At 42.9% G+C, this 72,089-nt stretch overlaps 1 long non-coding RNA gene and 1 pseudogene across 1 annotated transcript; one reads left to right on the forward strand and one right to left on the reverse strand.

Annotated features, from left to right (window-relative positions):
* On the forward strand, positions 8,557-9,155 carry Gm8885 (predicted gene 8885; annotated as a pseudogene).
* Positions 27,818-44,459, reverse strand: Gm4319 (predicted gene 4319). Its single transcript, NR_166632.1, has 3 exons — positions 44,238-44,459; positions 35,197-35,285; positions 27,818-29,718 (listed from the first exon to the last, which is right to left on the reverse strand). It is a non-coding gene; the product is annotated as a predicted gene 4319 (long non-coding RNA).
* Positions 44,460-72,089: the final 27,630 nt, after the last annotated feature.

Below are 72,089 nucleotides of genomic sequence, written 5' to 3' on the forward strand. Positions count from 1 at the left end.
AATGAAGAGAAATGCCAATTACATGGAGGAGCACCCCATGTAAAAATTGGGCATGACTGCATCTTTATAGAACAGCAGTATTGTAGGCGTGAGCCAACTGGGAAGCCCAGTCACCACTGTTTACATAGAAAAGTATGATCTTCCATTCACACAGCTGATTTAATAATAACATTTTTGGAATGTAAACCATTAATTAAACTGGTGAGGTTTTTTTTTAATGGCTCTAAATAAGTACTTTTCAGAAAATGGAGATTTAAACAGGAAAAGTACAGAATTGGCAGTCCTAATCCATAGGATTATAACAGTAAACCATTAAAGTCAATCTAGAAAGCTGGGAGATAGCTTAGTCAGTAAAATGCTTGCTTTTCAGGCCAGAGGACATGAGTGTGAGTTCCAAAACCCACATATAAAAGGCTGGACATAGTTGCAAGTGCTTATGATCTCAGAGCTGGGGAGGTGGGGACAAGCAGCTCCTTGGGGCTTGCTGGCCAGACAGCCTAGCCTCTGTGGTGAGTTCCAGTGTTTTTAAATGAATCACTTCTTAGATATTCAGTCTCATGGAAGATCCATTAAGTATCATTTGTCATGCACCATTTTAAGCATCAGCTAGATAGCAATAAACAAGCTAGATTAAAAAAAATGTCTTGCCCTATAGAGAGTATAATCTACTGAAGAAAATCAAATAAGATCAATAAGAAAACTATATGGGATGATAAATAAGGATCAGAGTTAGGGGCAAAAATGGAAGAAGGGTATTGTACAGAAGGTCATTTATATAAAATGACAAAAAAAAAAAAGACATCCCTGCAAACTGTGTAAAGGTTTCAAATGAGTGATGGATGGAGCAAGCCATGACTACGTCTTCTAGAGAAGGGTACCAAGTACAAGTTTCAACCAACTCAAAGATGCTGAAATGAGTCCAATTAGAATACTGTGGAAGGAACCTCTCATTCATAACCAACGAGCAAAATGACAAAATGCCTGAGGATAAATCCTGAAAGAAGATTGTGGAGTCTCTGTGATGAAAGCTTTAGTGCTGCACTAGTGAATGTAAAAAGAGCTGAAGAGAAAGGAAGGATGTGTATCCGTTCAGTAAAGAAAGCAGACATGCTCACTCACAGAAGGAACTGAGGAAGAAAAGCCCCAAAGCAGTGAATTTTAGGATCATAAAAAAGGTTTGCTTACCACCTCCTAAGTCCTAACCCAGGTAGCTTTCAGGGGGATCTGGGGGGGCGGGGGGAAAGGCTCAGGACGATGCTGCAATGAGAAGAAACAAGCCAAAGAAATCTGCTGCCTCTGTGCGTGGACCACAGTGAACTCTGTGGGTTCACTGCCACATATCTACTGGTGGGGCTGAGGTGGTTCCTAACCAGTGGGACCAGAGGGAGAAGAAGGTTTTAATAATAATAGGTTTTAAAAAAGAATATTCTTTCAAATAATTCTTTAGTCATTTGGGTTCAAAGCATGTCTATATGAGCACAATAACTTTTTTAAAGATTGCAGATGTAGGAAGATGCCTTAATTAGTAAAGTGCTTGCCATACAACCATGAGAACTTGAATTTGACTCTTCAGCATTAATATAAAAAGCCAAGAATGAGAGTTTGCATCCCAAACCCTAGTACAGAGGAGGCTGAGATAGGAGAATCCCTGGAGCTCATTGGTCAACCAGGCTCCAAAAATCTGTAAGTCCTGGGTTCAGGGAAAGACCCTATCTCAAAAGATAAGAAAGAGATTGGTAGAAGAAGCCACTAGACACTGACCTCTGGCTCACACACACACACACACACACACACACACACACACACGTGTGTGTGTGTGTGTGCATGTATTGCATACCACATAGATAGATAGATAGATAGATAGATAGATAGATAGATAGATAGATAGATAGGTATGGAGAGGGGGAGGGAGGAGAGACAGAGACAGAAACAGAGAGAGAGAGAGAGAGAGAGAGAGAGAGAGTCACTACAGAATCATAGACCAAACATGAAAATAACTAGGTTCATCTTAGGCTAACTTGCTTTTTTCTAGGCCATCGTAGCTATTCCTCCAGACAGATAACTTCTCCCAGTTCACAACTACCCACTAAGCTGTAAGGTGTAAGGTATACACCAGAGACTTCCCTACTAGGCTACTACCTGGTTTCTTCTACTCACTGGCAGTTTAAATCAGAACATCGAAGATAGCAGTAAGCCCCACAAAGGCATCTGTCTTGGAAGACACGAAACATCAGATACTACGAAGCAGAAGAGATACCTGTGCTGCTATGATCTCCCTTCCTTACCAGTGTGTTCAGTCCCCACTCTCTCTTTTCCTCCGCCTTTACTACAGATACATATAAAAAACAGGGCTTCCTTTTTATTAAGAATTCAAGAGCAACAAGTCAGAGGACCATATTCTTTTTTTAAAAATGCACTCATATTGCAACACAGAAAATCAAGACAACCACAAGGAGAATCTCACACAGAGATCAGGACCCATTCATATACTTTATAGCCCATGGCTGGCAATTAAAAAGCTTTAGGTGAGCTTTGTGGTATGTTTCCGTAAATCTTCACAAATAAACCACCTGAACACAAACTCTATTTTCTTTTTCTTCTCTACACATGAGGGTATTTCTATCTCCATGTGTTTTCAAAATAAAGAACTGTTTCCTTGAATTATCAACTGACTCACCCCACTGAGAACTACAGACGGAGCACAGTCTGTGCCGCTTCAGTCAAGGCTGGACACACACACACACACACACACACACACACACACACACACCACTTCGTAAGATTCCCAGCCCTTGCTGTATTCTCCTGCATAAACACCATCTCTTGTCCATGAGTCAAAGAAAATTACACACACTCACGGTAGTTTTTTGTGGAGAGTTTTTTTTTTTCTTTAATGATCTAGAAAAGACATTTTATGTTAGAGTATAAAAGGGAGGAAAATAGTTGGCAAAAATTTGAAAGCATGTGCTAACAGCTACAAAGATTCAGCAGATAAGATTAGGAAGCTTGCCGAATGTTTGAAGAATAAAGCAATGCATTAATTAAGGACATTTCATTTGATTTAGGAAAGACGTCTCCATTAAACATGCCTGTGCAACTGCGATTCCCAAAGGAACTGTGCTCTTGACCAGAATCAGTTGTCTCCCTCTTAATACCTTTGAATTCTCTTTCTACTCTCTTCCGTAGGCATCCTCTAGGATGGCCCCAAGCATCCCTTGCCTCTTGGGATTTCCCAAGTAGTTTCTCCTCTTGAGTAACTGGCCTCCAACCAACAGAACCCATCCCTCTTGAGATACCACTTCCCTAATTACACTGCAGAGACAGCAACTTACCTCCTGCTTCTAAACAGTCTCTAATCCTGGCTTTGATGAATAAACCAGACATGTTAGAGAGGCCCACAGTCAAGAAGTTGAGGGTGGTTACTGGCCAACAGCTAACTGGGTCCTGGAAGACGTAAACCCACAGTCCTCAAACAAAACAACCCTACCAGCAACCATACAAGTGAGCTGAGATGAGTTTTCTCTTGAGACCCCCACACTGGGAGATGTCTTGGGGTTGCCTTGTGCAAAATCGGGAAACGCAGTAACTACCTTTGCAGTGCCTAGATTCTTGACCCAACCTGTGGGGTAATTGTATTAAACTGTTGGGTTTGAGGACAATTTTTAATGGAGGAGCTCAGAATGTCCCACTCCAAAATACGGCACCTTGTCAATACTGAATTTTAAGCTAAAGAAATTAGCAGAAGCAGGAGGGTCCCTCTGATGTTCTCCTGCCATTCTCCCCCTGTCACAGACCTTCGAAGAATTCTGTGACCTGCCTCTAAAACGGGGGTTCTCAGCAGCAAAATTACAGTTACAAAACAGCCACAAGACTAGTAGTATGGTTGGGGGTCACCACAACATGAGGCTCTGTATTAAAGGGTCGCAGCCTTAGGAAGGTTGAGAGCCACTGATCTAAAAAGAAGTTCTAAGACCTTCATTCTAGAGACATTACAGAATGAAGACACAGAGCTCACACTCTGTCATCCCTTACCCACACACAAGTATGATTCATAAAAATGTACAGTGTGACCTAGTGTTTGGAGGAGGGTTATAGTTTTAAGGAGTGGTTTGTTTTGCAGTACCAGGGACTGAATGAACCTAAGGTCTTACACATGCTAGACAAGTGTCCTAAGAGTTTTATACCCAGGTCTCTTTTTACTTTTTCTTTTGAAACACCTAGGTAGGGCTCCTTGAACTCACCCCGTGGCCCTCACAGGCCCTCCTGAAATCTTCCCACTTCAGTTCTCAAGTAGCTGGGATCTCAAGCCTATGACACCATGCCCAGTGCTTTCTTCCTTTCTGAAAGCTCTTATGTTATATAGAATTTACATTAAATAAATGTGTATGTTTTTTTTCTCAGTCAATTAATGTGTCTTTTGTTATAGGAGGCTTCAGACATGATCCTTGCCATGAGTAGCAAAAGAAATCTTTTCTCCCTTATGTCACACATCAAAAGGCAACTAAAACAAGTATTTACATTTAAAAAAAAAAAAAAAAAAAAGTTCCCCAGGCAGTGGTGGTACACGCCTGTGATCCCAGAATGCTGGAAGCAGAGGCAGATGGATCTCTGATTTTGAGACCAGCCTGATCTACAAAGTGAGTTCCAGGACAGCCAGATCTACACAGAGAAACCCTTTCTTTTTTTAAAATATTTATTCATTTTATTTATATGAGTACACTGTAGCTGTCTTCAGACACACCAGAAGAGGGCACCGGATCTCATTACAGATGGTTGTGAGCCACCATGTGGTGGCTGGGAATTGAACTCAGGACCTCTGGAAGAGCAGTCAGTGCTCTTAACCACTGAGCCATCTCTTCATTCCAGAGAAACTCTTTCTTAAAAAAAAAAAAAATTCCATACATCCACTTTTTTCTGCTGATATAAATCATTACTTATAAAAATGGCTTATCAAGATCCTCCCTAACACACTATTTTTACATTTTAGTTTTAGATACAATAAAACTCAATGGAATTTACAGTAACCAGAGGAATCCACCTGGGGCCACTGATTCAGAGTAGAGAGGCTTGTGTTTCCGTATATCAGTGGGATAATTAAGTCATAAGCTTCCTCTAAGACCTTGCCATACCCAGTATCTCTGTGCTCCCGTTTTAATGTCTGGACATTTACCATTACAATTCCTTTAGGCTTTAGTTGCTACGAACTTGTCCACAGTTAAAATGAAACCATCTAAGGGCAATAACTCAGGTTTGCTGTCAGCAGTTTGTGTCTTTATCTTGAGTGTATGAATCAGTTGTCTGGTTTGAGACCTCTCTGAGAGGTTTTTACAAGGAGAGTGGACAGGGTCCCACAAGGAGTGGAAACACTATAAGGTTATAAGCTCAAAAAAACAATTTTAAAATTGCAGTTTGTGCCAGTGCTGCTCAGTTCAACACAAAGAAGAGAAAGAAACAACACACATGAGAGACATAAAATGCATATCCCGCCTCTTTATGCCTTCTGTTGTATCTTTTACTGGACATCTCTTGGCTGAGTTAGACTGACAGGCATTATGGAATCCGACTTATACTCTAATGTTCTTTGTTTCTAGAGATGAAAGAGGAGCCAGTGTACTAAAGAACAAACGTGCTCTCAGGTCCCATTTTGCCATGCAGGTTCTCATCTGAACCTTCACTGATGCTACTACCAACCTCGAGTGAGCTTAGAAGAATGGGACCCGAGGGATGCTAGCTTGTTTGTGACAATGACTGGACCTTGGTGACATTTATCTCGGCTGCCTCATTATTTATCCCCAAATTGGCCTGTGCCAGTGCCCCTCAGTCGTGACAAACATGACTAATGTTTACTCATGGAGACTTGTTCTCTCTCCTCAGGGAGGGGTCCCAGAATCCTTCAACCAAGGTGTCTATTCTTGCTTCCACAAGAATCTAAGTTCCTTCTCATTGGCTATCCCAGAACAAAAGCAACAATTAGAATACGGTGTGTGCTATGGACATGTTTGGCCGGAGATGCAGTAGTAAAACAAAAACACACTAATAGCACACTAATAATCTTGGGTTCTGCAAGGACTTAATACATATTTTAATTCAGCTAACCACTGTATCTGCCATCTATTTGATTATACATCCTAATTCCATGTGGGGAATACTATTAGGATTCTCACTTTATAAACAAAATCTCAAGCTCAGATGGGATAAATCACTTAGAAAGCAGAGCATCACGACTTTCATAGCTAGAGAAACAGACTCTGGTGAAGATTAACATGCCAGTGAGGGGGTAGAGTACCCTTGGGACCCACCCCAAAGAAAGGGAAGTAACTTAAGCAGCATGAAGAAGAAGAAGCTGAGCTGTGATGCAAACTCAGTAAAGACCTCTGTGCCCCCTTGGGCACTCTGAAGCTGGGCTGAGCCTTCGGCAGTCAGAGTGGGGCTGAACTTTAGCTCACCAGAGATCTAGGGTACCCCTGGAAAGGTGGCATGACCGTGAACAGGACTGCTCTCCTCAGCTAGGATGACTCCTAGGGACTCCAGGGAAAGACTGGCAACTCGCAGCTTTCTGCCACTCCCAGCAGCTGAGAAAACAAGCCGTTCATCCCTGCAGTGCATCACTGCATCCACAAAGAGAGCTCAGTGCATTTAAGGCTACGGCCCTTCCGTGTTAAAGATGCTGTTTGAAAGAAAATACTTTGCCTATGGTTGAGCAGATCCTAGATGACCAAGTCACATCAGCTAAATGAAAATGGTTTTTGCAAGCCTTTTATCTATACACATTAGCTTGAGTTTGCTTTAGCAAAATATCATAGATCGGATGGTTTAAACAATAGAACTTCTGATCTGATATTAAGCAGCCACTTTTTGATTAGATTTAAGGACCACTCCATGAGATGGAATCCATACTTGACACCATTAAAGTGGTCAAGAATCTGAGACTAGATAGGTTGTGAGCTTAAGGAAAAAACCTACTATATTATTCTGATAAAGGAACATAGCAATAAAAAAACTCCTAACAAGATGTGGCTTCACCCATAGACCAGTGCATCGGTCATCCTTCATCAGAGAAGCCTCTTTTTTTTATTAGATATTTTCTTTATTTAAATTTCAAATGTTATACCCTTTCCTGGTTTCCCCTCCGAAAACCCCCTATTCCCTCCCCCATGCCCCTGCTCACCAACCCACCCACTCCCACTTCCTGGCCCTGGCATTCCCCTACACAGGGGCATAGAGCTTTCACAGGACCAAGGGTCACTCCTTCCATTGATGATCGACAAAGCCATCTTCTGCTACATATGCAGCCGGAGCCATGGGTCCCTCCATGTGTACTCTTTGGCTGGTAGTTTAGTCCCTGGGAGTTCTAAGGGGTACTGGTTGGTTCATATTGTTGTTCCTCCTATGGGGCTGCATACTCCCTCAGCTCCTTGGGTCCTTTCTCTAGTTCCTCCATTGCAGACCTTGTGCTCAGTCCAATGGTTGGCTGAGAGCATCCACCTCTGTATTTGTCAGGTACTGGTAGAGCCCCTCAAGAGACAGCTGTATCAGGCTCCTGTCAGCTAGCACTTGTTGGCATCCACAATAGTGTCTGGGTTTGGTGACTATATGGGATGGATCCCCAGGTGGAGCAGTCTTTGGATGCCCTTTCCTTTCAGTCTCTGCTCCACACTTTGTCTCTGTAACTCCTCCCATGGGTATTTTGTTCCCCCTTCTAAGAAGGATGGAAGTATCCACACTTTGGTCTTCCTTCTTCGTGAGCTTCATGTGGTCTGTGAATTGTATCTTGGGTATTCCGAGGAGAAGCCTCTTTCCACACTTGATGGAAAGTAACATAAAGACCCACAAGTGGATCATGTGCAGACAGTGAGAGAGTTTAGAGGACTCAGTCATAAATGGGATCAAGTCCCACCCCCTCAAGGCTCAGAGATCTGTGTGGAAGAGGCAGTGGAAAGACTGTGGGATCTAGAGGTGGTAAGTGATGCCAAATGAACATTATGACATAACAGGACCAAAATACCTATGAACTCAGAGACCGTAACAGCATGCACACAACCTGCACAAGCTTGAACTCAGAAGGGAAAGTGGACATAGGTCCCACCCCTAACCAAGAAGCTATTTGTCACTGATACCTTCAGAGAAAGGGACAATCGGTTTTCTCCAATGGAGGTCCACCACATATATATGTATATCAACCATACTTCAGGAAGGGTCCCATGCCCAGAAGTTGCCCAACACAAACAGACTCCTTGCTTTTTAAACACATTATTGTTTCTTTGTTTTTGTTTTTTGTCTTTGTTTTTGTTTGGGGGGGGGGTTGGTATTATTTTTGTCTTATTGGCTTTCTTGTCTTTCTTTCTGTCTTTCTCTTTTTCTTTCTCCCTTTCTTACCATTTGTTGGCTTGTTGGTGGGGACTGGGAAAATTGTTTCTTTTTCTTTTCTTGTTTTTTTTTTTTTTCTTTTTTGAGAAAGAAAAAAGTTGGGGAAGGGGAAAGAATATAATCAGAATATGTTGTATAAAGAATTAAACATTTGCCTTTCCTCTGGCGGCAGCCATCAGGTGAGCCAAGATGGGTGCATACAAATACATCCAGGAGCTATGGAGGAAGAAGCAGTCCGACGTGATGCGCTTTCTTCTGAGGGTCCGCTGCTGGCAATACCGCCAGCTCTCTGCGCTGCACAGGGCTCCCTGCCCCACCCGGCCTGATAAAGCTCGAAGACTGGGCAAGGCTATGTCATTTACAGGATTCGTGTCCGCGGTGGTGGTCGTAAACGCCCAGTAACTAAGGGTGCAACTTACGGCAAGCCTGTCCAGCATGGTGTTAACCAGCTGAAATTTGCCCGAAGCCTTCAGTCTGTTGCTGAGGAGAGAGCTGGGTGCCATTGTGGGGCTTTGAGAGTCCTGAATTCCTACTGGGTTGGTGAAGATTCCACATATAACTTTTTTGAGATTATCCTTATTGATCCGTTCCATAAAGCTATCAGAAGAAATCCTGACACCCAGTGGATCACCAAACCAGTCCACAAACACAGAGAGATGCATGGGCTGACATCTGCTGGCCGAAAGAGCCGTGGCCTTGGAAAGGGCCACAAGTTCCACCACACTATTGGTGGTTCCCGCCGTGCAGCCTGGAGAAGGTGCAATACTCTCCAGCTCCACCGTTACCGTTAATACACATGGTATTTGTAAAATTCATATCCAATAAACAATTTAGGACAGTCAAAAAAAAAGAATTAAACATTTATTTATTTATTTATTTATTTATTTATTTATTTACTTATTTTTCTTATTGTTGTATGTGCATAAACAATGTCTGTAAGTGTGTGCCATGGCATGTGCGTGGAGCTGTGAGGACAGCTTTTGAAAGTCAACTCTCTTTCTGCCATGGGTTCTGGAGATCAAACACAAATTATCAGACCTCCCTCCACAACAAGTTCTGATCCTCTGCATCAACCATAGAATCTTTTTCTCACAGTTGAAGCACCTCTAATGAAGGTGGTGGAGGTGAAGGCCCTCCTCCAGGTTGCTGATGGCCACTGTATCACTGTGTCCTCACATATCCTTCCTATGTCTGTGAACTTGTTCCCCCTCCCCCTCTCTAATCCTCATCATGATAGTCCCTGTCTTTGACTGATCTCCACCACAAATTTATCCTAAATATCTCATCTTGAAGCATCATCCCTTTGGCAGTTAAGGCTCCAATATTCTCTTCAGGAGGTAGAAGATACAAACATAACATATAAAACAGCATACTCAATGACAAAGACAAATGCACTCTCCTGTTGACTTGAGTGTCATGGGTCTTTAATCTCTAAATAGTTGGACAGTTTCCCAAGTGAAGACACAAAAGAATCTCCTTTACAAAGCCCTTCCCAGAACAGAGATTGTTGCTACAACTCTTTTTCTTAGATAATGTAAGTTTGTGGTTTCATTGTCTTTCCTATACCATGTCTACATGTTTAAGCAGAATGAAGATGAGTAACATACAAATTCCTGCCTGAATTCTCTCTTTTTAAAGTCCTCATTTGGTTTAAATTATTTTGAGACGATGTCCCAGATCTGCTGAACACGGGATGAGAAGCATCCTGGATTTTCAATGGGAAAAGGGAAGCCAAAGGGAAGTGGCCAATGAACGGACTGCAAAGGCTGGTCTGGAGAAAGGCCCAAGAGAGAAACAAGAGTCCTCTTTTTGCCCCTAAAATTCTAGCTCAAGAATTCCCTACAAAGAGGTAGCTGTTGTCTTGAGACACGCTTTCTGTTGTGTGCCTACAAACAAAAGTAGGCTTGGTACAAAGCCTCAGATACTTAGATCGGATGGACAACCTACAGACAAAGGGGAAAGAACTATGGTATGTCATAGCATTTGACAGGGGTGTAAATGTGGAGGACATCCTTCCATCTATTTCTGTCTCATGTACTAAAATCCAAGAATACTCTAGGACAGGCACTATGCTTTTGCAGATCTTGGCAAATCCTGACATACAGTGGCTCCTCTGTCCTTGTGAAGACAAACTGTTCATTTACATATGTGTATGATAAACAGAGGGGATGCCTTCATGAAGTGGCTTACCTTTCCAGGTGTGCTAGATACAAGGAGTCTCATTCCTCAACTAACATTCACCATTCTTTCAGTCTTCCCATGATAAATGGCATAGAAACTAACTTCTTCTGTTATAACATTTCTTTAGGGAAATCAGCATGAGTTAGAGCTCAGATTCTTTTATATTAACTGCATCCTAATGTCCATGGTGAGATTTGGGAATTCAACAGGCTGATGAACCATAAGGGTGCTATTTTCTGCCCTTGCCTTCACATTCCAGAGTCTCTGGCTCCTTATGGAATGACTGTTCTTTATGAACCGAGTGAAGGCCGCGCTTTTGACAGATGTTGCTGTTCGGAATAAGTGAAAGTACACAGAACATAATAGTTTCTCAATAATTAAATACCTGGTGATTCATTGTTACTTGATGGGTGACATGACAAACAGAATTGTTTTTCAGATAAATAACCTCATAATAAAATCCTTCAATAATTAAATCCTTTTGGCTAATGCCCAAGATCCCCCAACACTCAGCAGAGCCAAAAGCTTTGCTGAGGTCCCAGGATGCCTGCTCTGAAATATCTCCATCCTCCTAAACAATTAACAGCTCTGTGGAAGGGCTATGGAATAAGTGTTAGGGTGCCCCTTGACACTGAGGGATCTAAAGGAGTTCTTTTTTCTTTCCTCTAAAATCTAGTGTGATCAAAGAAGACTTAAAGACGTCAAGAAGAAAAACAAGCTAACACAATTTGTATTGAATTTTGAAGGAAAAAAAAAAACCTCTTTCCCTGTAGCTATGGGTAACTGGATAAGAAAACACTAAACAAGTCCCTTTGGGGATATTACATGATGGTATTCAATTTTATATCCTGGCTTCTACATTGGGGATTTCTTCATGATATAGACAGGCTTGCAGACAGACTTATATAAATAGAAGCATTGTTCAGAGATGAGATTACCTTGCCTTTAAGGCAAAATTTCTTCTAAATAGATCTTGGTATTAATGAAAAAATAAAAGAGCTCTGGCACTGTTACTGTAGGAAAGTATATGCATATTAAAAATTAACCTTGCAGCTCAGCAGAGTCATGAACGAGATTACGTAGGACATTGCAAGAAATCCCCCATACAGCAAGAGATTGCAGTAGTGAGCATGCTCGGTTCACCTTTTCAACAGAACAGCCAAATTACCGTACATTCCTTACTGTCACATTAGAAAGGGTCGTTAGTTTGAAGTCAGGTAGTGGTGGCACATGCCTTTAATCCAACACTGGGCTACACAGAAAACCCTGTCTTTACAAAGAAAAGGGAAGGGAAGGGAAGGGAAGGGAAGGGAAGGGAAGGGAAGGGAAGGGAAGGGAAGGAAAAGGAAAAGGAAAAGGAAAAGGAAAAGGAAAAGGAAAAGGAAAAGGAAAAGGAAAAGGAAAAGGAAAAGGAAAAGGAAAAGGAAAAGGAAAAGGAAAAGGAAAAGGAAAAGGAAAGGAAAGGAAAGGAAAAGGGAGGAAGGAGGTGAGGAAGAAAGAAAGGGTGGCAGTTTGGGCTGCTTATTGGAGAGGTGAGAGAAATTTTGCATCATTAGTTTAAACTTTAGTTATATGCTTAACAACACTGTTGCAGCTTTTAATGTATCGCTTTGCTGGTGCCTTCTGGATACATAATTACATAACCTGGGGATCTCAAGATGCTCCCAGGCTGCTCTTCCCCACTTGAACTGCTGCATTCGTGTGATTTGGGGTTGTATAATATGAAAAATGAACTGGGAATTCTTAGCCATCTGCACCAGAAACACTCAGACACATCCCCACTTCTTCATCTGAAATAATCAGGGTTTTGTTTTTTCTTTCTTCCACCTAAGGGATTCTTTTTCCAGAAAGCTGAATAATGTCCTCAGAGGCCTCAGAGCTGTAAAACAAGTCCCCCATCTGGTGAGGATAGAAGGGAGGAAGGCTGTCTGGGAGAGAACAGACCCTCTCATCTCCAGTCTAGACTGAGTCCTGGACATTCCAGGACACCAGAGATAACTGTCCTTGGGATTTAAAAGCAGCAACATAAATGTAAAACCAACACTCGACAGGTTCCATACTTCCTTTCCCAGCCCCTGCCATCATGATAAACATTTTAGACGAGCCAGGACTACTATATTTTTATTAACCATTTCCCATCACCTCTCTTACAGAGACGATTGATCTAGCTTTGCAATGGGACATACCTCTGTTTATATCTGGGGTCCTGTGAATCTACAGAACCAAACAGAGCATGGATGGACTGGGATCCCAGGCACCGTCACCTCTGTAACCCTCCAAAGCTTCTAGTCCCAGTGAACCTTCCACCAAAAGAAAAATACACTCTTCCCACTCAAAAAGTTACCAAAGGGGAGGGGAGGCTGGACTGTTCAATTCCCAGTACACACATTGTATAATCATCTATAACTAGAGTTCCGGGGGACCTGATGCCTCATCTGACCTCTGCCAGTCATGATGTGGTCAACCTGCGAACGGTTCTAAATGAAGCTTCAGAGGGAAATGAAATCGACTAACCATCAGATACCTTACTGGTTACAACAAAGGGACAAGGTTCTCTCGGCCTACTGATAACCTTGTTTCGGGGGAAACTGGGTCAGAAGCTTCATCCATAAACAGAGGAGTCCTTCCTACTGGACACGGAGTAAAGATGATGCCGTATTTCTTTAGACTGTTCAAGCTACCATTCTGGAGTTTCACAAGTACTTACAAAATAGTGTAGAGGATGTATGTGGTGCTTTAAATAGAGTGGTCTCCATAGACTCATGGGTGTGAATGCTTGACCCATAGGGAGTGGCACTATTACAAGGTGTGACCTTGTTGGAGTAGATGTGGCCTTTTGGAGGAAGTGCATCACTGTGGGAGGAGGTTTTGAGCTCTCCTATGCTCAAGCTACACCTACTGTGGCACACAGTCTCCTCCTGCTGTCTGGGATCAAGATGTAGAACTCTCAGCTCCTTCTCCAGCACCTTGTCTGCCTGCCTGCCACCATGCTTCATGCCATGATGACAATGGTCTAAGCCTCTGAACCTGTAAGCCAACCCCAGTTAAATGTTTTCCTTCATAAAGGTTGTCCTGCTCATGGTGTCTCTTCACAGCAATAAAACCCTACCTAAGACAATGTATAAATGGGATAGGACTCAGGCCACCAAGAAACAGAAGAAGGAGATGAGGTGGCAAGGACATGGATTTAGGAGACTGGGAGAAGGCAGAGGAGGCTCAAGCTTCAGAAAGGTAAGAAGCTCTTTGCCACCTGCGATGGGGAGGGGACTCCAAGGAAAGCCAGAAGCTTAGATTAAAGGGCTAGGGGGTGGAGGGAGGTTAATGTAGAGAAAAGAAGGTCAGTAGAGCAGCCCAAACTTTGGTCATAGAACTGAAAAGGGCACGCAGTTGAGTCTGGAAGCCATTTCATAGATGCTTGGAAAACATAGACCCTGAAAGACATAGGAAAGCACTAATGGATTCCAGCAGCGGCTGCCCATGAGATCTGCATTTGGGAAAGATGACACTGGGGGCATTTTGGAAGGAGAATTTGAAGGGCAGGGCTCAGGTCCCAGGTTCTATTCAGAGTCCAATGAAGGAGCAAGGTCATCTTGCTAAAGCAGTTACAGTGGGGAAGGAGAAGCAGACATCTAGAGAACATCTTCCAAGCAGGAGACAAAGTTCTTACTTTGGAATAGTGCCTAGTGGCTTCGGAACACATCCATCTCAGCACATCAGTCCTCACACAGCCACTTAGGAAGGGAAGCCAAAGGCAGCTGACTATGAAAGACTCTACACGCTGAGGCCTGGGTTCTGACCACTGTTCCGGAGGCCTGACACGACGAGCTCATATTTCTTCAAAGCTGAGTAACAGTACCCACAGGGACATAGAAATGACAAGATGAAGTCAAGAAAGAAAACATCTTGAGGAAATAATTTTCTGATGGTCAGAAAATACCATTTTGAGGGCCATTTGGAGGATGTTAAATAGCCAAACACCACCCAAGGCTTCACTCTTCATTTTGAATTTTAATATTTTACATTATCTTTTTTGACTCTTAAAACATAAGGCATATTTTACTCAACTTTATGATTTAGAGAATTGCATTTATATCCTTGTACCCATTAGAACACCTAGTAGACAAATACAAAATCACATAAATCAACACCTTAAATTATGAAGACCTTGTACCTATACCCATCTCCTTGGATCAGCAACATTAAGACAATTGAATATACTAAGAAGTGATCTACCTACCTATAATTTGCATATAATGTAACCATACTCGGCCAATGGCTAGGAAGAGGGTCTCAAAGCCTACCATAGCTGGGCAGTGATGGTGCACGCCTTTAATATCAGCACTTGGGAGGCAGAGGCAGGTGGATTTCTGAGTTTGAGGCCAGTCTGGTCTACAGAGTAAGCTCCAGGACAGCCAGGGCTATATAGGGAAACCCTGACTCGAAAAGCCAAAAGTAAAAAAATAAAAAAGCCTACCCCAACAGTGACACACTTCCTTCAACAAAACCACACCTACTCCAACAAAGCCACACTTCCTAAAAGTGCCACTCCCTGGGCCAAGTATATTCAAACCACCACAGTAAGCACTAAAGATTCTTAGAGCAAACAGATGATCTTTGAAGGAGAAACTCCCCTACCCCTTGGGAGTAATAGGGAAAATAAAAGGTATGGAGCATTTCTTCAAAGGACTCAAAGGAGATAACCAGGTGACTGCTCTAATGTAGTTTTTTAGCAATAACTAATTAAACCCATGGCTTACCTAGCAACAGCTGTTTTAACTAGTAACATGTTTTTTTTATCTACACCTTGAGATTCCAAAATGTAAGGTCATTTGTGAAATGCAAGAATGAGAGGTAGTTCTTAGTTTGTTTCTCTGTTGCTGAGATAAAACACTAAACAAAAGCTCATAACACCATGTGACATCATCAGCTAGGGACAGACAAGCACTCCTCCATTCTGACTCTCTTTACCTTCCCCCTTACCCCCAGAAGTTAAATAATCTTTAAGTGAAAATCTCTGAGAAGTATGCTTGTTCTCTGAAGATGAAGCTCACACGTGTCCTACCTTAGGGCCTTACATCTGACCCCAGTCCCTTCTCCTGCTGACCCTGCCCCCAGGCATACATTGCTCTGCAGAGACACTACCTTTGATCACCAATATGACAATGATTTTTTTCCCACCTCAGCATCTCAGCATATGCTGAACCCTTTGCTTGGAATGTGCTGGTCCCTGGACATTGCCTAGGTCCTACCTACATCATATACAAGATAACTGGACTAAAATATCAACCCTTGGGGCTGGAGAGATGGCTTAGTGGTTTAGAGTACTAACTGCTCTAAAGGCTAGCTCTGACTCCAGAGGTCCTGAGTTCAATTCCCAGCAACCACATGGTGGCTCATAACAATCTATAATGGGATCTGATGCCCTCTTCTGGAGTGTCAAAAGACAACTACAGTGTACTCATATAAATTAAATAAATAAATCTTTTTTTTTTAATAATCCACCCTCCTCTGACCCATAACATCAAGGGCATTATTTCCTTGTGTGTGTGTGTGTGTGTGTGTGTGTGTGTTTCTTGACAATTATACCTACTTAAATATACGACATTCATGTGGCTTTATCTTTTTTATAATGTCAGTATCTTCCACACTGCACTGTAATATCTGCAAAGCAGATACCAAATATGTCTTTTTGTCTCAACTGTTTCCTGATCACCTAGCCAATCTGCTATATATCATCTATTACCAGAGTCCCTGTCTATAGGCCTGGGCCCTAGGGCCGAACACTTACTCACATTAAGAGAAAGATGATGATATATGGTATATATGAATTTATAGAAATTTGCAGAAAAATTAATTTATACTCAGGTTTGGCCAAAATTGGGCACAGAGGAATTCACAACCTATCTCCCTATAACTCATAACAGTGTTAAAACATAAAGAAAAGATTAAACAAGAGCCAGGAAATAGAATATGTAGATGTATTCAGGTGCCCGTGTTACCAGAACTGGGAAAAAAGTCTTCAAGTGCCAGAGTCTAGTGTCTGCGGAACATGCTATGTTGACTCTAGGCTGGCCATTCCCCAGCCCCAACATAGTATTTCCTGCAGCCATGCTAATTCTTGGTTCCTCTGCACTACTACATAGTGTTCAATCACTGTCTACTGGTACACACATGTTAGATGAGTACATGAGTCAGAAAGGCAAATTAACAAGAACCCATGTGTGACGGCTGGCGTTAATTGCTAACAGGACTCCCAGCACGCCACCATCTTTGTTCACATGGAAAGACATTAGAGCAGGTTCGTCCTTTGCTAATGAGGGTGATGATGTTGGGAATCATTGCTCCTCTCAAATTGCTAATAACTGATTTCAATCCAGACAAGTGTAGTTTAGCAAAGAAGGCCTTGCTAACTAATATTCTGACTTGGAGGCTAAGAAAAAAATACTATGCCTAGGATAGAAAAACCAGCTACACTCTAGAAATTAAATTGCTCATGTGATTGAACTTGATTTAAACATTTGCACACTCTACTTATTTACTTTAGTACCTTCTCAACACCACACGCACGAGCGAGCAAGCGCACAAGCACACACACACACAAGCACACACAAGCACACATACACACAAGCACACTGATAATAATAGTTCTTTTAATTTAAAAGGAAAGGAAAAATAAAAACAATAAAAGGTTTCATAAGGTTCTAAAACAAAATGTTTTTAAACATTCATCCATAAATGACAGACCTCTGGGGAAGGGACCCTATAGGGTGACAGTAAGAATGGAAATTGGCATCTTTGAATACTTACAGACTTGACTTGAAGTCCGATGGCTGTTTTGCATGATTAGGAAAGCCATAAATTCACAAAGTCATCCCTCAAACTTTAAAGCAAAATAGAACAAATGAACCTAACTGTGTTTCCAGATGGTGGCACAACCAAACAGTCCCAAACCCTTTCAAGAGACTTCAAAACAGGCCCTTCCTTCCCCAGAGTGCAGAGCTACCTGCCCTGGCTCTCACATGCTATGTCTCTTCTGTCTTAGCTGCATCTGGTGAGGTCGGGTAGTAGCTTGGAAGGGGCCACAGTGGGGGATGTATTTCATGGATCTCAGAAAATGCTATGCAGTGAATCCTGTTTACTTCGGTCTCATTGCCATTTACAAATGTATTTGGAATAATAATGATTAAACCTTTACCAAATGACTCCTGTGTTAGCACTACAGACCTCGGGCCAGAAATGATTTCAGAACAAAATAGCTTTCATTATCACAGTGCTGGTAGCTGTGGACTTGTTATTCTGTGGCGATTCTTTTCTCATGATATGGGATGAACAAATAAACGACTCTGCCACTCTTGGTAAGAACTTGGATTCCAAAGGGGTGGCAGAAGAAGGCGATCTCTGAGTTCAAGGTGAGCCTTATCAACAGAGGGAGTTCCAGGACAGCCAGGGCTACACTGAGAAACCTTGTCTCAAAAAGAAAAAAGAGAAAAAAATATATATATATATAAACAAGAACTAGGATTCTAAGTGTGCTGATGCCTTTAATCCCATCTTAATCCCATCACTCAGGAGGCAGAGGTTAAATGAATCTCTGTACACTCTAGGACAGCCTGATCTACAGGCTAGCCTGGGCTGTATCATAAGACCCTTTCTCAAATGAAAAGAAGAACAGGATTTGAAAGAGTAAAATAAAGAATAAAAAGGGGAAGAAGAGATTAAGTAAAAACCCTGGTGACAAGGTGACACAGTGAATAAAAGAACTTGCCACACAAGCCTGACAACCTGAGTGCAAACCCAGAACCCACATGACAAACCTGTGCCCGGACCTCCACAGACATGTCATGACACACAAGCCCACCTGTCATGCACAAACACCTACACACAATACTAGGATTTTTTTTTAATCTGAATGCTAAATTCCAACTAGAATTATTAGAGCCAACATATGACATTTTATTTAACATAATCATGAGGATAGGTGGTATCAGCAAAATATAAATTATGACCAGCAGCACAACTCACTCAACAACAGAGCATACCCATAAACACTACAGTTTAGTCTATTCAAGCACATAAGTGCACATAAAGATCAAGGCACTGTCTCTGAAGTCACTCATCCAAATGGCTTAGACACACCATAGTGGTTATGCAAATGAGTGATGTTAGGCAAATAGGTAATAATAATTTATCCTCAGTTTCGGTTTGAAAGGTTGTCTTTAATATATAGTATGTCTAAATATTAATGTTCCACCCCAAAAATTTGTTTAATTCCTTACTTTGTCTTTGATTTCATGAAGCTATATCATTTATATTATATTATATATGTAATCATATGAATCAAATTAAATCATATATTGTATGTTATATAGTTTATTATTTTGTATATTGTATTTTCTATATTCCATATTCTATATATCATACATCACATACCATACATCATATAATCATACATTATGTTACATCATATATTACATATATCAAGATATATATGTATATATGTGTGTATGTATATATGTTATGGTTTATGTATGCTTGGCCTAGGTAGTGGCACTATTAGGAAATGTGGCCTTGCTGGAGTAGGTGTGTCACTGTGGGTGTGGGCTTTAAGACCCTAACCCTAGCTGCCTGGAAGTCAGTATTCTGCTAGCAGCCTTCAGATGAAGATGTAGAACTCTCAGCTCCTCCTGTTCCATGCCTGCCTGGATGCTACCATGTTCCTTCCTTGATGAGAATTGACTGAAGCTCTGAACCTATAAGCCAGCCCCAGTTAAATGATTTGCCTTGGTCATGGTATCCGTTCACAGCAGTAAAACCCTACCTAAGACTCTGTGTGTGTGTGTGTGTGTGTGTGTGTGTGTGTGTGTGTGTGTGTGTGTGTGTAATACTGCCTCTCAACCCTTGTGCCCTCTCCCACTAGCTTCTGTAGATGTGAATGTGACTAGGAAATGACTTCACATATATGCTACATAAGCAAAATTAACAACCAGTTGACTCTGTCCTTTGGTATTTTGAGATGAATTGTAATAGTCTCTGTTTAGCCTTGGTCTAATAAAATTCTGTCACAAATACCAGATAGGGGGCTTCTTGATGCTGTAGGTTCCTACTGGGCAGGAGTAGAATGCTTGCTTAGCATGTGCCAAGCTCTGGGTTCAGTCCAACAACTATCAAACAACAACAGCAACAAAAAGGTCACACATAATATTCTGTCTTAGGAGGCTTGTATCTATGTATGCCTGTGGGTAGTTCTTATACTGGTAGCTTGGGGACACATTTTTAACAGCCTTGGTTTAAAGCCACTTGGACTCTAAGAGCCTCAAATCAACACCATGTATCTGCCTGAAGTTTGGCTTCAGGACCCATTCTAGAGTCCTTGTGTTTTACTTTTGGCTAGTTGCTACAGTTTCTCATTACCAACTTGGCTCTGTGTGTGTGTGTGTGTGTGTGTGTGTGTGTGTGTGTGTGTGTGTGTGTGTGTGTGTTCCAGTCTGTGTGTGTGTGTATTCCAGTCTGTGTGTGTGTGTGTCTGTGTGTGTGTGTGTGTGTGTGTTCCAGTCTGTGTGTGTGTGTGTATTCCAGTCTGTGTGTGTGTGTGTGTCTGTGTGTGTGTCTGTGTGTGTGTCTGTGTGTGTGTCTGTGTCTATTTGTGTCTGTATCTGTGTATTTATTTGGTCAGAACCCTGGGACCCACTAGCCAGGAATAGATCCCTTCTTAGAATAGATCCTCGTCCTTTTTATAAAGATCAAAGGCACTCACTGCCTGTCTATTAGGTCACTCCTCCGAATGTCCCACCGATGACTCAGATTAGTCCGAGTCATCATTGCCCACCGCTTGCTCAAATACTGCACCTGCACCTCTACTTTCCTTGTTAAATATTTGCTGTCTGTCTGAACCAGGAAAGAATATTGCACACCAAAAGCAAGGAAATGGTTTTGGCTAATGCCTGATGGTGCTACTTTGTGTCTTTCCTTACTTGAGAGGCACTGTCTATCATTCTTTCTAATGGACTATTCACAGAAGTGACCCTCTGGTCAGTCAGCTCGTATTATCTATTCCATGGATTTATGGAGGCTTTGTTTGCTCACCTGTGGCAGATGTGCTTGGACTCCAGATGTTTTCAAAATGTTCTCCCTGTGGACCTATATAATGCTATACGGCAGTAGTTACGCTTGCAAAGGCTTAAGACTTTAAAAGAAGTTTTGGTTGCTTATTGTTGGGCTCTGTCTGTGGCTCCTAATTAAGCATTTCATTTAAAATGCCAATGTCTTCAGGCTTATGAGTCTATTACATTAATTTCCCCATCTAACTTAGTAAGGTTGCATGTCTACACTTTGGTGATTTATAAATTTTGTTAAATTTCACACTTGAAATGCTAAGTGATTTTTAATAAATAATTAGAATAAAGAGTTACCTACAGAAACCACGCTAATAAAAGTATGCATACATTTTAAAGTAACTTACAGAAAAAAAAATACATCAGACATCAGAGTATAGGAGATTTAATCCTTTACTTTTAAATATATATATACAATATACTTAAAATCATACAAATAATATATTGACCTCTAAGGTAACCTCATTAAATTTCATTATGATAGGTTTATAATGAGTTCTATTTTTAATAGATTTTTAATTTATTTATTATTTATTTATGATAATTTTGAAGCAAATTCTAGTTGTTACACATTATCAATATAATTTCATATGTAAATATTTCAGAGTGTAGTTATGGAAAACAAAGACAATATAATCACAGTACACACAATAACAGACCCTCCCAAAAAAAGTTGAGAGAAATTCTATAATAATATCAGGTATTCACTTAGTCGTCATGTTTCCTTAATTGTCTCGAGAATTCCCCTCACTCACATGATCTCTCTTCTCACCTCCTTTTGTTTAAAAAAAAAAATAAATGGTGCTAGAAAGATGGTTAAGTGGGTAAAATGTTTGTCGTGAAAGTCTGAGGACCCCAGAACTCATACATCTCTAACCTCAATGCTCCAAGCAAAACAATACAAAAGAATCAGGATCCTGAACTAGTCAGATAGGGAGATTGGTGTCTTCTAACCATCAGTTCCCTTCTTCGTATTTCTACTAAAACAGATCTTTGACAAGTAGAGAGGAGACCATTATTAAGCAAGGAGGAGACCAACTGACCCCCAACTAGGGTGTGTGTGTGTTTGTGTATATGAGTGTGTGTGTGTGTGTGTGTGTGTGTGTGTGTGTGTGTGTGTGTGTGTAGGTAGGTAGGTAGGAGTGGTGAACAGGGTGGTTAATTCCTGGAATCAATTCTTTAGGACACAGAGAATTGTCTGCAAGAGTCTTAATCAAATTATTTCACTGTAGAAACCTGTGAGGTCCTGTAGAAGTGTATGGGCATCCTATAGAAACACGCGAGGATCCTTACTGAAATCTGAGGCAGCCAAAAGAAGAAACCAAGGACTAGATCCAAGAGAATTCAGCCACCCTTCCCTACTTCTTCTTGAGTGGGTGCACTTCTGGCAATCAGGGGCCATTCAACGTGGGGACCTGAACTCATTCTTGCCTTCCACCAACAAAATCAGCTGATGGGGGAATGGGGTCTCGTGCCAGCAGTAGCAATGTTTCTTTTCTGTCTGTCTTCTACCCTCCCCTGCAATGCCCATTCACAAAAGCTAATACCCCAACAAGCTGGTTTTGACTTCAGTATGATGTTATTTCTCACACTAAATATCACATGATATCTAAGAGCAGAAACCCAAAGAAAGACTGGAACAATCTTATGAGAAACCACCCTCCTCACTCATGTCTTTTCTTATCCTTTCTCCAAGCCATGACACTTATCACAACTGAAAATACTACAAAGTCAGCAGGGCATGGTGACCCATGCCTTCAGTCTCAGCACTCAGGAGGCTGAGGCAGGGGAATCTCCGAGTTTGATTCTAGCCTAGTCTACAGAGCTCATTTCAGGACAGCCAGGGCTACTCTCCGAAAGCCTGTCTCCGAATATGAAGAAACACATACTATAAAAATCTACTTAACTGTTCTTCCTGCACAGGCTGTAAGCTTTATGAGGGAAGGGATTGACTATAAGCTGTTGACTGTAAGCTTTATAAAGAAAAGAATACTTATTTTGGCCACGTACCTATGCTAAATTCCTATAAGCATACCCGGCACTCAGTAGGCAGGCCATGATGATTGTTGGTTGAATGTATGTTGCCACTCATTAATAAGAATGTGCTAAAAGAGTGGTTAATGAGGGAGAACCAAGGAAAGGAAGAAAGATCCTCATCTCTGATGGATGCTACACAGGTACTATGCTTGTCATAAACACAGCTTTGCTCCATCTTCACAATTTTCCTAGAAAAGGAGCCTCAAAGTAACAAATCCAAAACTCAAAGCCAACCACTAGCCCAGCCTCCCCTGGCATCCAACAGAGAAGCTAGAATCTTCCCTCCAGAACTCTTGGAAATTCCTATAGGGAAAAGAGATGTCGACATGTCAAGGACGTCTACCTTTTTTCCTATGCTTTTCCCATCACTCTCCGTATGGATTATTCCATGTCTTAGGGGTTTTTGGAAACTCTAAGCACTCTACATTTCGAACATGGCAGGGGAGTTGAGCCCTTTGCCTAGGGCTTTGCATCAGGCCCAGATAGACCCTGGGGTCTACCTCTATCTGTTATGAAGGCTTATAAATCAGCACAGGCCTGGGCTGTTAAAAGTGCATTAAATAAGTGTGTACATGTGCGTGCGTGTGTGTGTGTGTGTGTGTGTGTGTGTGTGTGTGTGTGTGTAAACATAGTCCACATGCAGGAGCACTTTTGCCGGAAAAAGCATTGGCTCAAAGCAAGGGAAAGTTTGGCTCCAGTACCTTACCAGGACTTAAGCCACCCAAGCCACTCAAAACCAGCTTGTTTCCTCCAAATCTAAAACAAAAGCACCTATGCTTTGTATCTTGCTGATAAACTGGAAGGTCGGGCTCTCTTAGAAAACATCCTGGAAGACACACCTCGTTTAACAGGCATGGGAGGAAGGCAGGAGATTGTAGCGAAAACTAGATGCAATTAAACTCGTGCACTTCTTAGTTTTATAAATGTGTCAAAATACCATGTGTTGCTTTTATTGATTTAAAGGAAATTGACCGTAAGTCCTTTTGTTTTGTTTTGTTTTCATTAAGATTTCTGTATTAAAAGATAAAACTAGCCTTCTCTGCCAAGCCATGTAAATGCTCAGTGAGAGGCCATTCTAGCTTGCTCCAGAGTGAAGCATGGGACCACATGAATGTCACCCAGCTGTTGGAAGGGATACCACAACATCCCAGAAGCCAGATTTGGGTATCCCAATGGGGCCCCCGACCTGGGACTCTCTTGTTCATCTCTCCTCTATGGAGCAAGCGTCTGCTCCAATGCAGAGCCCCTTCTGTGTCTGCCCTTGGAAACCAAGGCTACTCCCCAGTTATTTCAAATGGTTCCTTGTTTGCACGATTTCCAGACCCCCGCTAAACAAGCTGGTTTCAACCCTCAAACCCAGTTCCAGCCGGTTACTGCAGGCCGATTTATGAGAAGTCTTGTCTGGAGACAAGAGGAAAATATTGGGTAACTGGAGCGGACTCTTCCAAGAGGCTGCTGTGGTATGTAACTAGACTTCCACTCCGAGGCAAGGCAGAGACTGGGTCATGTTACCTAGACTCAACCAGAACCACACTGGACTCCATTCACAAAAACCACACCCCATGGCCCAAGGATAGGGAGTGGCTCGAGGCCATGGGCACCTTTTCCAAAATGTAGCAACTTGGTGTAAAACCAGAAGGAGTCTACTTTTCCCAGTGGTCAGTGTCTGTGACTAGAAACGAAGCAAAACTAGAACTGTATGACTCCCAGAGTGGGAAGACGCAAGAGGGTGTGTATCCAGAGAGTAATCTCAGACACCACTTAAACGTCCCAGGGCAGAGCCAGCTTCTCAAGAGACAAGGGTAGAACAGTGGGCTCTAGGATACCCATTCCGGCTTCAGGAGGAATTTCCCATTACCTATTTTGTAATTTGCTTCTTCCCCGTGAATGCCAGACAACCTTATGACCATAAGGTCAGATCGCAATGTGGAGTCCACATCCGAAGGAACAGCTGTCCATATATATATATATATAATCAAAAGTAATTCAAGTCTATACCCAGTCTCTAAAGAAAAAGCCCAAGGGAGTGAGTGCATGTTTAATGCACACCAAGTTATCTCTTAAAAATCCATTACTTCCAATTTCTGCCATTCTCAATATTCTTCATACAAATGACAGCTGCTTCCTGAGAGCTCACACTCCCCTCTGCACTCACAGACAGACCAAATATTTTCCATGACGTCCAGCCTATACGGCTCATCTACGCCCTCAGCCCCAGTTCTTCCTCCATGTGTAGCTCAAATTAGTCTGGCTTCTGCGGTTATTGAAAGTCCTTCTTCCCGTCATTCACCACACCCTCCCTGCCCCCCAACTCCCACCCCCGCCTTGGTTTATTTGCTGTTTACAGGAAAGTCCACACTCTGATGAACCAAATAGGAATCTCCAGCAGACAGGAAAGGCAGAAAACTGTGAATTCTAAAGCACTGGTCATTTCCTTCCTACTGCATTAAAATCCAATTGGGAAAAAAACCTTCATTTTCAGAAGGAGGCCCTGACCTAGAAGTACCCAAACATGGCCAGATTTCATTGTTCTCCTTGAGACAAAACCCTCTTGCTTATTAAAAACATCCCCTCGGGAGGCAGAGGCAGGCGGATTTCTGAGTTCAAGGCCAGCCTGGTCTACAGAGTAAGTTCCAGGACAGCCAGGGCTACACAGAGAAACCCTGTCTCAAAAAAAAAAAAAAAGCCCTTTCCATCAACCAGCAGAAATGTCTCAATATTGAAATTCCCACATTTTGTTCCTGTGGCTTGGCTATATAAAAATATATTCTCTGAAGCAGATAAATATCTCCATCACTAACTGGTATTAGTGTTAGTGCTCAGTGAATTTATTTCCCATTAGCTTGCCAGGCAACCGGTGATACTTAGGGATATGGAGTTGAGAGTAAAGGGAAAAAGATTCCCAAGTTTAAGGTGATCAAGAAGAAAGACCCAGGGAATGTATCCAACAAAATAAAGAGCTAGTATATACCTAGTGTTAGACCCTCTGCCCTCACCCAAGCCATCGGAGTAATAGAGCTTGAACCACATGACCATCCCAGAAGCCCCAAAGCTGTCACTGTCTATCCACTGTGATTTCAGAGACACATTTTGGAATGGTGTGGGTTTTCCTGAAGTCCTCAGTAAATGCAAACTCAGCTTTCCTCTCTCCTCCATCCAATCCCACCTGGGGCTCAAGAGCTGGTTCTAAATACTCCCCAAGTACAGCCTATACTGTCATCTTGCTCTGCCTCCTATGCCAAATTTCACCTGAACCATTTATTGTTTCTACTGGAGACCCGAGTCTGTTTCATGACCCAACCCCATCTGTTTCTACGACCTAGAAAACGCTTGCTTCTCCAAAGTTCTTCCTCTCCCAGAGCCTCAATCTCCCCCAGTTGTCTCTAACTATTCCCCATGAATTACACCTGCATCTCTAACCACTGAAGGCTTCCATTACTTAGCAGTTGCATCCAAGGCTGCCTTTGCTGCCTGACATCACATGACATACTGCCAAGTCATTTCATTGTCAGATTTCTCAAAATGCTGTTAAATGGGTGATGGAGAGGAAGAGTGAATGAACGAAGGCTTTAACATCTGGCAGGGGAATTTATGAGATCTGACCACCTGGCGGCTCCTGTTAGTGATATATGTTCAATAATAACAGCCGTCAAAACAGGAAATGCATGGAGAGGTTACTGTCCATTAGTCATCTGTCTTGAAGTCCTGTCTGACCTCAGCAACAGTGACACTCATTGTTTTTAAGGCCCCAGGAATTTGCACATGGAGCTGTGAGACCCATGAGCTAAAATAAGTAGGGCAAATTCCTCCAGAAAGCTGTGCCCTGTGGAAACTGGTGAAGCGTTTAAGAGGCAACCTGCCCAAGGTTGAATACAGCTCTATCATTTGTCATCTGTGTGACCATGAGTTACAGAAGGTTTTCATCACCCTGTCTCAGTTAAAAGCAATATCCAATACTCATCAGTGCTGTCTTGGGTTCAAATCAATACTCAAACTTGCAGGACAGCAACAGACTCCACTCCGGGCATTATTAGTTTATTTGGAAGCCTATCAGACATTCTGCCACATAGGAGTCCTTGCCATAGTCAGCACAGATTCAAGTTTAAAGAGTTAAAATTTATACCAGCCAGGAATTTCTTCGGCTTAATAATCCTCGTGCCTTCTACTCTCCACAAAGACCTGGTAGCAGTCCTTGCAACAAATGCATAAGCATAACTTTCAGGTCGTCGTTCCCCCTCCCCCACCCCCACCCCCCATAATAAGGGCATTGCCAGGTCCAAGTGTTAAAAAAAAAAAAGCCAAAAAATGTAGCTTTCTAACACAGATTTCTGTGCTCCTAGTCTAGAAACAGTTCACAATCTGGTGTCAGCCTCACCATAAGCAATGTTGCCTAGCACCCGGGTTGACAATATATTCATGACTGGCTTCCATAGTAACAGTTAAGCAGAGGTCAAATCGTCATGTGTCATGGGAATTTGAATAGGATAACTCTTTTACCTCGAGATAATAATGGTAACTATCTCACACCACCATTCCAAGGTGATGAATTCACTTGTGTCCAGAGTTTAGACCACATAGAGTATAGCAAATAGTCTAAATATCAGATCTTCTTGATGTAGACTTCTGGAATTGCCTCAATTTTCTCCTTCCAGTATAGGATTTGGTTATTTTTTTTTTTAGTTGTTTCAGCTATTTCTAAATATTCCATCAAATTGAACTTCTGCTTGGGTTGACCAGAAGCCCTTTCTACCGGCACTTATGGACTCTTAGTGACCCCAGAGTGGCTAAAGGAGGAACTATCTGAGACGGGTAGTGTGAGTCAAGTCAGTTCTTACCCTTAGTCTCAGCTCTCTACAGTGGCCACGTGAGAGCTTGAAGCTTCCTACTCACCCAAAGGACCAAGGGCCCTGGGGCTCATGTGGCTTCTAGCCCAGGGCCTAAGACATCCATGCTATCAAGGAAGAAGCCACGTTAGTCTAGTAACTTTTCCTGTGATTCTCAATTCAGTTAATTAGTGACATTGGGACAGAATGTACATTTATGTGGAGTGTGGTGGCAAAACCGAAAAGTTGTGAAAGAGCTCACCAGGGGAGCTTGAACTCAGATAAACAAGACCAGGATTCGATTATGTGATTTTTTTTTTTATTTTTTTTTTTTTACCAGAACAAAGACTTCAGTCCAGTGAGGAGCAGAGTACAATGAAACATTTCTCCAAGAAGCCTCCAAATGGCGTATTCATTTCCTCCTGCCATCTGACAGATAGGAATGACCCTATCAGCAGATCTTGTTCCTCTCTGTCTCAATGAGGTAACCGTCCGGTGTGGAAACATGATGACTCGCTTTGCGGCATTTCTCCCTCCTGTCTCCTTTTTATGGCCACAGTGTCTGGCTTTTGCAATTGATCAGTCCCCACCTTGTCCCAGATTCCCCAAATCCCTTCCCTCCAACACCCTGGGTCAGAGCTGGTTTCTGACTAAAATAAGCAGAGCGAAAAACCAAGGTGACTTTCTGGTCCTGGGGTTGGGCGAGCTGACTGAAGCTGTTCATCTTGTTAAAGGGAGCGTTCATACGTACACTATTGACTTAAAGAACTGAAAAGACAGGGTTTTTATTTAAAAATTGGAGGTGAGATGTATACAAGAAGTGTCTGGATACAGGCTGATGATCTCTGACTCCTTCCCTTCTGGGAAGGCAGAGCACAGTCTAGGGCTCTTCCCTCCACACGACTTCCACCATGATATCTGTCTTACTGCAAAACTATTCTCATTCATTTTTTTCAGAAGTCCCTACTTTACCTTTCCTGAATTCAATGTACCCACAAAATAACAGAATCAATAAACTAGTTTTAGTTTTTACTTAACAAACTTACAGATCTCTTACAATGTACCAGGCAGGTTCTGAGTATTTTGCAAATGCTACCTCACTGAATCTTCACAACTGTCCCAATAAGGCAAGACTCCTGTCAACCCCGTCACAGCCTAGGAGGAAACTGAGGCTGAGATTAGAGATGAAATGATCACATATAAGTGGCTCACCGAGAGCTGGAATCTAGGTAGGACAGCTCTACAATTTAAGTTTAACCAGAGTCAAGCTATATCAGTCATTGTGCCATTAGACCCTATCACCTTCTAAGTTAGACTAAGACAGAGCCAAAACTGTTGCATCTTCTTGTGTTGGTCACCATCTAAGATCACCTCATTCCCCACCTACTACAATAAAACAGAGGAGAAAGAGCTTCCATCTTAGAAGACAACTGCAATTTCTGTCCCTCTGTTTTTACCATGTTGTGGCTTTGGTCAGGCTCATTGGCTGGCCTGTGATGCCTCAGTTTCTCCACATATTCGCTACAGACATTGATCCCTTCTTCCACAGGTTATCGGAGAGGCTGAAGAGATCATAGCGCTACAAGTGCTTTGGGAATTGTTTCTGCCACTAGTGAACCTTGCCCCTCTGATGATGAATACGTGCTGTAATTAAGAAAGCAGTGTCCCCATTTCTTCATTACAGGCAGCCCTTACCAGTTGGGGAAAAAAAAAATCTCTCAAATAAAAGAAGTAAGTCCTTATGTTTCTTTGTGCTAGAGGCTGTTGCTGCTGCCAGCAATCCAAAATAAATCACTTCATGAGGTAAGGTCTGTTTATATTATTCCACTACCTGATGACTTCCTGTGTATGACATTCAAATGGAAGCATCTCAGCCAAAGGCCCATAAAGTCATTTCCCCAACGCTTTACACTTAGCCGGCTAAACATCTGCTTGTTTTGGCCACCTGAGTTGGTGAGTTTCACTTTGCACCACAGTGCGGTGCAGGTATCAAGAGAGGACCCAGACACTTTCTTTCCTCCGTGTCTCAAAAGAGGCCTTGATTTATAGCTCCACGGCCACTATTAGAACTAGCAGCGAAGAAACCACAACAGCTGGGCTTCATTACACTCAGTCAATGGCCATAACATTTTTTAAGGTAGCAGGCTGGGCCCAAGGTTGCATTCTCAAATTTTCAGCCGGTTTAAAGCTGCAACCATCTGAAAGACAGATACGAAAACCAGTCAGACCCCTGTGAACATCCAGTGACTCAACCAACTGTGAATCAAAAGTATTGGGGTGGGGAAAACTGCATTGCACTGAACGAGTATGGACACCTTCCTTATCATTGTTCTCCAAACAGCTCAGTATAATAACTATTTGCATAGCATATACATTGTACTAAGAATTATAAATAAAGCGGAGATGATTTAAATGACACAGGAAGGGGATGAGAGACGGCTCAGCCAGTGAGAATGAGTGTTTCCCTTGCAGATGACCTGAGTTTGGTTCCTAGCACCCACACTAGGTGGCTCACAACTGCCTGTTAACTCTGGCTCCAGGAATTCCGGCACCTTCTTTCAGCCTCTGTAGGTACCCACACACACATGTATAAATACAAATAAATAAATACATAACTTAGTTTTTAATCTAAACTATAGTAAAGGATATGTGTAGGATATAGACAGATACATGACCATTTTGTGAGGGACCTACCAGTCACATGTGTTGGGTCCATGTTGGTCCTCCATCCTTCAAAAACAGTAAAGGATGGTTTTAAACTTTGATGAGAGATCTTGGTGTTTTTCTTTTCCAGGGGAGGCCCCTACAACTTGAAAACTTTATCAAGTTCTCACCCTGGGAATAACATGTATATAGCCTAAACCTATAAACATGGCAATGGTTTGATCTCATGTCCTTTTTGCCCCTCTTTACTACCCATATGAAATATGAAGAAGGAATACAACAAGCCTTGTGAGTTGTTTTGACAGTCATTGTAGGAGCAATATTCAACGGTTATGAAAACCCTTCCCTCATCGATATATTTCAGAACTCTCTCTCTTGTAAACCCAACAATTCTTCAATATCAAGTGACTTGAGTCTCTTGAAAAACACATCTAATGAAAGATAGCCAAGAAAGAAAGAGAGACTATTGATATCATGAGGGAATAGGCTGGATAAGTTAAGGAGAACAGCATCTCTCTCTGAGGAAAAGCGTCTTCTAATGCTTATATATCTACACACGGCTTCACTCTATACCTCCTGACATGAAATGAGAGCAACTCTCTTTTGAGATAATACAAGGTGGATTATGGAGGCCAAACCTTAAGGAAAGAATTTAAAACATGTTGCAGCTACCCAAAATAGTCCAAGATTCCACCCGCTGCCCTTCACAGCTTCCACACATAATCACAAGGGCTTCCATGGCTTAGAAACATCTCAAAAGCAAACCAAGCATGCATGCAGGGTTATATTCTTCCCAGAAAGAGGATCTACACGTGGGATGCTGTCCATCCAACACACCTCAGTGTTTATAGTTGGGCCAGGCCAGTAGTTTTCCTAAGACATCTCCAGCACCTATCCAATAAGAATTGACCACATTTGTATATATATAGATATGTATATGGTCCTGGTTGGCTTCAAGTAACCATAGTCTAGCTTCTTGGGAGTTTCTACTCAAACATTGCTTTCCTCCAAGACATGCCTTATTTGAAAGGCTGCTTGCAAGTGTTGCCTCTTCGTCCCCGCACATCTCCCAGCATCACCCACACTCAATGCTGTGTCCTAGGTTCCTAAGCTTCTGGGACTCAGCATCTGCTTGTACCTTGACCATTCTGCCTCTGGATTCAAACTCACTGCTGTTTGCTAGAAGTAACTGTTTGAGCCCTCTGTGGGATACTTTCCCATGCACAACTCACATCTGATCCACAAAAATTGTTAACATAGCCAGAATACCCCCGTTTTACAAATGGAGAGAGCCCGGACCTGTGAACATGATGGTGGTTGATGTGGGGTCAGCCCTGGGTCTTCTCTGCGGTCTGTTCTCTGTCTATTACATGGGCTCCCCTGACTCCTCCTCCCTCCCTCTGAGCATCTGCTTGCTCACTTCTTTGTCAGCAGCATCACCACCCCCCTTCCCCAGACTGCCCTGGGAACCCAGGCTCTTCAAACTCCACTACGAACATCTCTCCTTGCATTGTGTATTTTCTCCTTTGTGTTGGTCTCTGCTCCTTTCCTGTCATAAATTCCTGAAAAAGAAACTACACTTTTCCTGTTATTCTGTTGCAATCTGCACCTTGCTCCGGTGAATCTGATGAGCAAAAAAGACAGCTTCAGTCACGCAATTTATTCCTGTTTTTATGGTGTTCTGCTTATATCTGATCCTCGGGCAAACATGCTGGTGTCTGTGAGATGGAGGTGGGTCATGAATCCTGAAATACCTTTCAGCTACAAATATTTCAAGGCAACTTCCTAACCCATTGCTTCTAGGGTTTTTGTTGGTTGTTGTTGTTGTTGTTGTTGTTTGATTCTCCTCTAATTAATACACAATTTGAGGTACCTAAATGAAAACTAAATCCTCTTATTCTTAGCATTGGAAGTGGGACATGGTTTTAAAAATTAGCTTTTAGGCAGTTATGACCAAAATGCCTGACAGCTTCTATAGTTTAAGGAGGAAGGATTTATTTTGGATCCTGGTTTCTGGAGATTCAATCCATGGTTAGTTGGTTCCATGTATTTGTGCAGAACAAGTAGATTGTGGGAATGTGCAGTGGAGGTGCATCTTTGACTTATGGCAGACAGAAGACAGAGAGACATAGGTCCTAGGATCAGTGATTAGCTTAAAAGGCATATGTCCTGTGACCTCCTCCCAAAGTTCTCATGACCTCTTCAAATAGCATCACTAGCTGGAGACCAAGCCTCAGCTCCTGAGCCTGTGGTGGGCATTTCACACGCAAACAAGAACACTCTGCCCCAGACCCCCAGCAAAGGACCAGCACTGACTACATTCAGGGTGGGTCTTTCCAGCTTAGTTGTTCTTCCATGTGACAAATTTTTCTGGAAAGTCTCTCGCAGACACTGCCAAACCTGTCCTTCACTGACCCCTAAGAGCTGCTGAGCCTGGTTGAGGTGATGATCAAGATTATAGCCAACATAGACACTTATACAATCAGACTAAAATCAGATGCAAAATTGAATTCAAACCGTTGATACCAAACAGAGTCAATGGTTCTTGTTCTCTGTAGACTAAAGTTCCCTGGCTTCAGGAGAAAGAAGGATTTAGAGCTTTGTAATACAGGTAACGATTCTATTTTGAATTTGGTTGTTTTTAATATATAAAGGCTTCACTTCTAGCAGATGGAAGAGAAATAGAAAGAAAAATTGTTTTTAGCTCCACTAGGAAACTGGAGTTAGCTGTGTTGGCAGGAATGTGAGAGAAAATCACTGCGGACATCTCCTGTGTGAGCATGAGGAACAGCGGGCCTCAGAATACACTGTTTTAGCAAATGGAGTATTTTGAACTACAAGCATCTGAGAAACAGAAAAAGTTATTTACTTCTCTGTATCTGCCTAAAAATAGATGCTAAGTCTCTCCTTTTATAAAGTAAATTCATATTTTCTAAAGGCTATTTCCACTTGTAAAGATGTCGTTTCTTCCACCAAACAGCAATTGTCTCCAGACACAAGACAGCCATGTTTTCCAAACATCCCCTCCCCTCTGCACTTTCATGGGCTGACTTTCCAGTATAGGAGAAGAAAAGCAACTTCCCTTACTATTCATTCATCACAGTTCTAAGCTTAAACCCCCTGTAATAAAAGATTAGCAGGAAAATAAATAAAGAGAAGCCTAACATGCTGTTGGCTGTTTGTACGGACAGGAAACACCTCCTCCAAAGCCCCAAGTCTTTTCTCCTTTTTTAACTAAAAGATTTACAAGACTCAATCATCCAGCCATGTCCTTAAACATTTTCTCTTTAAGAAACATGTGCATAGTAAATAATGAAAACTTTGTTTTCTTACCTTTAATGTCTGGGAGCCTTTAAAGGCTGGGCTATCTCTCCAGCCCAACTTTGATATCGTACTAATCTCTTTTATCAGCTTGATTTACAAAGACCCAATAATAGAGTCTAAGAGGCCAGACAAAAAGGCTCCCCCCACCCATGTTACCTATAAACATTCGGTGGGGGAGGGAATTTTGTCAGTATTTATAAAAAATTAAAATGTACATATTCTTCCTTTGACCTGGCAATGGTCAGTTTTGGAACCCATCCTGTGGACTTATTCATATCCACACACAATGAAATGTACCTGGAGACTTCTTTCTTGATATAAATTTCCTTTGTCTGTCTCCTGTGTCTTCTTCAGTTTCCTGAGATATAGTTTAAAATAACCCTTATGCTAAGGAGACATACTTCAGAATGACATCATATTTCAGGATTATTTGTCCCATTACCATCGTTTTACTAAATAATTTTTATTCATTTTTTTAAAACATTGGGTAAATGTGAGTACCCTTCATCCCACTGCACACGACTGCTAAGATTTGAAGCACAGTAAACCAGCTGTGAGCTGGATGTTCTAGCAGCTGTTCTGGGGTGAAGGTTTTCTCTTGCCTCCTACTGGTTTGCATTTCCCTGTTTGCAGAATTTTAAATGAAGTGTTACCATAAAGAAGGCACAAATTACTTAATCCACACCCAAGAGCCAGTCTCATTAATTTACAACCACACCTCTTAGGTCACATCATGGTCATTAATTATACCTAGAGGATGTCGCAACAACAGACACTCCTAGTATGCCCTGAAATGTTTTCCTGTCCTTTTCAGTGTATTCTGTCCTGGGTCTTAGAATACACTGACCTTCGTCAGCCCTGTCTACTTTGTTCCCCTTTGTTGGAAGGCATGAAAAGGCATCCTGAGGTGGGTACCATTAAATCAGAATCACTCAAGCTCACTCTTCCTGACTGTGGACAGCAGCTTAGGAAATGCAGCCCTTCCATCTCTACCTACTCATGATATCTCCGCTCTTCTTTGGGAGTGCCTCTGACCTGGCATCCTCATTACAGTCAGCCTCACACCTCAGGTAAAGAAGGAAAGAAACTCCAGAAACTGGGATTCCCTAGCCACACAGAAGACAGCCAATGGTAGAGGCATTTGGGGACCGAAGGCAGCTCTGGTTCTTGTAACTACTGTCCCTGGAAAGGTGATTTTACAGCAGCCACTGCTGTCAAGTGGAGATAAATTTCCTATAATAAGAATTGCAGCAGCAGACCAATATGATACTTGGGTTCGTCTGGAAGAGCCATCCAGGGATATTCCAGCCTTACAGTTGTATCAGTTCAAGCAGAAGTTGACGTCTCCACCTCCCAGAGGACAGCTTTCATCTTTTAATCACTTTTACAAGCCACAGAGGTCATGAAGACCATAAGATAGCTGAGGCCATTGCCAGGTACCCTGTGAGCGACTGACCACTAAGGGACTGGGGCACTTCTCTGGGTCTGTTTTTCTCTCTGGCTTTTTTCCCCAGCCTTTCTGTCGATGAGATGCAGTAGGACTGAAACCCTAACTGGCACATTGCCTAGGTGCTGATGTTGGAATCTTGAGGGGCATTGAGTAATCCACTCTCCCCCTAACTTCAGCATCCATCAAAAAAGGAGGCGACTTCGCTTCCCCCATGCAGTGCTCATGCAGAGTGACTCACCTACCAGAAGAGAGATGCTGCCCAGCACACAGCATGAATGCCTCTCTTCATACAGCCAAAATGGTGACATTTCTGAGTCCTCATGCAGTCTGAAACGGAACAAGAAAAACTTGAATTGATTGTTGCCTGCTTTTTCCGTATGGACCAGAGACATAAATCATTCCATGTGTCAAACTCTGCCCTTCTCCCTGATTTAGTAATCACTGCCGTATTGACTTGGGAGATCGCGACTAGACATCAGTATCTCCCATGGGAACCAGATGGATCACTTATTTAATTCACCTAAGACTTTGGAGTGCTACGTTCCATTAATTCAACAACAATCATTTTTAAATGAATGGTTCTAAGCTGACGTCTTGAGATAATGAGCTTGATAGAGATACAATGGAACAAGAGACGATTCTCAGTTTTGATTTAACTTTATTGTTTTGCTAACCACTCCCATAAGAAAAAAAATTTCAAATTCTCAATGCTCTCAAGCTTCAGACATATTTTTGTCACCATGTTTACTCGGAAAAGAGAGCAAGTCTCCAGTTTCATTTTCCTCCACTGAATTAACAGTAAGAAGATCCTAAACTCATCCAAAAACCTTAGGTATTTTGAATTAAAGCTAAAATTATAAAAATTGGTTACACACACACATCCTGGCTTTTAAGTTATCTCCAACTGCACAGATGTAATTTAGCAACACATTAAGTCCTAAGATTTTGGGTAGCTTTAAAGACAAATTTGTATCTTCTTTCTCACCTTTCTTTATGCCAGATTGTTCTGTTCTATAGCATTAAAACCTACTACTATTATTTATAATGGAATTTCAAGACTTCAAATGTAAGGAAAGAAGGGATGAAAAAGATTACAGCTGTGTGATACAAAACAATTGTGGGTACTAATCTAAAAGAAGGAAGGAAGGAAGGAAGGAAGGAAGGAAGGAAGGAAGGAAGGAAGGAATTCTCAGTTTTCAACTTCAAACCTAGAAGCTAATCTTGTGTATGACCCCCATGGATTTGCATCCACGACCTCATGACTTAAAAATGCCAGGCTAGAGCATTGGCTTGGTGGGTAAAAGTACTTACTGCAGAACAACCTGAATTCACGTCCCCAAAACCCACGCAAAAAGCTTGGTATTAAACACATGCCTCTATGTAGCAGAGGATGGCCTAGTCAGCCATCAATGGGAGGAGAGGCCCTTGGTCTTGCAAAGATCATATGCCCCAGTACAGGGGATTGCCAGGGACAGGAAGCAGGAGTGGGTGGGTTGGGGAGCAAAGGGGGGTGGGGGGAATAAGAGACTTTGGGGATAGCATTTGAAATGAAAAAAAAAAATCTAACAAAAAAATGCCTGTAATATCAGAACCATTTCAAGGCAGAGACAGGAGGGTCACACTGGGGCTCACTGCCTGCCAACATAGCTCCAGGTCCAGCAAGAAACCCTGTCTCAAAGAATGAGGGAGGTGACAAGGTGGAACACTCAGCATCCTCCTCCAGCCTCCACATGCACATATACAGTAGCACAAATTCCCATGCGCATACACACACACACAAATAAAAATAAAATACCAAGGGGCTGGAGAGATGGCTCATCGGGTAAGAGCACGCACTGCTCCTCTGAAGGTCCTGAGTTCAAATCCCAGCAACCACATGGTGGCTCACAACCATCCGTAATGAGATCTGATATCCTCTTCTGGGATGTCTGAAGTCAGCTACAGTGTACTTAGATATAATAATAAATAAATCTTTAGAACCTGAGCGAGCAGAGGTCCTGAATTCAAATTGCCAGTAACCACATGATGGCTCACAACTATCAGTACAGCTACAGGGTACTCATATACAAAAGCACCATGATCTTCCCAGCCATGAGCTGACCTTTTGACCATGTTTACTGTACTAGGGATGACATCGCTCCTGTGGAGGAGGCCTCATAGCAATTAGAATGTGGTTGGTTACACCCATAACTGCCATGCCACTATCATACCACCTGAGCACATTTTGCCAGGCATGTTGGTATTAAAAGCAAGCAAGGTCTATAGATTACCATCTTTCAACTGCGGCCCCCATGTCTCTCCTAGTGCTAAATAAACAAACAAACAAACAAAAATCAAAACTGAATTCTGGATATTTTTCTCTACCTGAATGAGAACACTCTGATGAAAAAGCTAAAAGATAAATTTAACCACATTAACATTTTTAAAGGGGTCTGTTTAAACAGATAGCAATATTTCACAGCTCCCGTATTTGGTCCTCTACTGTGAGGGCACTAGAGGAACATTTTGATAGGGTGAACTCAGAATCAGAGCAAAGTAAATATTGAACTGGCTAAAGCAATGAATGGCCTTATTAGATCATTTCAGTGTAAGAGGCCTAGATAGAAATTAGTTGATGCATTCACAAAGGAACTCACACAATATGTACTCACTGATAAGTGATATTAGCCCCAAACCTAGGATTCCCAAGATATAAGATACAATTTGCTAAACACATGAAACTCAAGAAGAATGAAGACTGAAGTGTGGACACTATGCCCCTCTTTAGAATTGGGAACAAAACACCCATGGAAGGAGTTACAGAGACAAAGTTTGGAGCTGAGATGAAAGGATGGACCATGTAGAGACTGCCATATCCAGGGATCCACCCCATAATCAGCATCCAAACGCTGACACCATTGCATACACTAGCAAGATTTTATCGAAAGGACCCAGATATAGCTGTCTCTTGTGAGACTATGCCAGGGCCTAGCAAACACAGAAGTGGATGCTCACAGTCAGCTAATGGATGGATCATAGGGCTCCCAATGGAGGAGCTAGAGAAAGTAGCCAAGGAGCTAAAGAGATCTGCAACCCTATAGGTGGAACAACATTATGAACTAACCAGTACCCTGGAGCTCTTGACTCTAGCTGCATATGCATCAAAAGATGGCCTAATCGGCCATCACTGGAAAGAGAGGCCCATTGGACACGCAAACTTTATATGCCCCAGTACAGGGGAACGCCAGGGCCAAAAAGGGGGAGTGGGTGGGTAGGGGAGTGGGGGTGGGTGGGTATGGGGGACTTTTGGTATAGCATTGGAAATGTAAATGAGCTAAATACCTAATAAAAAATGGAAAAAAAAACAAAAAAAAAAGAAATTAGTTGATGGTTTTCATTAGTTAAGTTCAAATTATTTTTCTCTAGAACAAGACTGCTTATATCAAATTGCTTACAAAGTCAACTTGCTTACATTAGAGAACCCTCCCATCTAAGGTCTCCTAATTAGTCATTTTCCTGTTGCTCTTGATGATGATTTTGAGGGTTTTGGGGACAAGGTCTCTCTATGTAAACCTGACTGTCCTGGAACTCAACAGAGATCCACCTGTCTGGATCCACCTTGTCGCGAAAGAAAACATCGTCTGAAGCTGAGTGGAAAGTTGTAGCGGGAGGGACAATGTAATGGGAAACAATCTACTTCCCCCTTCTGAGCACTGAGATGGAAGGCATGCACCCCCACGCCTCGACTCTAATTAGCCGTTTTAACAAAAGGACAGAAAGTGTGCTCTTGTCTGCGGGTTCCTAAGCTCCTCTTCTCCTTCCTCCATCTGTCTAAGTGCTTCCCACTTTGCAGATTTCACTAGAGACTACCAATGCCACCACTTCTTGCCCTAACTAAAAATACATGTAAGGAAAAAAAAAAAATGACATGCCTCTGCCCTTGAACGAGTGCTGAACTGTAACCTCTAAAGATGTGTACAGACCTACCCATTATACTTCCGGTGGAGCAGAGCTCAACCAAGGTGAGATTTAGCCATAACTATTGCCTCAGAGATGTGCCTAAATATTCACTATGGCTCTATAGTTACCTCCGTCTCTCCCTTCCCCAGCACCTAAGTGCTACCTACAGACGCTTGATCAGGGCTTGGTGAATCTGTTTGGAAAGAACATTGTAGGTCCTTTTCTTTTCCTAAAAGCTTGGTCCATTGTCTAAAATAAAGTGTTACCATTAGACAACCAAATCTATAGAAACTTTTTAAAAAGAAACTATAAAATAATCAACTGGACCAGAAAGATTATAAGGTCCTCTTCAGCGGGAAACAGGGCATCCTCTAAGTATAGGCTTCCGGATGGCTTGATTCTGTGAGTTCGCTGCCTTTCCTTGGCTGAGCTATTTTGCAACTTTTACATTGCAAAGTGTAGCAATAACAACATCAGTGAACATGAGAGATTGGTTGGCACCTCTGGAGGGATTCCAGGTTCTTGTGTCCTGGAACAAACATCGGCCGAAGGCTTGTGGAAAGTAGCAGGAGGAGAGACCATGTAATAAGAAACAACCTACTTCCAGAGACCATGTAATAAGAAACAACCTACTTCCAATGAAGAGGGTAGGGCTGGGAGAACTTTGAGAATCTCCATCAGTGATACTATGCAAAGGATGAAGCCTTTATGCCACATCCCCAGGGTTATCTTGCTCATTTGCATAGTGTAGAGTTTCACGAGTGTTCTTGGCCCAGCAGGATAGTGTCTGTTTTCATATTATAATAAGGCACACATCATCTTCAGACATATAGCGCGTACTTCCACCAATGGCACCAGCCCGTTCCAGTCAGCCTCCTGAAGGGTGGGAGTTGTGAGCTAGCCAGCCTTTGCCAGAGATTTTTTTGTCCTCTGTGTTTTTCTCATAAGCATTTTGCAGTGTTTTATACGCGGTCCTCAGGTCCTCTCCATCTGCCCTACTCTCTGGCACCAATAATAATTCAAATGACTTGTCTACAGGCATGAAAATTAATCTTTTCCTCTGCAAATATAATTGATTTCTAACCTCCACCACCACACCCACTATGGAACAAGCCAATTTTGTATCCATTTGTAAAATTATTACAGAATTATCTGATGGTTGTTTGAATTTCTCCTTTGAGGCCATTGTAATGTCGCAAGGTTCCCTCATTAATTAATGACTTAAATAAAAACCACTAACTGGTTCAATTTATATCAGAGACTTGTGATTATGTTGTGTTTTTTAAGGTTTTTTTTTTAATTCTTTTAGTTTCTTATTTCTTTTATGTGTGTGAGTGTTTGGCCTTGCATGTCTAAATGTGCACCATGTACATGCCTGGGGCCCTCAGAGGCCTTCCAGGCCCTCCAACTGGAAGTGGAGTCACAGGTGAATGCCATATTGGGTGCTAGGAACCAAAACGATGTCCTCTGCAAGAGCAGCCAGTGCTTGTAATCACCGAACCATCTCCCTCTCCCCTTTAAAGTTAATCTTTAACGTTAAAAATCCAGACCACCGTACCAATACCTTTCCATCCTTCATTGAGGAATCCACGGAGTCTATCTCAGCATCTCCCTTCTAGCCTCTATCCTGTTCTCTCCCCATCTCCCACTCATTATCCATTTACACTTAACTGTGGCTTCCCTGGCAATCAGTTCCTTCTAGAGGGAGGAAAGCATTGCTCCCTCTAGAAGTCATGAGAAAAATAAGGCTCTCTGTCGCTCTATGGACATTCAACAGATTGAAACACCAATGTGCTGCGTTAATTCCAAAAGCAAAGAACCCCCCTTGAGAACCAGACAAAAGGGTGATCTAGAGGAATAGTGCAGAATACTTGCTGGTCAATCCTGAGAACCAGAGTTTGAATACAGGCACCCATGCAACAAGCTGGGAGTCCTGCAAATACCAATAATTCCAGGGATAACTGAAGGGAGGGCAGAGACAAAAGGATCACTGGAGCTCGAGGGCTTCTCATCTAGCTGAGAAAATGCAAGCCCTAGGTTGGAAGAGACCCTGTGTCAAAGGAATGGGCCGATGGTGATCGAGGAGGTCACTTGATGTCCTCTTCTGGGTCCATGCATACACAGGAACAAGCATTCACACATATGCACATACAGACACACAGACATCTAAATAAATGCCACATAAAACTTTTGTTGTTTTTGTTTTCCGAGACAGAGTTTTCTCTATGTAGCCCTGACTGTCCTGGACCTCACTCTGAAGACCAGGCTGACCTTGAGTTCACAAACATCCGACTGTCTCTGCCTCCCACGTGCTGGGATTAAAAGTGTGCCCCACCACCACACAGCTGATTTTTCAGTCTTTTTCATTTTTATGTTTTATATGGGTGTTTTGTCTGTGTACCACTTCTATGCCTGATGCCCTCTGTGGTCAGAAGAGGGTGTCAGGCATCCTAGAACTGGAGTTACAGATGACTGTGAATCTCCACTGGGTGGTGGGTCAAACCCCAAGTCCTCTGCAAGAACAACAAAAGCTTTAACCACTAAGCCAACTCTCCAGTCACTATTTAGGGTGTTTTGTTTTGTTTGATGTTGTTGTTGTATGGTTTTGTTTGCTTGCTTGTTTTGAGAGGGTGTTTTTGTTTTTTGGTTTTTGCTTTTTGGTTTTTGCTTTTGTTTTTTGCTTTTGTTTTTTGTTTTTTAAGAAAGAAAGTGGAAAGACTAGGAAGCAAAACTTCTCTGCCACTGTGCATTGTTTTTCTTGTTTTACTAAAACTATACGTTATCAGTTTGCCTTTTCATTAATGTGGTGATTTTAATTGACCTACTCTAGGCTTTGTCCCCATCTCTTTCTTGGCTTAAAGCAAGTTGTGTTTACATTGCTCTATTTGCTAGGAGTCCATTCTCATCAAAGAGCTCACACCCTTGAAGGGACCACCCCCAACCCTCACCAGTGAATAGCTACAATTAATTCAGTGTGACTATGCAACACTTTAATTTTAATAATAATAATAATAATAATAATAATAATAATAATAATAACCTGTCCATCTTCAAGGCTGCTGACAAGAAGGAGCTCCAGCTAGTTAGCCCTACTAAGGACCCCACAGAGCACTCAAATCTCTAAGCCTGGACCTCTTTGTCACGTAATTTGAACAACTTTCCTCAGTCCGGTATCTATCTGCGTACAAAATAGTAGCTCTCAGATCTCTCAAACAGCTGGCTAGCAAGTTCCTAGACAACCTCGTGCTTAGTCTGGCCTTCCCGTTGACAACTCAAATATAGAGTTAAGAGTGCATCTCCATGAGTATTTAATTGGTTGGGACGCCCTGTGCTCCGGCTCAATGTGTGGGGGCTGTTCAACCCCGGGTGGGGAGGGACATCTTCCAAAAGTGAAGTAGGCAATTTCTCTCCCCACCTTCAAGAGTTTGTCAGTTTTCTGAGTAATTTTTAAAGCGCATGCTGGACCTCCCGCCATTTCCAAACGCACAGGCTTCACTTAGGCTTTTAAACTTTCTATTTCATTACAGTACAAACAGCCCTACAAGGCGGCCTCCTGCTTCTCCCCTCAGGCTACCCGGAATTATTCATACTCAAGGTCTACAGAGGAACAGCCCTGGGAAGGAAAAACAGGCTAAGAAGTGAAAGCAAATTAGTAATCCAAACCGCCCTCTCCCTGCCTGTCACTGGAAGGCCTTTGGTGTCTCCTTCCACAGTCAAGGGGTTTTCTGAGCCCGAGATTAAAGGATACATTTTCAGAGCTCAGAGAACAGACATCGCGAGGAAAGTATATCCGCGCAAGGCAACTGGGACAAACGGAGCATGTGCAGAATGTCAGGGTGCGCCTTAAACTCCACAGATAGATCTGCCCGCGGTGGATGTTTGGAATTCCACCCCTACGGGCCTTTATTATTTTCCTTATGCCCTGCAGGGTGGAAGCGAGAGAGGAGATGAAGCTGTCCTTGGAAGTGTTCTAAACCTTAAAGCAGGGGACATCAATCAGGGAGATCTTGTCCCACCGGGATATTTGACAGTGTCTAAAGGATATGTCTTGATTTTCACAGCAGCCGTGGCAGACTGGGAGCTGGCAACTAGGATGCAGCGAACATCGATGACGCCGCTGAGCACATCCGAAGGGACCACCGATCACGGCCCGCAATGAAGAATCCTGTTCTAGAATGCCAATAATGCTAAAGCTAGAAATTGCTGCCATTCAGAGTATATACAACAAAAGCAGAATTTTGAAAAATCCTCAGGGCTGGCGAGATGGCTCAGCAGGTAAGAGCACACTCACTGCTTTTCCGAAGGTCCTGAGTTCAAATCCCAGCAACCACACCGTGACTTACAACCACCCGTAATGAGATCTGATGTCCTCTTCTGGTGTGTCTGAAGACAGCTACAGTGTACTTACAGTGCATAATAGATGAATCTTTGGGCCGGAGCAAGCAGGGATTGAGAGAGTGGAGCCGGCCAGAGCGAGTGGGGCGGACAGAGCAAGCAGAGGTCCTAAAAATTCAATTCAGTTCCTAACAACCACATGAAGGCTCACAACCATCTGTACAGCTACAGTGTGCTCATATACATAAAATAAATAGATAGATAGATAGATAGATAGATAGATAGATAGATAGATAGATAGATAGATCTTTAAAAAGAAAAGGAAAAGAAAGATCATCTCCTACTACCCCGGCCCCACCCTCTTTTCTCATACACACATACACAGAGAAAGGGGGCAGAGGAAAGAGAAAACTGATTTCATTGACACTAAACCTGTACTGTCACTTGTGGCTCTCCTCAGAAGATTAGACTTGATATAATCCTCTGTTGTCACCATCTTGAAGGCCCAATAACTTGGGAAGCTGTTCTGTCTCATTTTTCCCTGGCCCTGAAACTTACAGAACCAGGTCCAGCACAGGAGATGCCACCATTTACCGGAGCAGATCCACATAGTTGCCACGACACCCCTTGCTGCCTTTGAAACTTTGGCTTATCTGAGAGCTGACACTAGAAAATACGCTTTATTGTGAATTTCTATGAACCTGCAAATTTCCCTGCCCGTCAAACTGGCTGGAAAATCCACACAGGGCATGGAGTGGCCTGCATTCTGTGGATCAAGCAGCATAAACAGTATTTTTTCAAGAAGACCCTGTAGAGAAACCACAGGGACAGTAGAGAGGGTCTTCACTTCTACCTGGGCAACAAGCCTATATCCCAGTAACCCTTGCAGAGGAAAAAAAAAAAAAAAAAAAAAAGGCAAGGAAACAAAATTCATTTACAAACTGTCAACACACCTATGAATATGAATGCTGAAAACCACCCCCAGCAAGGGAGGGACCATCTTACCTTCTTGTTAATCACTGCCAAGCTAATATTATGGGTCAATCAGCAACAATGTCCTGGCATCTCTGAAGGGATATGTGACCTCTATAAGCAAACTTGGTCACACACAGTACCAGACAGATCACTTAACATGCCTCGGGTGGAGGGGTAGAGAGTTCCTGGTCTGTTAAACATACAGAGATGGTCGTATACATGTCTGAGATGTTTATAAGGGGTGGGGGATACGTTCGGTTTTAGAGTCTGCACAGTTGAAAAGCCTTTTGCAAGAGCGCTGACTCCTAGGTGAGGAAGCACATCCATGAGTCTCTGCTGCCATCTGCTGGCCGTCCTCCGAGCTGCGGTTAGCACGGTGAACTCGGGAGTCAGCGCAGAGCTACATTTACAACGTAAATGGGCTTTGGGGGGGGGGGGGAGCATTAGAGCACAAATCATACTCACTGCCACATTAGTAAACAGTTGAGAACATCGATAATAATTTCTGATTATGTAGGCAATTCTACTGAAAACGGTGCTCACAGCAGAATTCATCACTGAAGCCTGTGAGCAGGCAGCGCGGACTGAGCTCTGCGGGGGGGAACAACAGTGCAGGGCTGTGGGAAAGGGGAAAAAAAGGTCTGGGGCTGAGGGGACGTCAACAGGCTCCGATCCTAACGGGTCTTTAGAGGTGACTATCTACTCCTGCAAAGGAACGAAAACAAAACTAAAATTTTGAGCCTGCTTTTCCAGATAAAATAAAAATATGATCGCTATCCGTTCTTAAACAATACCTCATTGCTTTCTTCAAAAATAACACAAATTAGGTCTGGAGAGATGGCTCAGACATTAAGGGCTAGGCTCACAACCAAAATAATTCAAATTAGATTAACAATAATGACGGTAGTAATGATATAGATTCCGTAAGACCAGAGACTGTTTTATTTTCACGACTAGTACAGCCACACACAGTAGGTACTCCAAGAGATAAGTGCCTAGTCAGATGTGACAGTGGACACTGGAAGTCCCAGCTGCTTGGAGGCTGAGAGGTGAGAGGACCACTTGAGCTCACAAGTTCAAGACCAGTCTAGGCAGAATACTTGGTCTCAAACACAAAATAAAATGAGATACATGCTTAGCAAAGGAAGCTGCTAGCCCCTGATAATGGTCCTACTGTTGAGTTCTTTAGATTCATTTCACTTTTATAACCTGAAGGTACAATGTTATTATTCATGTGCTTTTAAAGGAGATATACCCAGCAAACAGACACGGGTGCTTATTAGCATGGATTAAACATTCATAATAAAAAAGAAACATAAGAATAAGAGGCAGAAAGATCTTCACATTTGAGGCCAACCTGGGCTAACTGGCCAATCTAAATTACCTACCAAGATCTTGTCTCAAAAATTTAAAAAAAAAAATCAGTGGCTGGAGAAACGGCCCGGCAGGTAAGAGATTTGCTGCTCTTGCAAAGAACTCTGCATGATGGCAGCATCCACATGATGGCTTACAACTGTCAGTAATTCCAGTTCCAGGGTCTCTCTTCAGGTACCATACATTACACTAACATACGTACAGGGAAAAGATTCATACATATAGAATGAAAATACGTTTTAAATTTATTTTATGCGCATGGTGTTTTGCCTGCATGTCTGTGTGCCATGTGCTTGCCTAGTGCCCAAAGATGTCAGAAGACACTGTGGGATCCTCTAGGGCTGGAGTTTAAAGAAAACAAAAATGCATTAGGGGCTGGCAAGATGGCTCAGTGGGTAAGAGCACTTAAAGACTGCTCTTCCAAAGGTCCTGAGTTCAAATCCCAGCAACCACACAGTGGCTCACAACCATCCATAATGGGATCTGACGCCCTCTTCTGGTGAGTCTGAAGACAGCTACTTACATATATAACTAATAAGTAAATAAATATTATTTTTTTAAAGTATTAGCTGCCTTTAGACTACACATATAATATGTACTGGAGTATAAATAAACCTAATGTTTACACTTGATACATGAAGATATTCTAAAACCAAGAAGAAAGACGATAAATGTGTCTTACACGCGTTCTCACGACCGGCCAGGAAAGACACAACAAACCAGAATCTTCTGCGGCAAAACTTTATTGCTTACATCTTCAGGAGCAAGAGTGCAAAACTCAAACCCAAAAACGAAAGCGAAACCCCGTCCCTATTTAGGAGAGTTATCCTTCGCCTAGGACGTATCACTCCCTGATTGGCTGCAGCCCATGGCCGAGTTGTTGCCACGGGGAAGGCAGAGTACATGGGGTGGAGAAATACCCTTGGCACATGCGCAGATTATTTGTTTACCACTTAGAACACAGCTGTCAGCGCCATCTTGTGACGGCGAATGTGGGGGCGGCTTCCCACAGTTCCCCCTTTTCTATTAATAAGAGCAATAGGCCACCCATATTAATGAGAGTGGAGATAGAGGTCAAATCCCCAGTGTGCAGGTAAAGGAGCCATGTACAGGATTAGCTCTTAGGCTCACAGGCTTTTACCCAGAGCAACCCTGACCTGCTCTCGTGTCGTTTTACCTGGAGAGAAGGACACTTGGACACTCAACCTTCTTGAAAGATGACATGTCTCCCTAGAATAGGCTCATATGTGCCGCAGAGCCCTTCTACTGCAGTGCTTAGCCGTGCAACTCTCTCGGGCTGCTGAAGCACACTCACTCTGTCCTGTGCAATGAGACTAGCCTCGTGGTGTGCAAGAGCTGAGTGGCCAGCGACCTATTGCTTAAGCATAGATAACCATAAATCAGGGGAAGCACCATGTTCTAGAGCTGCAAGCGCCTGGGCAATAACCACCTTGTCTCTCCTAGTTTGGGCCTTAAGCTTACAGACCAACCAAAGAAGCAACACTAATCCACAGCAAAGTGTATCTCCAAATAATATCAATCCCACCCATTCTTTAAAGAAGGAAAATGCTGAGGAGATCCAATTGGGTAATCCTTTGGTCAGGGACAGGTCCAAGCGCGTGGAGTTGACCTGAAGTCTCAATTCCCGAAGGATCTGTTCAAATTCAGCCGTCCAATTCTGTAACATATACTGAGAAAGACTTTTTAACAAATTAGCTGCCCTAGTAAATTTCTCATACTGAATGGAAGTAACACACAATCCCGGAAACTTTTGTTCACATCCCAGCTGAGCTATTTGCCATAATACATCTAGTTGTTTCTGGACAAGATCTATGAGTTGATTAACCAGCATGAGACCACCCTGTATCTTGACATTAGCTGAGGCCTGTTTATCTATGACTGTAGTCACTGAGGCTGACAAAGTGTTAATGGTGTCAGTCGTCTGGACCTGTCTAGACAGAGCCAAGGCTGTCTGAATCAAGGCCAAACCCAGTTCCTAGTTAGTGGTAAAAAAGCAGGGGAATACTTGAGCATTATACATCACCGGCATTGGGAGTGGAAATGTCGACATTATCCCCCAACGCTGCTCTCTCTTTATTATTGACGCCCTGGACATCACCAAGACGAGGGACATCAGTATTCTCTTGGTCAGTCTGGATTTTTTTGGGTGAGTCTTTCTGGTATCCAAAATGGGTTGTCTTCATTTTGTGGGAAAACACAAATAGCTCCCCTGGATCTTATCAAAATAGGATCCGGGCCATACCATTTATTATTAAGGACATTTTTCCATTTAACCATCTCATTGGGCCTATCTGGCTCTGAACAATGACGTTCAGCCGCAGTATGGCCATGAGCATCAATATTTAAAAAATTGAGTGTAAAGAGTGCCATAGACACAGACACTCTTGGTACTCGGGGTAAAGCCTCCTCGATTCCCCTCTTCTGTTTTAATAGATAGGATTTGAGGGTGCGATGCGCACGCTCAACAATACCCTGTCCTTGAGGGTTGTATGGAAGTCCAGTCAGGTGGGTCACGTCCATCTGACGGCAGAACTGCTGGAATTTTTGAGATGTATAAGCTGGTCCATTATCAGTCTTAAGGAGTTTGGGTTTCCCCCAAGCACTCCATGCCTCAAGGCAATGTTGAATCACATGTGAGGCTTTTTCTCCGGTTAACGGAGAAGCAAACATGATGCCAGAACATGTGTCAATGGACACATGGAGATATTGAAGTTTTCCAAAGGAAGAAACATGTGTAACATCCATTTGCCAGACCTGTAGAGGTCGAATACCGCGTGGGTTAATTCCCACATGAGGAACTGGCAAGAACTCACAGCAGCTTTGACATTGAGTAACAATGTCACGGGCTTCTTTTCTTGTCAAGGAGAAACGACTGTGTAATGTTTTAGCCGTCACATGAAAATTGTTATGAAAATTTCTTGCAGCCTCTACCGGGGATGATAGGGCAGCAGCCACCACTTTAGTGGCCTTATCTGCCAAATCATTTTTTAGAGCCATGGGGCCAGGTAGGCCTGAATGGGCTCTAACATGAGTAATATAAACAGGAAATCTTTTAGATAACAAAACTAATTGTATCTGCTGAAAAATATTGGCAACTCTACTGGAAGGCTTAATCACTCTAGCCACTTCTAAAAGATTTACTGCATTAACCACATAACAGGAATCTGACACAATATTAAGGGGTTCTAAAAAGGTTTTTAAAACTTCTAAAACCACTAAACATTCTACCACTTGAGGTGAATTTTCATTATATTGTTTGGATACCACTTTACCATTAGCCACATAGGCACCTATGCCAGTTTTTGATCCATCAGTATATACCACAATCCCATTTTTAAGTGGGTTTCTTACTGTTATTTGTGGAAACACAACAGATTGATTTTGGGCAAACTGTAAAATTGGATGTTTTGGATAATGGTTATCTATTTGTCCTGAAAAGGAGGTAACTAAAACTGCCCAATCATTAGATGTGGCTGCCAAGGTTTGAACCTGTGCAGCGGTATAAGGTACAATTAAAAGATATGGACTTCGCCCAAAGTGGGTGATTGCTGCTTTTAGGCCTTTAAGGGCAAGCTGTGCAATTGCATCAGGATACCAATCTATTATTTTAGCTGGGGATACGTTTGGATGGATCCACAACAATGGCCCATTTTGCCACAAAACTGTGGTTGGCAATTGTGCTGTCTTAAAGACACACAAACTGAAAGGCTGTGAATCCTCAATACGTTGTAATTGTGCATTCTGTAAGGCATTCTCCACCTTTTGTAAGGCCTGGTTAGCAGCTAGAGTAAGAGCCCTAGGGGAGGAGATATGAGGATCTCCTTCTAAAATACCAAACAAAGGCCTTAACTCAGCGGAAGGAATCTTTAAAAAAGGTCTGAGCCAATTAATATCTCCCAACAGCTTTTGAAAATCATTTAAGGTATGGAGGTGATCTCTTCTTATCTCTACCTTTTGGGGCACAATCTTATCTGGGAACACCACAGAGCCCAAGAATTGTCCTGTATCAGAAATTTGGACTTTTTCTGTGGCTATCTGTAAACCCCACTAACTTAAAGTTTTAAGTAGAAAAGGATATGCCTTTTGTAGTATGGTAAGGTTTTTATGGCACAGGAGGATGTCATCCATGTAAAGGAGCAAAATTAAAGAGGGGAATTGTTCCCTCACTGGCAAAAGAGCTTTTTGCACATAAAGTTGGCACATTGTAGGACTATTGGACATTCCCTGTGGTAAGACCTTCCATTGATACCTCTTATCAGGTTCCATGTGATTAATAGAGGGGATGGTAAAGGCAAATCTGGGCCTATCCCTTGGACACAAAGGTATAGAAAAGAAACAATCTTTAATATCTATAATAATTAAATTCCAGCCACGTGGTAAGGCGGAAAGTACAGGGAGACCCCTCTGTACCGGGCCAAATAAGTTCATTTGCTCATTAATGGCTCTGAGGTCATGGAGCAGTCTCCACTTTCCTGACTTTTTCTTAATTACAAAAATTGGAGTATTCCAAGGTGAGGTAGAGGGTTCAATATGGCCTAGTTTTAATTGTTCCTCTACCAGTTGAATCACAGCTTCCAGTTTTTCAGAGGATAGGGGCCATTGAGGAACCCACACTGGATCCCCTGTTTTCCATGGTATGGGTCGTGCTGCCCCAATGGCCTTTAGGGAAAACCCAGACCCTGTCTGTCTTGGTTTCCATTAGGTGAGATGGGCTCTATCCTTTTCTGTTCTTGATGTCCTAACCCTTTTCCTTCTTTATAACCCATCTTTGCCATGATATTTTTTGCTTTAGCTGAATACCCTCTCGATGGGGCGTTTTCATTGGACAAAATAAGGCCCAAATGCTGCATAATATCCCTTCCCCAGAGGTTAACCGGGAGTGGGAGCACATAAGGTATGAATTTCCCTTGCTGCCCTTCAGAGGATTCCCACGTCAAGGCAATGGAGCTTATAGTGGGACATGATTGATAACCTAGGCCCTGTAATGAATGAGATGACTCTGTGGTGGGCCATGTTTTGGGCCACCAATGTGTAGAAATTATACTTTTATCTGCTCCGGTATCAAGGATGCCTTTAAACTCTTTTCCGTTGATCTTAAGGCGGAGCTTAGGTCTATCATTTAAAGATACAACCAAATAGGCAGAATCATTTCCTGAGGAGCCCATTTTCTTTCTCTCAGGTCCTGTAAATTTTTCCCTGGTATTATCAGGGAGGAGCAGCAGCTGAGCTATCCTATCTCCTTTACTAATAGAAAAAAACGCCCTTAGGGCTTGAGCACAGGACCTGTATTTCAGGGGAATGTTGACAATCCATAACTCCAGGGTGGACTACTAAGCCCTGCAAGGTGAGTGAACCCCGGCCGAGAATAAGGCCCATGGTTCCCGGGGGCAAGGATGGTATAGGCTCCACTGGCACCGGCTGAATACTCATTTGAGGCATTAATAGGAAGTCGGAGGCGGCACGCAGGTCCACCCTTGTGGGTCTTCTTGGGTCGCCTCTCTGACTGCTTCCTGGGTCCTGACAAACCGGTTCCCATATCTTTGAGGGCCCTGGGACCGAGGGCCCGATGACCCGTTTTTTGGCACATCAGCTGATTGACTATCAGGCGGGGGAAGGAGTCTGCCATTTATATCCCTCACAGAGCGACACTGGTCGGCTCTATGATAACCCTTGCCACACTTAGAGCAAAGAATGAGAGTCCCCCCCTGTTTATCTGGAGCTCTGCAATCTTTCTTAAGATGCCCAGGCTTTCCGCAGTTAAAACATGTTCTCTGATCATTTCTGCCCATGGAGCGGTTTTGGGATTGAAGGATGGCAGCCGCTAAACCTGCATTGGTGAGAGGTCCCCCAAGCTCTCGACAAACCCTGAGCCAGTCTTGTAAGCCTTTGTTCTTTCTTGGGGCTATGGCCGCTCGGCACTCCTTTGTGGCTTGCTCATAAATGAGCTGTTCTACCAGAGGTGCGGCTTGCTCTGAATCTCCAAAAATACGCTCTGCTGCCTCTGTCATTCTGGCCACAAAATCTGAGAATGACTCCTGAGGTCCCTGGACGATCTTTGTTAGTTGTCCAGTGGCTTCACCTGCTCGGGAGAGCGCCTTTCAGGCCCTAATAGCCGTGGAGGAAATTTGGGCATAAGCTCCCCAATGGTAGTTTGTCTGATCAGCAGAATAAGCTCCCTGACCCGTTAACAAGTCAAAAGTCCAATCTCTCTGCTCTGGAGTCAAAGCAGCTGCGTTTGCTCGGGCCTGCGCTTGTGCAGCCTCATGCCAAAGAGCTCTCCATTTTATATATTTGCCCATACTAGGGAGAGCGGCTTTTACAATCGTTTGCCAGTCGGCAGGAGTTAGTGTCATGCCGGCAAGCCTGTCTAACTGCACCAAGGTAAAATTAGCATTGGTTCCATATTTACGGACCGACTCGGCAAGCTCTTTAATCTGCACATATTCTACCGGAGCGTGGACACGCCCACCCTCGGCTCCTTCAAAGACCGGAAATGCCTGTTGTATTTTCCTTTGTTCCTCTCTGGGAATGAATGAGTCTGCGCATTGTCTCTCTGCGCATTGTCTCTCTGCGCATTGTCTCTCTGCGCAGGGCTGACGCACTACACAGGGCGGGGGCTCCGCATAGGGCGGAAGTGCACCTTGAAGCCGACTGCCCGGAGGCCAAGCAGTAAACTGGCCTTCGCCAGCCGCTTTTGGCTTTTTTCTTGACCAATTAGCTCGCATTTTATCTGGCTGGCACTTTTCTCTCTCATAACGAGCTGCTTCTTCCTCCCAGTCTGTTTCTTCAGAGGAGAATTTGTCATCTGATTCAGAGCTACTAAGAGCTGGCTTCTCTAATTGATCTTTTTTCTTTTCTTTTTTCTTTTCCTTCTTTCTAATCTCTCCCCAGGTTTTCTTACCTGACCTTAACTTTTCCTCGGGTTCAAGACCCTTGGAAAGGCCTGTATACTTATTTTGTGTACCATATTTCCTCTTTGCTCCTACTCTCTCTCTCCGCTTTACTTCTGATAGATTGCCCTGAATTTCATCCAGAATTTTTAGCCCTACCTTAATCACTTGATAACATGTGAAAAAGAACAAAAGGGCTCCTAACACTAGAAAAAATTCAAGGCCAAACATACCTTGTAAAGCTATTTCCCACTTTACTTTTGATAGACTGTCTTGAATTTCGTTAGAAAGTTCAAGGCCAGGCGTACCTTGTAAAGCTATTTCCCACTTTACTTTTGATAGACTGTCTTGAATTTCGTTAGAAAGTTCAAGACCAGACTTACCTTGTAAAGCTGTACTCACTGGTACCCCTGTTCCCCAGCTAAAGAGTTCTGAATTCATGCAGTTGAATCCTTCTCAACAGTCTGTTTTACGGGAACCTTTATGACCGTGACCCGCAGTTTTGGTTCCGGAATGAGGAATCTTCCTTGCGCCGGTGATGGTTAACTCCCGTCCCGAGTTTTCTTGTCCCGGGTTTTTTTTTTTCGGATTTTCTCGTCCCGGGTTTCGGCACCAACTCTTACACGCGTTCTCACGACCGGCCAGGAAAGACACAACAAACCAGAATCTTCTGCGGCAAAACTTTATTGCTTACATCTTCAGGAGCAAGAGTGCAAAACTCAAACCCAAAAACGAAAGCGAAACCCCGTCCCTATTTAGGAGAGTTATCCTTCGCCTAGGACGTATCACTCCCTGATTGGCTGCAGCCCATGGCCGAGTTGTTGCCACGGGGAAGGCAGAGTACATGGGGTGGAGAAATACCCTTGGCACATGCGCAGATTATTTGTTTACCACTTAGAACACAGCTGTCAGCACCATCTTGTGACGGCGAATGTGGGGGCGGCTTCCCACAAATGTGTAACCTCTGGTCCCAGGCATTTCAAATAAGATAGACTCGCTCTCTAACATCAACCCCAGACCCTGAGGAGTGGCTCTTCCAGGAGAGTGCTGAGCACGCTTTGATTCAGTCCTGATAGCTCAGTGAGGTAACTATCACTGGGGTTCACCATTTTACCAGTGAGGACCAGAAAGCATAAGCAACTTGCCTGAGTTAGGGAAAGGAGAGCAGACACCCACCCCAGGGCTCCCTCACTGACCCAGCTTCTCCCCGCACACGTGACCTCTAATGATACGTGTTGGGCTTACTCTACCCTCCAGCAGATCGTCCGTGAGTCCCCTGAGAGCAGTGTAAGCCAACTCCCGCATGATGGCTCCAGTTGTCATATCCAGCAGGCCTGTATTAGCTACTTTCCTATTGTTATGATAGAACACCATGACCAAGGCAATTTATAGAAGGAATATTTTATTTGGGGCTTAAGGTTCAAGAGAGGTGAGAGTCTATCACCATCCCCGTAGGGACCTGTGAGAGTAGGCTAAGCGTGGTGACTGGAGCTGGAAACAGATCTGAGGGCTCTCATCTCAAATTACCAACAGGAAACAGAGGGAGATCACTGGAAATGGTCCATGACTTTTGAAAGCTCAAAGCCGCCGGGCTAGAGAGATGGTTCAGTGGTTAAGAGCACCGGCTGCTCTTCCGAAGGTCATGAGTTCAAATCCCAGCAACCACATGGTGGCTCACAACCATCTGTAATGAGATCTGATGCCCTCTTCTGGTGCATCTGAAGACAGCTACAGTGTGCTTAGATATAATAATAAATAAATCTTAGAAAAAAGAAAGAAAGCTCAAAGCCCACCCTCTGTAGCACACCCCCTCCAGCAGGGCCACACCTTCCAGACATAACCAAACAGGGTCACCAACTGGGGACCAAGTATTCAGATGCCTGAGAATACGTCAGACATCTCATTCAAACCACCACAGGGCCTCAACACAGGGAAAAGGCTAATGGCTGTTAGAAAAAAATCATAAGTCCATGGTCAGTAACTTAGCTTCTCCATGTATCCTTGAATACTGAGAATTCCAAGTATTCAAACAAAACGCTTGGATATCCACATGAAAATACATACACAAATTGTCTTAGTTTCTTTCCCTGACCAAAGCAACTTAAGGAAGGAAGTTTATTCTGACTCACAGTCTAAGCATAAACAGTCCATCATTCGGGGAACTGAAAGCAGAGAATTTGAAGTAGCTGACCATGTCCCATTCTCCACATCAGGACGCAGAGAGTGGTGGATATATGCTGCTGCTTCCTGCCTTTCTCCATTCTTTACACTCCAGGATTCCAGCCAGGGAATGACACACCACCTCAACTGACAAATTCAAGACAACACTCCACAGGCACACCCAGAGGGCCACTGTTCTCTTGCTGTGAAAAGGCACCAGGTCCAAGCCAACTCTTACAAAAGAAAGCATTTAGTTAGAGGCTTGCTTACAGAGAGGGTTAGGTCCATTATCATCATGGTGCTGGAGAAAGAGCTGAGGGCTTTACACCCTGATCCACAGGCAGCAAGCCCACCCCCAGTGACACACCTACCTAATCCTTCCCAACAGCTCATTAACCGGGGGCCAATCATGTAAATATATGTGCCTGTGGGGGGCATTCTCATTCAAGCCACCATACCCTTCTAATTCTACATTTTGTCAAGTAGACAGGTAGCACAATGCCCATAATAGATTTGTTGATAATCATCAAAAATAGCAATAACATGTTTGTGGGAGTGGATGTCTGGGACTTGCAAAAACTCTTAGGTTAAAGCTCTAACCCCCTGTGGTGGCTTGAATGGAAAACGTTCCCTGTAGCTTCTTGTGTCTGAATACTTGGTCCTAGGTTTGGTGGTGCTGTGTGAGGAGGTTGTGGAACCTTGCTAGAGGAATTGCATTACTGGGTGGGAGAGGGCAGGGCTTAGTTTATAGCCTTGCCTCACTTTCAGTTCACTTTTAGTTTCCTGTTGGTGGTTGGTTTCTCAGGTTCCTGATCCAGCCACTGGCTTGCTTCCCCTGGCTTGCTCAGCTTGCTTTTGTATAAAACCCAGGACTAGCAGCCCAGGGAAGGCACCACCCACCATAGGCCCACCCACCCTTGGTCACTAATTGAGAGAATGCCTTACAGCTGGGTCTCATGCAGGCATTTCCTCAAGGGAGGCTCCTTTCTCTGTGATAACTCCAGCTTGTGTCAAGTTGGCACATAAAACCAGCCAGTACAGGCTCTTTTGAATGGAATGAATGTCTTTATAAAAAATGAGAAAGAGAGAGAAAGAAAGAGCCTCTTCTATTCACTCTATTCACTTATATCATGAAGATGAACCATCTTCTGTTCTCTGCAAGACAGCCCTCATCAGCAACTGAATCAGGCCTGAACCTGGACTTGAACTTGTAGCTCCAGAACTATGAGAAGCAGATGCTTGTTTCTAGTTAGCCACGCAGGCTATGGCATCTTTGTCGTGGCAGCCCTGCTAGACTAAGATATATCCAACTATCAGCTGATGGATGAGTAGATAAAATGTATAGCCATACAATGCAGTGGTATTCTACACTATAAACAAACGAAATAGCATGCTACAATGTGGATGAACTTTGAATGATGATGGGGCCCATGTGTTTAAATGCCCAGGAATCACACATCTATAGAGACGGGAACCACATTAGTATGATAGATATGAAGAATGCAGGTGGAGTGCCTGCTAAAGGATATGGACTCTCTTTTGGAGTAATTAACTACAAAGTCGGTTGTTGTATACAACTCTGTGTATATGTACTAACAAGAACACACACTTACCTGAATTGTGTAGTCTCTCAGTTATACCTAAATAAAGCTATTACCAAAACTCTTCCCCATGTTCTCCACGTGCCTAGAGACAAAATGAATTGTGGGGACGTGCCTCCTAGTGTTCCAAGAAAACATGCCCAGGTGGGGCAAGCATGAAATCTTGGCACGAGGGGGAGACTGGGGCAAGAGGATCACAAATTCAAGTCCAGCCTGGACTGAACAAGACTGTCAAAAACAAAAATAAAAACAAAAAACTAATCCAGTCTCATAGCCCCATTGCCCTTTGCCTAATTCTTGCTGCCCTCCCCTGGTCTAAAACACCTACCCTAACTTGCTTCCATTCTTACCATCTATAAATTGCAGGTTTTGCCTGGTCATGAAAACCAGCTCCGGCTGTCCCTAGAACCCACCCATCAAAGGCCCACAGAAACATGGTACAATACATCAACCCTTACCAAGGCCTTGAAAGGACAGGGAGACGGGGAAATTCTAGGACACGGGACAGGCAGGGCACCCCTCACTCTGGATTCTGCTTGACATCTCTCGACAACCGCGAGTCAAGAATTGAAGCACAATTAATATTTGCTGTGAAGATTGCCTCCATAAAGACAACATCCCTCTTGTGTAGAGATATTGTTGAATAAGAGTATTAAACTGGCAATGGAGCGTGCTTACAAGCTAAGCCTATTGACCTTCAACGATGCCCTTGTTCCTTCCCTTCTAAAACCCTCACAAAGCCGATTAACTTTCGGGTGCCGCAAAGACACCCAAGCCTCCCACATCTCTGCGATGTGGAGTTTTATCTTATTAACTGTAATCCTGTCTGCACAAACCAGGAACTACCTCCTGATCTCTCATTTAAATTCCTTCACAACTCTTTGAAGAGCTTAACCTCAGAACTCATCGGTATCCCCCTAATGGCTACTGGAAACAAGACGATGAAACGCGATCCTCCTCTGAGAAGCCCTACCCAGGTGTAGGTAGATCTTAGACAGTACTTCCTGGGTTTCCTCTTTCTCTAATCAACCCCACCACTAACCATGTTGAACATCTCCCTTCTAATAAGCTCCAACTCCACTTCACAATGGCTCGTTCTAAAATCAAGGATCTAGTTTTACCTGGAGAAAAACCTCTGAAACCTCCCCGGGCTGCCACTGGGTCTCTATCCCAGCCCTTCCAGGCCCTGGCAGCCAAGGGCACAAAACATATGACCGGTGACAACTGTAGCACACACAACTTTTCTCCCCTTTGTCCCTCAGTTCTTCCAAATCCTCTGTCCTTCCTGTCCCCTCAGAGGCAGCTGCAGCTCTTCATCTCTTCACAAGGCAGCTGGTCCTTCAGGTCTCACATACCCTCTCTCAGAGACGCCCCCACCTATGCCACACAAAGGCACCCACCCCTTCCACTTTACGGTACACCTGCATTTCTCTCTGAGGTACCTTGCTACCTATTCTATTCTTGTCCTTAGAAATTAAGGTTTTTTTTTTTTTTCTTTTCAAACACCAACTATGGGCATTTACTTTTAATGAAAGTTCACAGACCTTTCTGTATTTTTAGATAAGTTACAGAAGTGGCCTACAGGAGACTAGAATGACTTCTAAGCTGTTAAAAATTTCTCTGATAGAAGAGTCATAATCCTGGAAGAAACAAGTGAACCCAAGAAAGACCCTAGTGTGTGTCTACTAAACTAACACAGTGACAATAGCCTAGAAAACAAACATTTTATCAGTAGTATGCTATATAGCACCTAATGTATATTCTAGGATATAATGTATATTATAGGCTGGAGAGATGGCTCTGCAGTTAAGAGCACTTGCTGCTCTTGCAGAGGACCCAGACAAGACATTTCCCACACAGGGTCTTTTTTTTTTTTTTCGTTAAGAACAGATTTATTTTTACTAATTTTTAAATGATGTATATATGCTTGTGCATGGGTATGTCACGAGTATAGGCAGCCGTGGAATCCAGAAGAAGATGCGGTTTCCTGGAACAGGAGCGAGGGAAAAGGAGAATATTCACTCTTAGTCACAGAGCCGTCTCTCCAGTCTCTTGCTATCTTATTTTGATTCCAACATCTTGGGGAGCCCTTTGCAGAACGTTCCAGAGAGACGAGTATAAATGTGTTCTGCTTTGTCTGCAAACAATATGCATGAAAGAAAGAGACATTCTCCTGGGTGCAGTTCCCTGTACAAAAGTTGGACGGTTCTGTAAGACTAAACGCAGGGGTCCTTGAGTCACTCTTCCCAAGTCAGGACTCAAGCTGTCAATCCAGGAATATCCTTCCAAAAGTTTTATTTTTATAGAGAGCTTTGTAATACAGAGCTTTGTAAAATCAGTTACTTTGGCCCATCCTTGGGAAAAGGTTATTCATGTGTCTACTAAATGTACATCAGGAAATAGACAATTAGGGTTTGGGGATGCCATAGATGTTCTAAAGACACAAAGAGGCTGGAGAGATGGCTCAGCAGGTAAGAGCACTGGCTGCTCTTGCAGAGGATCCAGATTCAATTTCCAGCACCAATATTGCAGCTCACAACCGTCTATAACTCCAAATGAGTTACAAGAGATGAGATACCCTTACACGGATATACCAATGATACACAGAGAAAAATAAAAATAAGGAAATAATTTCTTATTTAAAATAATAATATTAATAACAATAATTAAGAACTAGAGGGACCTGACAGGTTTTCTAAGCTGCCATTTCAGACTACACCCTGTGAGGAGGGAGGCTGATCTTTGATGGGTGCCCATGGCCTAGGTGGTGGGGGTGTAAGTAACTGTGACAGGAGGAACCTAATGAGCCAGGAACAGTTTGGAAGATCCACAGCAACTAACAACAAAGGAAGATCAGTATCATTTTGGTTCTAAAATATTTAGGTTCTGTAAACACAGTAAAATGTCCAGGGAAATCTGAAGTTAAGGCTTCACACATGCCAAGCAAACACTCTGTCATGGTGATACGCTGTCGGCCCTTCTGTGGAAATTCCTACAGAACTATTGCCAGGCTGAGAGACAAGCTAGAGAGTGCCTTGTATCACCTCTGCCATTTACGACATCTGCTGTGTGACAGCTTATAGCTTCCAAGTGATCTCACATACATTCTTGTGATTTTTGGAACTCCTTTGTAGACTAAAGTGTCTGGACATATATACATGTACAATACACACAGCTATGCTAAACCCGGCTACCACTAAACCTTACAACTTGTTTACATTCTGGAAGATTCCTGCAGATATTTTTCAAAAGCTTTTAAAATGTAAACATGGGGCTTGTCTTCAAAAGAAATGCAGGTTCCAGCTATGCACACAGACCTAGCAGAAATCAAGCTCACAGAGACTCACGCTGTAAAAACATACTTGGAAAAAAATGTTCAAGTCAGACCGTGTAACTGGCGGTATAAACCAGGCAGCTGGATAATCTTGATCCTCGAGTTTATTACCTAGGAGACAGAGATGGTAAAACCTCCCTAGGGAAGCAACAAGTAGAAAACTGTATATAATTCAGCACTTTCTACAAGCCACGAGTGTGAATATCAAGTCCCCCTGACTGGTCTTTAGCCTCCATGTTAAAAGTTTGCCAAAGGCCAGGTATGGTGGTACATGCCTCTAATCCCAGCACTCAGGAAGCAGAAGCAAGTGGATCTCTATGAGTTCAAGGACAGCCTGGTCTATATAGCAAGTTCAAGGACAGCCAAGGCTACATAGAGAACCATGTCTCAAACAAACTAAAAGAAAAGAGACAGCTATAAGTGTGGTAACTGATGCAACCTCGGCAATGGGAAGGCAGAGGCAGGAGGATTGCCTCAAGTTTGAGACCAATTTAGGCTACTTAACAAGGTCCAGATCTACAGAGTGAGACTCAAAAAAAAAAGTTAAAATTGTAAGATTAAGCCAGCCATGGTAGTTCACATCTTTAATCCCAGCACTCAGGAGGCAAAGACAGGCAAATCTCTGATTACGGGGCCAGCCTGGTCTACAGAGTGAGTTCCACGGCAAGCAGCTAAAAGTGCTTGCTGCTCTTCCAGAGGACCTGAGTTCAGTTCCCAGCACTCTCATCTGGCTGGTCACTCCTGTAACTCCAGCTGCTGGGGACCTGAAACCCTCTTCTGGATTCTGAGGGCACCTGCACACATATGCACATAGACACAGATACAAACACAGGTTAAAATGAAATAAATCTTTTAAGAAAAGAAAAGAACTAGACAAACAAGCCCAGAGGAACTTGGTTTATTTTTTCTTTCATTAGCAGAAACTTGGAGGCCTGGAAGTCTTCATAATTATAAACTTCTGATTCCAAATCACCCTCAGGAAAACCTCTCCACCTTTCATCTTTCTTCTTGATGTCAATTGATAAATGGTCCCCAGAAGAGATAACCTTTAAAATGTATCACAAAATTTTAAACTAAGTCAATGGAGAAAAATAAAAATGTGTGTATTAACTCAAGCTTTTAAAACCTTGTCCTTGGGGAAGGAGTCTGAAGGAGAGGATGGGAGCAGGGAAGTGGATATTATCATATTTCATTATATACATAAATGTGTGAAATTTTCAAGAATAAGTAAAATTATAATAACAACAGTAAGGATGCCTGAAACAAAGTCAGAAGAAATCATATTATTATTTATCTACCTAAAATTATATAAAATAATGTAAGTCTGTATAGACATGAACAGTTTAAATGAAAATTTCCCATCTGGGTTTAACAATATTCCCCACAAAATCTATAGGCTATCTAACAAGACTCCAACACCAGACATGAGACTCTCCTTTTCAAGTTGCTGGTCAAGGGCATCCAAGAGATTCCCAAAACATAGCGGGCTATTGCCGTTGCCCTTGGCTGGTTCCCAGAGGTGGAAGGTGACACTGGGCCCAGAGGCCCCTGAGCTGGAACTGACCTGAATGCTCCCCCCAGCCCCCACCCCCCACCCTCCAGGACTAGCTTTTATGATACCAGGAGGTGCCATTCAAGCTTCCAAAGGATGGAAGCAACCAGTAGTCCTCCCCAGCCATGAAGCCCGTGAACCACAACAATGCCCAGCAAGGCACGATAGCCCTAAGGGTACAGTGGTGGCTCGAATAAATTGATAGTAACTAACAGCTCTCTAATTGGACTTCAAGCCGGCTCAACAAGAGGGAAGCCAGGTCTGCTACTGGGAACCAAGCCAACTACCCAGATTAGTGAAACCATGGATCTTGGAGGAGAACCTGCAACCACCTCTTTATTAAACCTCTTTTACTAGCACAGTCTCTAACTACATTCTAAACAGGTGTCCTTACACCCATGAGTAAATGCATCCTCACTCCTCCTCCACGGAACTTCTTGAAACAGATGGAGACTGTTAGAGGAAACCACAGCTCATCAAGAGATCATGTCGTGTCCAGTCCCATCAGATTCAACTACAGCACAACCCCTCCGCCTTAGCCTCCGGGATCGCCATGGAAGAGAAAGGAAAGATTGTCAAAGCCAGAGCAAACAGGAAGTTTGCTGTGAGATTGTGTCTCTCAGAAATGTCAGAGAAACTAGACCCATGGGGTCTCATAGTCATGGCTGCCTAAGCAAGACTTGAACAAGGATGAGGGCAATAGGCCTGCTAACCAGGAAGGAGGAAGTCTCACGAGGCTCCAACCTGTAAGCAATTAAGGAATAATGAGAGTGTGAGAAGTAACCTACCTAGGGAAGAGCTCTGTGACTGGTTATACAAAACCAAGTGGCCAGCCTTGAAATGGTGGGTGTGTGTGTGTATACAATTATATATATATGTGTGTGTGTGTGTATATATATATATATATATATTAACATTATAATAAAAACATTATACAAACTTAGCACTTTATATTTACATAGTTAGAAATATATACATACAAAATATACATATATAACAATAATTTTTTAAAATTTTTTAAGATTTATTTTATCTATTTTATGTATATGAGCACACTGTAGCTGTACGGATGGTTGTGAGCCTTCCTGTGGTTGTTTGGAATTGAATTTAGGACCTCTGCTCACTCTGGTCAACTCTGATTGCTCAGTCCCTGCCTGCTCTAGCCCAAAGATTTATTTACTATAAATAAGTACACTGTGACTGTCTTCAGACACACCAGAAGAGGGCGTCAGATCTCATTACAGGTGGTTGTGAGCCACCATGTGGTTGCTGGGATTTGAACTCAGGACCTTCGGAAGAGCAATCAGTTCTCTTACCCGCTGAGCCATCTTGCCAGCCCAACCATAATTTTTTAAATAAGCTGTAAATTTGAGAGAGAACAAAAGTACATATGGGTGTTGAGAGGAAATATGTGATTATGTTATAACCTCAAAATAAAATCATATATTAAAAATAAATTTTAAAGAAGGATTACAATAGAAGTAGAAAATGGAAGAAAGGTGGAAAGGGGCGAGAAGAAAAAAGAAGGGAAGGAGAGAAAAGAAAGGGAAATTAACTGTTCTGGTAGTGTTAAGGACAAAGGCGGACTTGCCAGACAACAGAATGGGTCAACAGCGACACCTAGTGCTCAATCAGAATCCTGCACTGCTCTTCCGCGTGCAAGGAGGATCCGTTGTTTATTGTAAAATGCAAATCAGCTTCATTTGTCAACTGCCTGAGATTCCCATGCGTGTTCACTTAAGCCCTTATGCTGTTGTTTCTACAGATGTTCGCAGATAAAGGCACAGATTGCTCCGGAGAGACCTGGAATCACACAACCTCGGTGCAAGAGGGGGTGGTGTAGGGGTGGGGGGGTGAGAACCCCCTCAGCCCCTCTTCCTAAGGGCTACACTGAGTGCCTAAGGGTCCCTGGAGGAGAGAGGTTCTCTGTGGGTTTGTAGGTTTGTTTGTTTGCTAACGATGTTTTTTACATGGTAAAATTTAGATGGTGTCCATTTTAAAAAAAAAAAAAATTCTGGATTTGCTTTCAATCTTTTCCCACTACTCTTAACTCTCTGGTGAATAGTGAATTCTGCAGGGAACTACTTAAACTGAAAACTATCTAACTACCTATTAAAGCTATAAATGGAGTGTGTGCCAATGATTTTTAGAGCAGAGATGTCTTCGACTACTTGTGGTACTTGGAATTCAACCTAGAGCCTAGTATATGCTAGACACTCTTGTACTGAGGTATCTACCCCTAGTCTTTTCCAATGATTTGGGGAGGGGAGGAGTGAAATATTATTTGCAATGATAATGTTCAAATAGATAACATTAATAAGGTGTAACTGTGCTATTGAAGGAACTCTAGCATAGAACACTAGGCACCCAGTTACTAGGCCTTCCAAGCCACACACACACACACACACACACATGCACACACACACACACACACACACACACTCACTCACACACACACACACACACACACACACACACGCACCCAAACACCTTTTCCTCATTTCTGCTCATCTCCCCTTCTATCTATCGCTCATCTTCCTCCCCTTACTCTCCTCGGGTCACACCCAGCCCACCTCCCTGTTTTCTGAACCTCTGGGGTTTCTAGGACCTCCGGGGGTAAACATTTTAAATTTGGATCTGACTTCTTTCGGTGACAATCAAGAGAAGGGCACTGGACAAGGGATACACAGCACTGCAGTAAAGACATAGCTTAGTTAACCCAAAAGGCTACACACGGCAGACAGAGCAGCAGTGGTTTTCCATGAGAAGACAATCTTCTCGTGGACAGGCACAAAGGTGCTGCCCTGGAATACCCGCCTATTTGCTGAAAGAACCACCTCTCAGTGAGTATTCATTGGATCCTTTAAGAAATGTCCTCGGGGCCAGAGAGAGGATCCAGTTGTAAACGTGCTCACTTCCATCGAGCCTTAGCACAATCCCCAGGACCCACATGGCAGAAGAACAAGATTCTCATAGGTTGTCCTCTGACCTCCACGTGCATGTTGTGACATGTAGAGACACACACACAGACCAAATAAGCAAGGGTTTTTGTTTTGTTTTTGATGTTTGTTTGTTTACGACAAGGTCTCTCTACATAACCCTCATTGTCCTAGAACTCACTATGTAGACCAGGCTGGCCTCAAACTCACAGAGATCCTCTTGCCCCTGCCTCTCATGTGTTGGAATTAAACACCTGTGCCACCATGCCTGGCCAAATAGAGTTACTTTTAAAAACAGAAACAAGCTTTGCCACTCTTCTGAGAGACCACAGACCTTCCTGGCTCCTCCCGAGGACTCCTCACCTACTGACGGTGCCAGTCTAGTTCTCAGGGAGAACCAAGAACCAACCCTCTAACCTTTTGCCTTTCAGCTTCACCTGTGACATAGTCCTAAAGCATGGTGTAATGCAATTTTCTCTATAACCATTCATTCATTCATTTATTCATTCATTCATTCATGTTTTCTTATATTGAGTATCACCAGAAACCTAAAACTACCTGACCCCCAAACCCAGCATTTAAAACTAACTTGCCGGGATTATGAAAATAGTCTAGAAGCTACTCTTCATAGCTGAAACATTGTGGTTTATCTGAACTCTAGGCAGCCTTCGTGTGTGTGTGTGTGTGTGTGTGTGTGTGTGTGTGTGTGTGTGTGTGTGTTCGTGTGATTGCATGTGTGTGCTTGTTTGTAGGTGTGTGTATGTATTTGCCTATGTGTGCAGGCATTGATAATCACTGATATATATATATATATATATATATATATATATATATATATATATATATACACACACACACATATATGTGTGTGTGTGTGCATGCACACATATATGCCTCATATACTACATATTTCTTGCAATACTCCCTTCAGACTACCTTCCTCCTCTTGACAGTTGAAGAAATCAGTCACAAAAGTTATGCAAATTCCCCATCTTGTTACAGCTCTGCTCACTTGAGACCCCCGGGATGCAGCTGAGAGACTCTGCACTCTGCCATTCTGCTACACCCTTCTCTGTGTTGAGGTCTGTGCCCACCCCCACCCCAGCAGAGCTGTAGCCATTTTGTTCCATGCCTGCCAGCTATTTCACCTTGTTGCTGTAATATGCCTGCCAGTCATTGCCACAGAAAAATAACTGACTCAGGATAGGTCATGCTGACCGTATCCCCTGTTATGTTCTGTATGTTCTGAGGTTTGTTAATCTTAAGAAATTCCACAGCCACAGAGCCAATCAGAATAAAGGTCAGTTATAACTCTGCGGTCTAGCTAGCCAAAATGTCTTGTGTCGGCGCTGATGACTGGACACTTCCTGCCCCTGTGTAGGAAACCTTTGGAAAAACCTATGGTTTTTGTGGGGTTTTCCTTTATAAGCCTGCCCTGAGAAGTGTTTGTTGTTGTAGCTCAGATAATTCTCATCTGATCAGTCTTAGGGCGTGCATTCCATAAACTATCCTTGTCTGACTGAGATTGGTGTTTGCGTGGTTTGTGGAGCGACTTGTGGACCACAACACTGCATCCTTGGCCTCTGATTTTTGATCAAGATCAACAGAAGGCTCAAGGGGGTGAGCAATTTCTGTGACACTTCAGAGTTAAAGTTAAGTGTCTTCCAACCTTGTTTTTTATGTGTTAAACTAAATTTATCAAGACAGGTCAGCTTGGAAATTGCTGTAAAGTTTCAAAAGCAGTCTCTAAACAAAATTTCTCCAGTTCCTTCACAACTCACTGTGGATGTCCACACCTCCACCTTTAAACTCCTTCTAGGGGGCTGGAGAGATGGCTCAGCAGTTAAGAGCACTGACAACTCTTTTGGAGGTCATGAGTTCAAATTCCAGCAACCACATGGTAGCTCACAGCCATCTGTAACAAGACCTGACTCCCTCTTCTGGTGTCTGTACTTACATATAATAAATAAAATAAATCTAAAAAAAAAAAGAAAGAAAGAAAAGAAAAGAAACAACTTCTTCTAAAAGCTCCTGTAACATATTTCTGACATAAATATAGTAGAAATATACTTATTCATGACTTGAAGTATAACATATTGGGTTCAAATTATACAATGTAGCAAAGACATGCTTGTGCCATCAGGAGAAGACACTATGATGAAGGGAAAAGAACTTGAGATAAAATATGTCGCAGTTATTCGTTAGCTATTTGAGTTTGAAGAAGTAATCTCTGGACTGGGTCCACATTAGGCAAAGTGAGTAGTGTGGAATACACAACACATGGACTAATCCTGACTGTCAACCTTACTGGATTCAGAACCCCTACAAGTAATACCTGTGGGCATACCTATGGGGAATTAACTGGAGAGAGAGGACCTACTGAGTGTGGGCTACATTATCCAAGGGTCTTGGATCTCAGACCAAGGAAAAAACTGAGAGAGTGGGCTGAGAGCCGGCAACCATCTCTCTTTTGCCTCCTGGCTGCAGATATAGCATGCCCAGCCACCAGCCACTTCACCCTCCTGCCACCATACTTCCCCACCAAAATGGACTAGAGTCTCAACTCCTAAGCAAAACAAAGCCACTTGTCCTTAAATTGATTTTTCCAGGTTTTTTTCATTTGGGCTAATTGATTTTTCCATTTGGGCTAAATTTGAAGCAAGTTTATTAAATACTAAATCCTGACCAAGAGATGGACTTTAGTCAGGACCATTCCCTTGAATTCCCCAGCTGAGAATGGCCATGTTGCAGGAGTTTGTTTATAAGGGCAAAGCTATAGGCCACTGTATTTTTCTATGAGCCATTATTTTCCATGAACTACAATTCCCAGAATTCTAGGAAGTCACCTAGTCCCTGAGCAGGTTAATTTTGAGTATCCATCTGGGCTCTAGAATCCTTACTGTGGAATCTCAAAATCCAGAATTATCTTGGAGTAAACTATTAAGATATAGACTTTTAAACTCAAAGAAGTTTATAAGTAAAAATTCATTAATTAACTAGTCATAAAATGTTAATGTAAAACAGCCTAATGTAACTATCATGGCTGGAGACTCACTCACACACCTCCATTCAGCTATCACACTCCTTAAACAATGATTTAGCCCAGTGGATCTCAGCCTGTGAGACCCCATTGGGGGCTAAACCCTTTCACAGGGGTTGCCTAAGACCATTAGAGAACACAGATATTTACATTATGATTCATAACAATAGCAAAATTGCAGTTATGAATAGCAACAAAAATATCTTTATGGTTGGGGGGCTCATCACACATGAGGAACTACATCCACAGCATTAGGAAGGTTGAGAACCACTGTTTCAGTCAAATAGAAAATGAATCTATTCTTACTTACCCATTTTCCCTCCTAATTTCTTTTAAGGTGCAGGAAAGCTGTGAGCTGGGTAGATTCCTCTATGTTCTCTGGTAGCATCGGTCCTTGAGGATTTTTATCACAACCTGAGTTAAAGTGACTCAGCCAACACCAAAGGCCATTGAAAGCTGTCTCTGGGTTCATTTTGCCTCTGTTATGAATGCTGCTCGTGTGAGACAGTGGATAAAAGCTGACAATCAAGAGGGAAAACAAAGGCCCCATAAAGCAGATGTTGTAAACAAGGAACAGGTGTTGATGTTTATTTATACCTGGCTGCTGCCTCGATTGACACTGTTAGAATCTCAATCCAAAGGCTTTACCCCATGGACAAGAGATAAAGGAAACAAAGAGAAATCACTGAAGAAATCAAGGCAGTAAACAAGCATATGGGGTAAGGTTCAACCCAACTAAGAGACAGAAATGCAAATAAAACCAGGAAGAAACTACCCAATTTTTTTTTTTTACTATTTTACATATTCTATGTTTCCAGTTAACAAGAAAGTGGGAAACTAAATCTCATACATCACTGCTAGGTGACAGCACAAATAAGTCTTTGTGAGACTAATTACCATGTATGCAAAGAATGGTTTAAATATTTATGCCCTCTGACTCTAGAACCCCTTAAAAGCATGGACATAGGTGTGAAGATCCTCACTGTAGAGAAAATTAGGAACAGCCTCTAAATGTCTAGAAATAGATGAAGGGTGATTAAATTTTCTATGCCTACTCAATTGAACTTATTATTTTGTAAAAAATGATGTTCTCAGATTCTCCTTAGTAACAAAATCACTATAGCCTGGAAAATTGCACAAAGCTGCTATTTTATAGAAAGATCTTTGTATGATGTTTCTATTTTTAATTTTTAACGTATTGGTCAATACTTCTTTACATTTTTCTTTGGTTGTTTTTAATTATGTGCATATGTGTGGCTAGGTTTGTGCACAGGAGTGCAGGCGGTGGTCACTATGGCCAGAAGAGAATGTTGGATCACCTGCAACTGAGGTTATAGGCAGTTGTGAACTACGAGACAGAGGCTCCAAGAACGGGGCTCAGATCCTTTGCAAGATTAACAGGTGCTCTTACGTAGCTGAGCTGTCTCTCCGACCCCAGTCAACTTTTTAAAACTGAGAAAAACTTATACAAACTGAGAAGACAAGGCTAATTCCATGACAGGCTTTAAACTGGCAGTTAAGGAGAGTAGGCCTAAATCTCAGTTCCCATGAACTGGGCAATAGCAGGCAAGTCAGGCCTCAGAAGCTGCCCCGAGGCAAGGACAATGGGTCAGCAGCAGTTTCCAGACTTCCTCAGCCAGTTTCCAGCCCCGACAGGTTAACAGCAGACACCTACCCCAGAATTCCCTAATGTGCTTTAAATCAGGCCTGCAAACTCACTTTGTGGTCTCTCTATTCTTGGTAATGGGAGACCCCAGCATGCTGGACTTCTGCAGAATAAAACACTCTTTGCATTTACATACTATCTGAGTCCCGGGTATCATTCTGCGGAGAATTACTGGACTCTACTCAAGAAAACAAAAATAGAACAGCTGACAAATGAAAGATTGTATACATCACAAAACTGCTCCCATTAACCTGCTTTGGATACACCATCCCTGTGCACAGGCTCATATGAACATTTGAGTTCAAAGCCCTCGACCAAAATTTTGCAGTTAGGATAAAAAAAAATGTATATACAAACTTCAAATCTCCCCATAAAGAAAAACTGAAACCTCCAAAATTGCTATAAACATTTTCAATACAGTTTATAGTGTTAGAGATGGATTTGTTGTTTGCTTGCTTAATATTTTTGTTGAACCAGGCATAATAGCCTGCACCCAGCATTCAGGAGGCTGAGGCAGGAGGAGGGAGCATTCATAGACATCTTGAACTACGCAGCAAGTTTAAAGTGAGCTGGAGCTATGTAGTGAGAACCAAAAACTAAGGGATTGGGTTGTTGGTCTACTTTGATAAAATGCTTACTGTACCAACACAAGGCAAGTTTGGATCTCCAGCACCCATATGAAAGCCAGGTGCTACAGTGTGCTGGTGAGTCTAGTGGTGGTAGGGAGACATGGGAAGATTCTTGTAACCCAATGGCCAGCCTGTCTAGCCAAATCCAGTTTCCAGATTGAGGGAAAGAGACTGTCAAAAAAAGAAAAAGAGAGAGGGGAGAGGGAGTGAGGGAGGAAGGAAGGAAAGAAAGAAGGAAGGAACCAATTGAAGAAGACACCTAACACCAACCTCTGGCCTTCACACACACACACACACACACACACACACACACACACACATATGCACATATATACACACATGCACATACATACACACACCAGCTAAAAATTGAATTTTGTGAAAATTTTAAATGTGATAAAAATTGATCTAAGCCAAAGTGACCTTTCAGCAAAGGTCAGGCCTTAGTAAACACCAGTGATTTTCAGCAACAAGTGAGGAAGTAAAGGCTGTGTATTTATTTCCTCTATATTCTTAGGACCAGATGGTATGTTGAAATGAAAAAAGACTGGGCCCAAATTCTTCTATGAGTAAATCACTTATCAGCTCCACATGATATATTTGCTTCCTGCAGTCCTAGAGATGTTGCCCGTTCTGCTCTGGGGCCAAGAATATTAAAATTGCAAAAGTGAAAGTTTCATTCCTAGGCAGGCAATATTCTGATAACAGGATCTGACAACATAGCGACAGGTCTCTGAAGTTGGCAGGTGAAGAACAAATAGAGCTTTGAGCCTGATCTCTGCGGGTGTCTCACACATCCTTAATAGCTTCTTCCAGGAAAGATGATAGAGACCAGTCTCTCGCTAGCCAGTATACTAACTATACTACTCACCTTAAAACTTGAAAATGACCCTAACATACTTGATACAGCTAATGAATTTAGAAGTGTACGTTTTCTATATTCTTAAGAATTTCATAGCCAGGTGTGGTCTTCCCTTCTTCCCGGGATTGTTGGCCACCTGCCCAAGAGGATGAAGAGAGCAGAGTCAATAAACAAGGTTTCAGATGGCCCCTGAGTATGAACAAAAATGATAATACTCCAGGATTAACGTCGGGGAGACATCAACTTTATTCGGGCTGAATCGAGGGTTATATAGTTTTAGGAAAAGGGGTGGGAATATCCAGGGTGGGCAAAGGCCATTGGCTGAAGGCTAAGGTCCTTAGATGCCTCATTAGCATGCGGAGGCATCCCAGGAATCTCAGGTGCTTGCTGGGTGTGTTTTTTAATAGGGAGAAAGGAAGCTGAAGCTGTAATCTCACCAAGTCTAGAGACATTCTCCAGGTAGATATATGGGGGTTTTGAGCTCCCCATACAAGGTCAGAGAAGAAGAAGCCCTGATGGTAAAGAAAGTCCCCCATTTTGTGCAAAGCTCAGAAAGCTATCTGGACAATGGTAAACTTCAACTAGAAGGACCCAACAGCCAGGCATAGTGGCATACACCTCCTTCAATCCCAGCACTGGGAGGCAGAGGCAGAGGCAGAGGCAGAGGCAGAGGCAGAGGCAGAGGCAGAGGCAGAGGCAGAGGCAGAGGCAGAGGCAGAGGCAGAGGCAGAGGCAGAGGCAGAGGCAGAGAGATATCTGAGTTCAGGGTCAGCCTGGTCTACAGTACAAGTTCTGGGAAAGTCAGGGCTACACAGAAAGACTTTGCCCTCCCCCCAAAAAAAATGTATATATGTATACAATGAAATATCATTATATCTATCTCTCACTACCCTCCTCCAATGTCCCTGTATCCCTTCCATCCATCTTAGGGTTTCTATTGCTATGATAAAACACCATGACCAAAAGCAACTTGGAATTTGCTTTATTTGACAGCTTATAGTCCACTATCCAGGAAAGTGAGAGCAGGGATTGACTGCTGTAAAGGCCATGGTGGAACACTGCTTACTGCGTTGCTCGGTCTGCTTTGTTATAACACCCAGGACCTCTAGTCTTAGAATGGTACCACCCACAGGGCACCCGGCCTTCCCATGATAACCATAAACCAAGAAAATGCCCCACAGGCCAATCTGGTGGAGGCATTTTCTCAGTTGAGCTTCCCTCTTCCCAAATGACTCTGACAAATTACACAAAACTAGCCAGCATACCTGCTGCCCATGTCTGCTTCTCCCCCAGGGTAACCAGGCCCGTGACCCACAGCGCTGGACCAGAGGGAAACCCAGTCAGACATGGGTGGGTGCAGTGCAGAATCTCAGAGACGAGTGCACAGGCAAAGAACATACCTGGGAACAGCTTTGGGCAACTGGTTCATTTATTGAGAAAGGGGTATTTATGACCCCGAAGAAGTGGCCAGGGTCTCTGCGGCAAGATTTGTGTGGCCATGTAACATTGGCCAGGGTAGGATTGTTGGAAGATATTTCATATACATCCTCAGGGGCTGTAGGGTCTGGAGTGGGGGACTATAAGGTGAAATAAGGAGAGAAGCTTGATAACTGTCAGGGTAACACATTTCTTACTATGGTTGATGATGGGGGAGCTGGGAGGGAGCCAAGTCATGATGTCCTCACGTTTGAGGTATCTGGAATTGAAGTCCCCATGTCCCTTCCTCCGTAACTTTGGCCCACTGAGGTCCCACATATACTCAACACATTCCTCAACCAGTTTTGTAATTTTTCTTTTTATAGTCCATCACATCC

This window comes from Mus musculus, chromosome 1, assembly GCF_000001635.26.
Source record: "Mus musculus strain C57BL/6J chromosome 1, GRCm38.p6 C57BL/6J".
NCBI classification, from domain to species: domain Eukaryota; kingdom Metazoa; phylum Chordata; class Mammalia; order Rodentia; family Muridae; genus Mus; species Mus musculus.